A 62,623-nucleotide genomic window follows, 5' to 3' on the forward strand; every position below is an offset into this window, starting at 1 on the left:
ATGCATTATTTCTCATAGATTTTTTTTCATGAGAAAAAAGTGTATTTCCCATAAAATATTTCCCACGAATTTTTTTCATGAATAAAAACTGCATTTTTCACGAAAACCTTTCCATGGATAAAAAGATTATTTTCCACATATTATTTCCCACGTATTTTTGTTCATGGATGATAGATTTTCCTTCATAAAGTTCGTGTGTGGTACCACTTTAATTAAGAGGTGTTCTTCCTATTATGTTCCAAAAAGATTCCGTTTCATGAGACTTCACCAAGGAGAGAACTAGTCCATGTACTTGTTCATATTGATTTTGAATTTTAATTAGACTTCAAAGCAGGATAAGAACATAGTATTATATCCTTTCGTTATTGTACTGATCTATTTCCAACTAATGGCAACCTTAACTAGTATGATATTCCTTTTTTTAACCAACTTCCATTTCAACCCTCATCAAATCTAGATACCAATGCAATGATTTTGATCCATTAGGTTCTTTGATTTGTTCAGAAAATAAATGAGAAACAAGAAAACATCTTTGATTATGATTAAAACGAACAATCCCAAATAGACCAAAATCCAATTTCGGGTAATTTCTTCGTGAACATATTCTTATTCTTTTTGCCTTTCTTTTATCAGACTTCAGGCTATCACTCTCTTTTGGACATTAGCAAGCAATCCATACATCAGGAGCATTATATCTACCGAGTCAATAAGAAAGTTGTATGGTCCCGAAATCCGGTAACAGAAGGATTCCACTAGTCTCTGAATAGAGAAACAATCAATTTGTGATAAGCATAGCATTAGATAGTTGTACAAGACAGAAGTAGCTAGTTCAGTAAGCCTATTATACATATCATAGCCGAACTGGATGGCTACTATGCTACTACTACTGAAAAGATGATTTTCTACATATTATTTTCCACGTATTTTTGTTCATGGGTGAAGCTGATATTTCCCATGCATTTTTTTTCCACGGAAAAATTTTCAAGGCTAAGGACATTTCCTATAGATATGTGTTCATGGATATATATATATATATATATATATATATATATATATATATATATATATATATATATATATATATATATATATATATATATATATGGGTATTTGCTAAAGTTAAAATAAAATTATGGGATTGGTGGGAAATTAAATTAAATTTACTTTAATTTAGAAGTGAAAAATTAGTCTCAATTCTCACTCATGACTCAACCACTCTCACTCACGACTCAAGTCACTCTTACGTTACACCAACAACCCAAGGTCGCGCTGCTCACCCATCACCTTGCCTTCTGTCACTCACCATTCCTTTCTGTCATTGATGTCGCCTGCTACTGTCAAGGGCACTATCGAAAGGAACAGAAATAATAATAATAATGCATGCTTACAGACGAGAATCATAATCCCTTTATGCAACTTTTATGGTAACCTCTTGACTAAAAATTACTTATTTAAAAGAAAAAGAAATGAATATAATAATAAACCTCATTTATAATTAAGTATTTTCTCAACACGCCAAATAAAAAAAACCACGGCATTCAATTATTACAATTATAAAACGTTTATAAAGCCAATACAAAAATAGTCCATAAAACTTCCATGAAGAAAACTAGTAAAACTCCCATAGTTGTCTCTCCACTCTATCTCTAGGCATCCACACGTTCACCTGGATTAACATCTGCTTATATATAACAAGTTACATGATCATCGCCAAACACACAGAGATAGGGTGAACTCAATTACAAAAAACAAATACAACATGACATAATTAAAGCATCTCATAACCATGACCCGTGTTAGCATCCCCAATCCTCAACCCTCCATTTCCAAACACTTTGTTAGATGCATCTTGATTCTACACCCTTTGATGAGTACACTGGTCGATCTTTGCTGCACGAGTGTCTACTCGCCCCTCCGACTACAGGCCACCACCTAATAGTCCACATGCGGGAATAAATTGCCACGGCCACAATCTGCGACACCAAGTGTAGTTCCCCAAAACGAACCGTAATCCATAGTTGTCCCCAGACTAGCAAACTCATCCAGTTACATTTAAGAGGGCAATCTTCTAGAACCTCGTCGTACGAGCCACGATCTCGCACACTCCACTGGACTTCCTAAACCACCAAGCTACAATCTCGAGTGACCACGTGCTACCCCAATACAAGTTACACTCGTAACTGGGCCCCCAGCCAAAGCATCACATCATGGCCTTCATCCAAAGCCGTGTAGAAATCATCCTCGCGATCCAACTCTACACCCAAAACCGTCTAGCGCACCTCTCGCGTCGCTAGGCAGAACCTTGTTCCAGACCGCTTGGCGATCTCCTCATGTCGCTAAGCGACACGCCTTTCCCAATACCTCTGCTAGCCAAACTCTGCCTTGAGAAGCCTCCCCTGCCGCCAGGTGCTACGCGAATCCAGTGGCCACTACCACTGTTTTGGTTCTTATCGCCTGGTGGCCCGTCGCCGTCGCCAGGCGCTATACCAATAACGCAATGCTACTAGTTTTTGGCACATTGGGACATGTTCTAATGAACCTCAAACACACAACACACATTACATAGCACCCTTGAAATTATTTAGTCATAACATTATGATTAAATTATCATGCCACACAATCTATAGCTTCCAAATTGAGGGCATACTACTATTCACCCCTTATGCACTCCATTATATCCTCATTCATAAACTGAATGGAACAGGCCTTACCCCACTTCAATCAACATCCCAACTGATATATAAAACAGTCCCAGCAGGCAGTATCAACATCACAGTTAAACACCAAGCATTTCTTTACATGCATATTATCCCAATTATTGTCCTTTCACACATATCATTAATTATTAATCGTGTAAGGTTTCTTCCCCACATTTTATGTTCATTTCCTAAAATCATGTACTAGATGTCCTGATAATCAACCCCAGAACACGACGCGAGCAAAATCCCCATGGTTGCCTGAGTTTGATGTGTCGCCTGGCGGTAGTGCATGACCCGCCAAGCGATGCATACAAATCCTGGGAAAAATCCTAGATTTTTCAAGCAAAATGAAAATTATTTACAGATATCCAATCATATCAAAGTACACTCGAGCATACATCAAGGATTCATCCAAACAACCTCAACCACACAGAAAACTCAAGAAAGCTTCATGAGCCGCCAGGCGATTTGTGATAATTTTTATAAATTTATTTTGCTTAAGCCAAAATTCGAACCCATGACCCTCCAATATCAATTTTGCAATTGCACAACCAATTCATATTTCGTGATAATTTTTATAAATTTAGAAATTTATACACTACAAAAAAAATTACATTTAACGGGAGTTATTTAGCGAAGGTTAATATAACCTTAGCAATTGATTAACTTAACTAAGGTTTTTAAAATTTTCGTTAAATTCCAAAGGTTTAGTGTTAAACCTCTATAAAATAGTATAGATTTTTAAAACTTCCGTTAAATTACAAAGGTTTAACTTTAAACCTCTAAAAAATAGTGTAGGTTTTTAAAACCTCCCTTAAATTACAAAAATTTAATGTTAAACCTTTAAAATATAGTATAGGTTTTTAAAACCTTTGCTAAATTACAAAGATTTAATTTTAAACCTCTAGAAAATAGTCTAGATTTCTTTCAAACTCCAAATTCAAACTCCATAAAATATATACCATTATTACTTATAATATTTTTGCCAATTTATTTCTATGAAAATATCTGTAATGTTCTTTAAAAATTATTTATTAAAAAAATACATGTAGATTATTTTCTTTCACGTAAATTTTTTTTATATAAAATTATCCGTAATTATACTTATTATAATTTATTTTTTAATAATTAAATTAAGTATTATTTATTAAAAAAATATTTTATTGAAGTAATGGTTAAATAAACCGCTAAAATTATTTTTATTTCTGATATTTTATTTTAATCGTCACCGATTATATTATTTTAAACTTAGTGAGTCACTAAAAAAAATATAATTTATATTCACAGTATATTTTTAGCGGTTATAATAAATCGTTAAAAATTAAAACAAATTTTGTTAATTATTCAAATCGCTATAAATTTTATACTTAAATTTTCCACTTCAATAAACAATGGTCCTTTTCGTTCAGCGTTGTCTTTTTTAAAACACAATAACGCATTCCGAAAATGGCTATTCTTCTTCCTCATCCACTCCAACCAACGCGTGTCCAGCGGTGGCAACGTTTTTCTCTTCATCGGCGACGACGTTTTTCTCTTCACCGGCGACGACGAGGAATTTACAGTCCTAACCGATGGCGTCTTCCCTTTCTCTGCACCGGCGTTGACGAACTCGTAGCCCTAGCTAGCGGGCGTCTTCCCTCTCACGACGACGAACTCCCAGAAACAATGGCTGCTCATAAGGCACAGAATGATTACTTCTGCAATTCGCCCGAAACTTTTTCTGGAGATGAAAACTTGAATCTCAAATGTTTCATCACCATTATCCTGTGCTATTACAGTTTTTCACTTTTGCTGCTGTATCTTCATGCTATTTAGTAAATTAGTTTCTAATCTAAAGCACTACCTCAGGTTTTGGGCACACATTGTAGTTGCTTATGCATTTACCTTTTGGACATGCTATATTTTATCCAAGGAGTATGAAAAAGTTGCCGCAATGAGATTGCAATTTCTTGCGTTAGAAAAACGTCGTCCTGATCAATTCACGGTAAATTTGATTTTTCTCCATTTTAACAATGAACTTTTCTTTGTTTATTGTTGCGTACTTTGGTTCTGTTTTTGTCTACCACACTCACTTTTTTTGAGTTTGGGCAGCTTTGAGATTGAGACGAAGTAATGAAACTTTAATGTTTTATTTCTTGTGTTAAAGGTGGTAAGCTGCTTAGTCATTTTTTCTAGACCTTACTTTACGACTCTATAGATTACCAGTGAGGAGTTGCTGGTCATAGGCAAGCATATTAACATTCTAGCTATCTATGGAAGGTGTATAAAAAGGGTATAAAAGCATATCGATAATGTAGTGATGACTGTTATGCGACTTTTAGAAGCTATCTTAGTATATGCTTATTGCATCCTTAGTAATGTGTCCTTCATTCAATTCACCAAATTACTGTACATTCCAGAGTTCTGAGAACCAACTAATACTTCATATTAAGTCAAGATATTTTCATGTGGATAAAACCATACGTAATGATATGTATTCAATATTTCAATTACTTAAAAGCTTATGATTAATGATTGGATTTTTTTTTTTTCAATTTTTCTTTGCTATGAATACAGATCACATCAGCAAGGAAAGTGGTGGTGAAACTCATAACACAACACATAAGGATATGAGTTCTATGTATCATCAAGAACAAACAGTTCAACCATGTCAGCTTAGCTCATCAATCCATTATGGTGGCTAGGACATATATTTTCGTCCTAAGAGTACACAAGATTCTGAATTCAATTCTTTGGTGATTACAGTTACTATTGTTTGTGTTATATAGTCATTTTCAAAGTGTATAACCAAAAGACCAGAGTAGATGTGTGTGTACGAAAGCATTCATGTCCTGCTAACCCAAATCAAATGTAAATATGTTGCAAGGGAAAGAAGAATTATTAGATTATGTTGTTAAACTGATCCCTAGATAGAGTTTAAGACAATTTCAGATATCTAACCAAGAGTAAATAGTTATTATTTGTCTATGTTGTATTTTATTTCATTGATACTTTTATCATACTATTAGGAAAGCCTAACATGATTTTTTATTTAGATATACAAGAAAGACGGGGTTGAAGATGATTCAGAAACTGCTTCAAGAGGAAACTGGTGGCAAGGTAATATATATATTAGTATTGATTTCACAATTGGCCTCTAGTGTTCTAGTTGTCTATCACAAGTTTTTTATTCATTTTTTATCAGTTACTTTGATCTAGTGATTCAGTTGCCCAGTGTTTTTAAACTTTGCATCCATAAAGGATACAATAGATATAGGAAACTTGATAGTTACTACAAGAAACGAATATTCATTTCCTAAGGGAAGTGGAAGGGATAAGAGTGGATCTATTAGTTTTGTTGATCGGCTAGTGGCACAAGAAATGACAGAAACTGATTTACATTTCAAGATCTCTCAAAGCCTGTTGGAGCACATGATACAAAACGATTTGAGGTTAGCGTTTAAAATATAAGTCACTGTGATCTATTATCTTTATTATTACCATTATTATGTATGCTTCTTATATTTAGGTATTTGAATATGGTTGAGTTGCAGGCTAGGGATCCAAATGCAGATTTAGCACATTTCTTTGATGTGATAGGAGGGAGTGGCACTAGTGCACTCATAACAGCTTTGTTAGCCACACCAAGCCCTCATGATCCTACTCGTGCTGCCTTTACTCCTGCACAAATTGTAGACTTCTACAAACAAAATGGCCCTCATGTATTCAATTCATCTAGGTATAATAACACCATTAATATTCTTAGAACATCATCAATATTAACAATTAACCACAAATCATAATAACATGCTTTCGTTTTGTGTTTGTGATATTGAAACAACCAACATGCAAACATGGAAAAGATACGCAATTTGACGAGGAGTTTTTACACAACATAACTCGTGAACTGTTGAAGGACACACGACTTAGTCAAACACTGACTAATGTTGTAATCCCAACTTTCGACACCAAGAGACAAAAGCCAGTTATATTCTCAAACTACAAGGTTAGCACCATATGCATTTATTATATTTTTCTTTACTGAAAAAAAATAATATAAAAGTTTTGGTGATGTAGGTTGAGAAGTATCCCTACTTCAATGCCTTGATGTCTGATATAAGCATATCGGCTTCAGCAGCACCCACTCTTCTTCCACCCTACTATTTTCGGAATGATGGTGTTGACTTCAATTTGATTAGTGATGCGGACTTGAGTATGCTTAGTAATGATCTAGTAAATGGAAATCCGGTAAATTAATTTCGCTATTGATTACAATTATGATCAAATTAATTAGATGTAAATTACGATGCATGGATACTTATATATACTGTTGCTTTCCCGTGTTTTGTGCTGTTCTGTTTTCAGGATTTTTAATCCGTCTCTATTATCTTGTTTTTCTGCTATCTGGAGGAACTTTTTTTACCCTATCCAAAAAAAGATAAATAGAACCGTGCACTCACAAAGAAAAGGAATATGTAACTTTTATGCTAGTATAATTAAAGCTATTAAAAAATATTCAAAATTGATCAAATAGATACCAAATTGACTTGTTAAATTTTTTTAACCATTTTTTAACTGAAATTATCATATTTCATGAGCTCTATATACACAGCTGATTAATCTATTTGGAAACATGTTACTAAACCAATTAAGAAGAAGTAAATAATTTTCTGCACTCACAGGGCTTTAAATATGCGAAAGCATTTATACCTTGTGAACATTATAAGTGGTTTCCTGTACTTGAATTGAAAAGTCTGTTGGGATTTGAGGAGCAATGAACCTGCACAAGACCAACTCAGAAAAAGAAACAAAAAGAAAACCAGCACATAAAGGGTTCACTCAAAACATGTTACTGCAGAATTTTTATCTGTCTAATCCATAAAAAAATTGGTATTTTGCAGCTGTACCATGAATGTTCTCCTTTGAAGCTATCAGCTATTGTCGTGAGTTTGTTGGGAATGACAATGGCTTTGTCAGAAAGCTTATCACTTCCATTGGAGTCTCGTTGTAGTTGAAGGGAGTTCATGGTAATAGAGTTCATTCGAAGCCTGTAATGTTTCTCATTCTCTAACTTTATATATATATATATATATATATATATATATATATATATATATATATATCAATGTTATATTCTAATGTGTAATAATTATCATAGCAGAATATTTATTTTGAATATTAATATTATTCTATTATAACATATTTTAACAGAATTCATGCTCCTAGATTTATTTTTTTGGTTACTGATCATGAATATGTGCTTAAATTTGTTTTCTTAGTTTGTGAATGTGAGAGGATGTTTTATTATTAATCTTCAATATACGGTTCAACTTTGAACCCTCATGATTCATTATTTGAATCCTGATTCAACTACCATTTGTATATAATATAGGTTAGTATCTGGACCATAATCCCATTCAAACCTTTATTTAATGCATGAAATTAAAGACCATTAGGAAATCCAAAGTTCCCTCCAAACTGGAACCCTTTGTCTTGGCAACAGGTCTCTTGAAGCTAAGGATATTTCTCACAAAGGAGTCAAAGATGAAAATCGCTTTGTTTTGGGCCAAGTTAAAAAGATATATTTGCCTCATGTTGAAATATTTAGTGGGGCTAAATGGCCAAAGTTTATGTCACGTAGTATAGCCTTTTAAAGGATCAATGGTCAATACTGAAGTTGTTCACCTAATTTTTTATGTTTGTCATGCTATACAGTGAAAATATTTTTTTATGTGACTCATGGTTATTTGGCAAATAGAAGAGGCCTGAACGATAACAAGTTCACATGTTTCCAGTCTCTAGTGTCTACAATTATTTGCATGAGCAATGGAAGATTTGTTAACTAGAAAAATTTGATTTGAAAGTTTAGTTTATCTGTGAATACACCTTATTTTCAGAAGTTAATACTTTTTTTGTGGTAACACTTTACATATTTTCACCATGTGAAATATTTATCCGTGCTGTAGAAGTTATGATATAAAAGTGTACATTAATTAGTGATGTGAAATTAAAGCATGCATTATCAATTCATAAAAATAAAGCTTTTGGTGTGAGACAAAAAGTTGTCCACACTTGAAAGAAATCTGTAGTCTCCCAAACCTTGTATATAACCTTCTCGACCAGTATTGTTTAATATTTTTTACAGTTCCTCTCTGATTCTGATATACCTTTTATACCTTTAGAGAGCAACAAGGAATCTTCTCATCAATATATTTTTTTTTCTAGGCATTTGAATGGAACTGCTCTTGGTTCTTTTGTGCGGCCTGCTGTTCTAATAACTGATGCTTACAATGCTTTGAACAATCAGCCTTACAGACGGCAAAAGGACAAAGAATTTGGAGGTAACCATCTTTTTAATCCTGTAACTTCTGCAATGTGACTGAGCTAAGCAGGGTTTTTCCATTTTTTTTTGTTTTTGCAATAGCCATTAAGAGTAAGCTGTAATATTTTATGTCTGGTACATTCACTTATGAGGCAAACATGTACTTTTAATCTTGACCAAGAAGTGAAAAACAAGAAGTGAAACCATTTATAATGTTTATGTGTTTTTTACGATTTTAATAATAGATTGTGTTCTAATATAGGTCACTGCATTAAAGTCACAATTGGATGAACAAAATAAACGAAATGAAGAACGTGACAAAAGACTTGATGCAATCATGAACTTCTTTTCTCAAAATTATCAAGGTCAATTGCCTCCTGAGTTGACTATGTTCAATCCTACACCGGTAATTTTTAAGATTGCATAACTTCTTTTATTTTTCAGAGTTTATATTTGTAATTATGATTCACATTTATATTGTAGGTTTCTGATCAAGAAAGTGTGAAAACTAATACAACAAGTTCTGGACATGACGAAAATCATATGTGATAGTTCAAGAATATAATATAATGTGGAAGTTAATTTAATCATTTAATGTTTTGAGAACTATTGCAGTACTTCATGATAGTTTTTGCTGACTAATATTGTACTTGAATTTGAATTTGAATTCGTATATTTGTTGTACTTTGATATACATTTAGTCATCTATAAATAATTTGTCAATTTGATGAGTTTATATCTATTTAGGTATAATTTCATTAAATATAGATTAAAAAAATAGAATAAATGTAAATAATTGTGATTGAAAAAATATATATGAATACATAAATGATAAATGATTAAAAAAATATAATAATAATAATTTAAAAATCTATGGTACTTTACGGAGGTTTTGAAATCTATTGTATTTTACGGAGGTTTTGAAACCCAGGGTATTTTATGGGAGTTCTGAAACTTATGTTATTTTATGGAGGTTCTAAAACTCATAGTATTTTATGGAGGTTTCAAAATCCATGATATTTTATGAAGGTTTTAAAATTCATGGTAATTAACCGGGGTTTTAAACTCACAAAACTTAACTGAGATTTTAAAACTTATGTTAAATACAAGAAGATAAAAAACTTTCGTTATTGAATGGTGCTTCCTGGGGTTCATAAAAACCCCGGCTAACACATTCTCCAGAGATGGTTTAGTGGGGGAAATCGAAACTTCGGGTAAAGAACTTAGTAGAGGTTTTAACTCTGGGTAATGTAAAAATAAACTTCCGTTAAAAATATTTTTTCTTGTAGTGATTCTACACATATAATAAAATAATACAATTTAAATAACACACAATTGGCACACATAAGACTACCCAAGTCCTCTCACACAACCAATTACTCTCAATCATTTAAGCTAGTATTATTTCACATCACAAAAATTAGCATTTAATTTTCACTACCCGTATTTATTAAATAATTATTTTATTTAATGATTTAAATTTCGTAGGTCTTACATTTGTCCTACATCAACATATTCAACTACATGTTCCATTGTTTTCTCTTCAAACGGCTTCCCATTGTTGACAAGCCTTTCAAACGTGACATTGCATGAAAATATGAAAAAAAATCCACTTTTCTTTATCCAATTTACTTTTGTTCCAATTCGATTTACTTTTATTCCAATTCAATCCATTTAAAATTCATTTTATAAAAAAATTCAATTCAGATAAAATCCATTTTATTCGATATAGATTACATTTTATATATTTTTTTAATTGGATATCTATTCTTTGAATCTTTTTCAAATATAAAAAATTTAAAATATCCAATTTAAATTTTCATTCTAAATTTTTAGTTGAGTTAGGTCGAAGGTCGAGATACCTATAAATATCTACAATTATTTTTCATTTTTATTTTAAATTTTATTGAATAAAAATGATTTTTTTAAACATAAATTAAATAAAAAATTATTTTTAAAATATAATTCAAATAAGTATACATTAAATTTAATGTAAATAAATTTAATGTTTAAAAAAATAAAAAAATAAATTGAAATCATTTACATCAAAGTATAAACTTTAAGAAAAAACGAATCTTCTAAGATTAATCCACGGTAATCAATGCATGCGTGGTTTGATAATTTTGAAAAAATTAATTTTTCTAAAATTAATTTATCCTAATCTAAGAGCGTTTTGATCATTTTGTGATTCACTATATTTTTTAGCAAGAAAACGGATATTTTGATACTAAATTAGATTCAACTTACAATTCTTATAAATTGTTATTATATTATAATATTTAATTTTATTAGGTTAATATAACATTTTGTTATAAAAGTATGGAAAATAAAAAAATTGGTGTGAAAGAAAGTCTTTTTCAAGCAAAGGCACTCCATGGTTCCGTGAAGTTTCCTCTCTTCTCACTTCTCAGCCCGCTGCCTTTTCTCCCAAGTCTTACACCATCAAGTCATGCTCATGTCATCCTAATTATGATGGTCTATATATACCCCTCTTTCTAAGTTTAATCATATGTGAAGTTTGTATTAACATGTGTTGGTGTTTTGTGGTGGTAATGGAGGGGTAGTGGTGATGGTGGTGGTGGTGTGCTTGTAGTGGTGGTGGTGGTGGTGGTGTTCTGGTTATGGTAGTATTGGTGGTCTAGATTTGGTAGCGGTGGTGGTGGTAGTAGTGGTGGTGGTGGTGTGGGTGGTAGTGGTAGTATGGTGCTCATATTGGTGGTCATGGTTGTGCAAGTGGTGGTGGTGTTGCGGAGATTGTGGGAGAGGTAATAGTGGTGGTGGTGGTGTGGTTGTGGAGGGGTTTAGTGGTGGTGGTGGTTAGGGATGTCAAAATGGGCCCGTTTTGACATCCCTAGTGGTGGTGTGGTAAGGTGGTCGTAGTGGTGGTGATGGTGGTGGTTTAGTGTAGTGTGGGGTGGTTATTTTGGTATTGTATTGTTGGTGGGGGACGAGGAGGAGGTGGTGTGGCTATAATGAGGTGGTTGTAGTGGGGGAAGATGGGTGGTGTGTTGGTGGTGGTTGTGGCTTGGTGGTGTGGTGGTGGTGGTGGTGATTGTGGAGGTGTTTGGTGGTGGTGGTGGTGGTTTAGTGTAGTGTGGTGGTGGTGGTGGTTTGGTAGTTGTACTGCTTATGGTGGGGGTGAGGAGGAGGTGATGTTGTTGTGGTGAGGTGGTCGTAATGGGGAAGATGGGTGGTGTATTGGTTATGGTTGTGGCTGTGGTGGTTGTGGAGGGGTTTGGTGGTGGTGGTGTTTGTGGTTTAGTGGAGTGTGGTGGTGGTGGTTTTAGTAGTTGTACTGCTGGTGGTAGGGGGTGAGGAGGAGGTGGTGTGGTTGTGGTGAGGTGGTCGTAGTGGGGGAAGATGGGTGGTGAGTTGGTGGTGGTGTGCTGGTAGGGATGGTGGTAGTAATAGTGATTATTGTGGAGGTGGTCGTCTTGGTAGTCATAGTGGTAGTGGTTGTTGTGTGGTTGTGGTGTTGATGTTGTTTTGGTTGTGGTTATGGCGATGGTGGTGATGGTATGACGATAATGGTAGTTTTTTTGCAGTTGTAATAGTGGATGTGTGGTGGTTTTATGTTGATTGTGGGGGTGGTCGTGGTGTTATGGGGGTAATGGTTGTGGTGATGGTGTGGTGGTGGTGGTGGTGGTGGTAGTGTAGGGTTGATACTGTGTAGGTGGTGGTCCTAAGGGTAGATATAGTGGTGGTGGTGTGTTGTGGATTGTGATGTAGTTGTTTTGGTAGTGATGGAATTTGTCGTGATGCTAGTGGTATGGGTGGTTATTTTTGTGGTGGTGGTGGTGTGGTTGTGGTGGTGGTCTTGTGGGGTCATGGTGGTGGTGGTCTTGTGGTGTTGGTGGTGGGTAGTTATGGTGGTATTGGTGGTGGTCTTGTGGTGTTGGTGGTGGGTAGTTATGGTGGTATTGGTGGTGGTTGTGTGGTGGTGGTGGTCATAATGGTGGATGTGTTAGTGGTAGTAGTGGCAATGCTAGTTGAGATTGTATGGTGGGGGTAGTAGTGGTGGTAAATGTAAGCTCCATTTTCAGTCTTATGTGTTTGGGCCTGGCCTTTTCGTAGGCCCAAGGCCAGCCCCTTGTAGGACCCAATACTATGTCAAGCCTTCTCACTTTTCACTTGTCTCCTTTTCAGAAACAGCTCCTTCCTCTCCTTCTCATATCTCTAGCAAGGTGCTCTGCTAGGGCACACTACTCTTACGTCTCCAAGCTAAAGATACCCCATTTCTACCTCCGAGTAAGTTGAATCTTAGAGACTTCTGGTCTATTTCTTCTCCTTTACACTATTTGAGCGTGTGGTCGGGTTAGGTTCCATCTCTTAACCTCGTTTTGGGTCCTGGGGTTCTGTTTCAGCTCACTATCTTAGTTCGTGGAGTTGTTGTGCTTGGGTTGCATTCTCTAAGTTGTTGCTCCCTTCTCTTGTGCTTAGAAAGGTAAGGGAAGTTAGGTCCTTTCGTGTTCTTTTTAAAGTGTGTGGTATGTTTCTGCTCTGTGTTATGCTTGGGATGAATTGTATGTGTTCTGGTATGTTATGTTTGAGTATGTGTTTCTGCTGCATGTGCGTGACAATGGCGAGTACTGTCATTCTCGCCCAAGCGAGCTCGTCTCGCCCAAACGAGAGTAGCTGAGACTCGCCCAGGTTCTGCTCGAGCACCTCGCTCAGGCAGAGGGCTCTTGTTTTGAGCGACGCATCGTCTCGCTCAGGCGAGAGTGACTCGTCCAAGTGAGTTCTCGAGGAAGCCTGGTGTTCCTTGCTCGCGTCCTCGTCCAGGCGAGGAACTTTGATTTTTGGGCAAGTAGTGGTCTCGCTCATGCGAGCTGGTTTCGCCCAAGCGAGAGCTTGCAGAGGCTCATTGTTGCAGGACTCGCTCAGGCGACGATGCCTAGCTTAAGCGAGACAGTAGCTGTAGCTTAAGCGAAGGCGTTTAGCCCAAGCGAGAATGGGGCTGGATCTCTGAGCCCATCTAATTGAGCACTCCCAGTACATTCCATTTCCATTTGATAGAATACACTCCTTCTTAGATCTCGAAAATGCAGTGGCAACAAAAGAAGCATTAAGATACTGAAACAGGCAGTAAAAATGTTATAAAAAACTGCACAATAAGATAGATAATCAAATAAGTATACTGAAATTAAAAAAACAGAGTCCAATACCAGCGACGATGCACCAACATCACAAGCACTCAAACATTTAACTAAGGAATGATCACTTTCTTGGTCAGCAACATCTGCAGGAATATTTGCAGTACCAGAAGAAGAGGCAGCATTTGTACTATAGTCAATCTCGATTCCTTCTAATGAAAACAACCTATACAAAAAAACGTTCTTGGAAACATAATTCATATGCAAGTACACTTCATCCTTCATATTATAGCACTTAAACATTTTTCCAATAGGACCACATAAAATCGTTGTAGCATTAGGTTTCACATCAAACTTAAACTTGAAAGTTTTAAAACAAGGATCTATGAACTCTATCTCCTGCCCATGAACGACTTTCTTCTCCCAGAATAGGTGAAAATAAGCATCCAAGCAAATTGTAGATTGTATTCACAAAATTAGACAATATTAGATTGAAAAAATTTTGTTATTTTAACACACAACAAAATTGATAAAGGTTTCGACATTCACCTCTGTGGGACTTAACTTTACCTGAAAAGAAGACAAGAATCTAGACCACACTAAATCTTCCTCTGCAATGTAACTATTTCCTAAACCTGGGTATTCTATTTCAGTCCATTCTAGGTCGAAAATCCTGAGTCAGAAATCTCTATCACCACAAAATAAAGTACAAAGATAGTGCAAATCTTCCAAGTCATAAAATTCTTCAAAATAAGATGGTATGCGAAAAATTCCCTTTCTAATCAAACCCTCCTCAAACTCTAAGTTCAAGACATTCCCCATTGGATCTGTGAAATAGTTTGTTCCAAGAGCTAGTTTGTTTCCCCATTCAACCATAAAACCATCTTCAAAATCCCCAAATCCCTGTAATATCCATATATTTGAGAAGACGACAATATAAGACATGCATGTCAGAAAAATGAACCAAATAATGCATCAATGACATTCTAACAATCAATGGAAACAGAACGCAACTACTGATCAAAACAATCATAGGTAACGAAAATGCTATATAACCATTAATAACGCAAATCAACTGCAAAAGTAAAATATTACTTACATCACCCGAATATAGCAAACAGATAGAGTTTTGGAACAGATTTTTGAAATTGTATCTACCCGAAAATGACATCTTCTCCCAGACCCACACAGCGTACCAAAGAAGGAAAAAAACACTAATACTGGATATGAGAATGAAAACGAAAAGTCTAATGCACTTTCAAACACATAAAACTGAATATAATAGTGTGTACCTGATAAATTTAAGAATATATTAATTATCTGAATTAAATTATTTACCAACAATACCAAAAAGAATAAAAAAAACTACGTCCCTGTATTATTTTTATTTAATTTTAATAGTAAGTTATGCAAAATTATACTCTGAAATAAAATTTCATTATTTATAATTATATTAACTTTCTTAATATAATTTTAAAAAATAATAACAATCTTGACCACATGATATGTTTCAATATTAGCACTAATTATTATCAATAATTATATTAACTTTCTTAATATAATTTTAAAAAATAATAACAATCTTGACCACATGATATGTTTCAATATTAGCACTACTTATTATTATCAGTTGTAATTCATTAGTTATTATTATTATTATTATTATTATTATTATTATTATTATTATTATTATTATTATTATTATTATTATTATTATTTTTCCGAAATAAATATTAGATAATTATTATTTTTATACAGTTATTATTATTGCTAATCTGATAGAACACATTTTTATATTATATATAAACAAATTTATTTTTGGCGAATCAAAGCAAGGTAACAAAATTTTGGTATTCTTTAGTATACAATCTTATTGATATAGTCATGAAGTTCTCTTATCTTTTTACCTAGGGTGAAACTTTGACTTAGAATGTAAATAAATCTACCAAACAATTTTTTTCCTCTTTAAACATCCATTTCCATCTATTACTTTCAATATTTGTAATTTTGCACTCGAAATATTAAAAAAGGACAATTCCTCACATTTGCAACTATATTTAAAATTTTAATTAATATATCCGTCCAAAGATTAAAATAACCAATAACCATGTTTCATTTTAATATTTAAATAGCATAATCAAAATAACCATTAGTAACCAATTTATTTATTAGTAAGCAATTAAAAAACATAATATTTTGTTATTCAACTAACAAGATATTTATGATTATTTGTAAGCAATTTTAAAGAAATCCATTAAAAAATACAATATAAACTTATTTGGAGTAAAAAAATATCGAAATTTGTATTTAACCAAATTTGAATTACTCCATTCAAAAATATAACTACAAAAGTTAAAGTAATATTGATGTATACTAATATGTAACTACAATATTTATTGCTATTATTTGTATGAACAATAATATTGTATAATATATATATATATATATATATATATATATATATATATATATATATAAATGATTAATTATAAAAGAAAATTAATATTTTTTATTTTAATAATACAAAATTGAAAGAAAAAAAAAACAACACACCACCCGTGCGTACGCACGGGTGTAGCACCGGTTCTTAAAGAAAAAGTAGTATATTTACCACATAAATGAACAAGTTAACATAATTATTGAAGCATTCATATCAGAACATCCTTCAGAACCTAAATTTATATAATGGTGAGATCCACTATGACTGATAATACCATTGATGACACCTAGCAACTAATCCTTTCCGACAGAAACAAAGAAAAGTTTGAGAGGGAAAAAAAAAAAGAAAAGGAAAAAAGAAATGGAATAATAAGGTCTATAATATCGATTAAGGGTTAAATAAACTAAGCAACATAGTAGGTTTCTTTTCCCACACTGGTGTAATTTATTTGTGCATTTACCAAAGTGATGCAATTTTTTTTTTTTAAATTCCAGCGAAGGGTAAATCGTGCCAAGATGGTGTGATTTCAATATAAAAAAATCGTGTCAAAATCAGACGATTTTAATTAAAATTAGTTGAAATCGTGCCAACATGGAGAGACTTCTATATTTTTGAGAAGTCGTGTCATATCGAGATGACTTTAATTAACAATTTAAGCAAAGTCATGCCAATATGGCAAGACTTCAGTATTAAATTGTTAATGAATAAATCGTCCCATATTAAAAAGACTTCGGTGTTATACTGATAATAAAAAAGTTGTACTATATTGAAACGAATTTAGTTCGAATAAAAATTAAATATTTTTTAATCATATTAATTAGTTAAATAATAATGTATATAAGTAATTAAAAATCTCATACCCAATTTTTTACTTCAGACAATTTACTATCAAACTCTTTATTCTTTTTCATCGGTTCACGATAACAAAGTATTAGAGTCCATAGACCTAATATTTTTAAAAATGATATTTTATATTAAATTATTTTTAAAATTTTATTCATAAAGGTATTTTTTAAATATATTAATATCACAAGCTTATCTTATCACGTAAATAAAAAAAAAAAAAAAAAAAACTTATAAATTTCATTCTTTCCACGTAGGTCCAGCTCTCTACCCCATAGTTTAGTCTATGACAAACGGTCATTTTATGACATCTGCGAAAACCCATGCTAATAATTCTACAATGCTTTGGAGTTTTTATATTCAAACTTTTTGGTTGGTTTGGAGTTTTTATATTGAAACTTTTTGGTTGGTTCGGTGTTGAGCAGAGTGAGCCAATCCGCCAATCCGATGACAAACACCATTAGTAATATTTTTAATTATCATTCAAATTATATTATATTATGACTAAAATAAATGTTATTACTTTTGTATAATAATATATTATTGTTAAATCATATTATAAAAATATAATTATCAATAATAATTTGTATTATAATAACTAAAATACATTATTGCATATACAAAATAATAATAAAAATAAATTAATAGTTATTAGTATCTTATATAATAATAATAGTATTCAATTGTTTCGTATTTCAATTATATTATATTTTAACGATGTTTAAAAATTTTGATTACAGTTTCAAGTATTTTAAAATAATGATTAATTATGTTTATAATAAATATCTAATTTATCATAACCAAGATTTTAAATTAAGTAGAATAGATAGATTTTCTCACTGAAATAATAGTTAATTCTACAAATATCTTATTTACCCAATATCCTATGACAAATAACATGTTAATTAAAACGATAAAATTATGTAAGCGAAAATATTTTTAAATTAGGAATTCCTCATTAATATTATAATGTAATATTAACATTATAAATTAATAAATGATATTTATCTAATGAAAATTATTACATATTTTAATTAATTTATTATTATTATAATAATAATTTTATAGATTATTTATAGTTATAAAAAATTTATATTTTATTATTGTAATAATAAATCTTAAATTATAATAAGAAGTAGAAAATATAAAAATATAACTATAATAAATGAAAATATTTTTATTGTAAATTTTATGAAGGAATCCCTTTCACAAACAGTTTCCACAAAGCTTTTATTTATATATATATATATATATATATATATATATATATATATATATATATATATATGAAAAAATTACTTTTGACAAAATGATATTATTTGAATAAAATATTAATTTATATAAGTGTGTAGTATTAGTGCCAAAGTATCACATATGCACCCCCTTAGGTTCGGAGAGTTTCCACGAAGCTTTCTAGGACCCACCTGACATGAAATTAAAGTCAGACATTCCTAAATCAGTCAAGTAACATCTATATGTATACCCTTTCTTCTCCCTTTCTCTATATATACCCCCCTCTCTAACTTCAATTGCCATCTCACTCTTCTCTCTTCTTTCTCTGTGCATCATTCCCTCTATTTTTGTTCTCTCTATTCACAAAAACTATGAAGAACAAAGCTTATGCTATTCTCATGGCTATGATGTTGACTTCAATAGGGATTAAGTATGAAGGTTCAAACATCAACCCCTTCCAACATTCAACACCAACTGCGTTGCTTTTCCTTACAGCAGCATGCTCTCACGTACTTGCTTCCACAGCTCAAACCACCTGCCCAACTATTTTCATATTCCACGTCTCTGGTGCAGTTGGATGTGAAGTACTACTGTGGATTCTCATTGCTCCCCAGTTTTTATGGTGGTACATCATCAACGTCCTTCTTTTACTTGTCGCCTCATTCTGCTTCAACTACAACCTTATCAATCAACTCAATCGTGCCACCATTCATCACCACCCAAATTTGGCCTCCCCTGTGTAACATATGACGGCGTCATCCTTTGTAGCATGTTGAATCCGTGTCCCTAGGGAAACTTTGTTATTTTGTTTTCCTATGTTTCTGTTCTTTTCTAAGTTTGAAGGGCTTTATGTTCTAGTTGTTATGTTTGTTCATCATAAATTATTTTTGCACTAGTGAGAATTGCAGAAGTAATATCGTGAAAATTGTTTGCTAAATTCGAACTATAATTATATATTTATCACACGTTTCTAATACGATGTTGAAAACAAATTGTTTATTCATAACGTTCATCAATAAATGTGGACCGGTCGAAATCTGCAGGGAGTTCACTAAAAGCACGTAGTTTTTTGTTTGTTGAACCATTTACTTTTCAAAGATTATCTCTCTCCTACTCTTCTCTAAGCTGAGTTCTAAACAGAAAGAATTTTAATACATTTGTTACATCTTCTACCAAAAACGTCTAATCTACCAATCATCCGTGAAAACTTTTCCAAACATAGTTCATTTCAAAAAATTCATCAACAAGCACAATAGAAAGTAAGCGTTTCTCTTTTTAAGAACATCGTAATAAGTTAAGAGATAACATTTTCCTAAAATAAATTAATAACACAAGGATGGTATACAACAAATCACATATCTCAACCAAAATCTCAGTATATTACACTAGATAGGATACAATTCTCAACTACTCCAACATCCATCAATGCCACATATACAGTAATAATAACATTTCACTCAAACAGTTATAACTCTTAACACACCCTTTGGATGTCAATATACATATCTATGGTTAGTAATTCTGTCTATACTATTGTTAGCCTCAGCTGCAAAATGTGCTGTTGAACTTATTGTGGTTGGTCATAATGATATTTGCTCACTCATCACAGTATTTTTATTCAGTGCCATTTGTCTTCCTCTCGTACCTTATCCATTGTACCATTTGGTGATACATGGGGAAGAACCACATCTGAATTACTGAGAAGGTAAGGTATGGTATAAGTGTTGAGATCGCCACAAAGAATGTCACAGCCCAAAAGGAAGGAGATGCTGCGAGAGTTTCAATGAAGACTTGATAAACATTTGTAGAAAATTTTGGAGGCATTGCTCCATATGCCAGGAGGAAAAGATACCAGAAAGCGATGGAACCCCAGATAAAAACATGTTGTATCAAGGTGAAGTAACGTATAGCAAGTGCCATCTGCAAGTTCACAACCCAAACCACACAAGTATACATTGTCACACCCAGCATGTCTCTTCCGGCTGTTCTTCCCTCCTCATCAAAGGCCTGAGGCTCAATTGCTTTGGTGCAGAAGAAGAATATCATTGTAGCATTAATAAATCCATTAAGCATCCAACTAAGTACTATACGCCAGCTGAAGAGAACATTTTGCACCCCTTCTTGGTATAAGATGGGAAACTGCAAAATTAAACAGAAATAACCATGAATGATCAATCACTCAGCAGAGAAAACAAGTTGACGCTCGTTTATTTTACTTCAGATATAGTAACCAAGGGGGATTTATCTATTATGCAGCATACAAGAGACTACTGTGTTTAAACAGTATTACTAACTTTTGAAATGGGATTCCTAGGTGCTGTTAATGTCAGGACAAAATCGCAACATGAAGGTGAAAAGCTAAGTTGGTCTAGCAGAAATCAATGCATAGCAATTATATAAATTGACGCAAGAGTTTTGCTGTCTTTTCTTTCCTTTTATTTGGTGAGTTTTATTGTTTTTTATTTAAATCGATAAACAACTTTTTAACAGTACAACAATGAAATTTATGTTTCTCAGATATTGATACAAACATGCCAGCATATTAATGCCCGTTTGGATCTTATTTTTGTCACCATAAAAGCGACAACTGTGTTTGAGGCAAGAAAAGAGGAAGGAAGGAGAAATGTTCTCCAGTTTGAAAATGGCCATTTGAAGGGCTTGAGAGTTTGAAACAAACCATGCTAAACAACACAACTTACCTTCAGGCAGTACCTGGCAGATACATCCTGGTCAAGGACCCCAAGGGCAATTACAGGAAGTGACGAAAAGAAGACACTATAGAGAGACAAAAACCAGTCATTGTATGCAGGCTCTCCAGAGAATGATGCATACACCTCATACAAGAATAGGGTGAATCCAAATGTGATATTCTTAAAGAAAAAATAGCATATCTGCCACAAGAATAAACAAGTTAATATTAAAGCTTTCAGATCAGAAAATCCTTCAGAGCCTAAATCTGTAGAATGCTGAGATTCAGTTTGAGTGGCAATACCATTGATGACATCCTCCGGTAACACCAATGTCCATGTACAAGAAGTAATCTTTCCAAATACTGGAACTGTGCAATTGCAATATCACTAGACATGACGGCCTAGGGGAGAAAGGATACAAATCGAAAACTTTTACTAAAACAGGATATGAACGTGAAAAATCAATTTTAAAAAATTTAATAGTATGTCAATTTTGGGGTACCTGCATTCCTTCGACACCACTGATTCCAATCCCTACGTCTGCTTCTTGAAGCATTCCGACATCATTAGCTCCATCACCAATAGCCAATGTTGTTTTACCAGTTCCAGATTTGACCAGTCTAGTAACCTTGAGATGAACCAATAATAATAAAATACTTTTAAGAGCTAACTAGAATAATCATCAGTATTAACCAAAAAAACTCTAACATGCTAAATAGATGCAGAACAGGCTTAAAAATACCAGAGCCTTCTGCTTTGGCGACGAGCGGCAGCAAATAACAGATGCACAATGACTTGCAAGCTCTAGAAACATGTTTTTCATATTATCCTCTAAAGCATAAGTAAGTGATTTTCCATCAATGATCAGTGCAAATGTCTGCTGGCAGGTCCCTTTGGATGCAAAAAGCAGTTGAGCACCTTCATATAGCTGATGATGCACACTTTCCCTTGATACCTAAAAAACAGGAGTCAGCCTATAAATATCAGCACTCAAATTTCAATTACACAGGTTCTCTAAGATACTTTAAGCTAAAATGTGTTGATTTTTTTTTACTAGTCATAGGAGGTAAAGTATGACAATTGATTTTGAGGAACACCACACATGCTCTAGAAATCCTGTTTCTTAATCTCTAAATCAGTAGATCCAAGGTTGTTCATGTTGTGACTTGTGAACTTAAGGAAAGAATTCAAGGAGAAACATATGTATGGGTATTCCAGTATTTGAAAGAAATAACATGCATGGGAAGCTTATTCATGCCAAGCAACACTTCAACAAAAAGCAAATTACGTAGCTCAACTTGCAACTGAACATGGAAACATGGAAGCATGTGCCTAAAAGCTGTGGGAGGATAGTATTCCTAAGGCAGCATGGGAAATTTTCTAAAGGGGAGCACTAGAGCAGTTTCAAATTTAGTATGGTCTGACTATACAGACGGGGAGAGAATACTGCAACTATTTAGTTTAGTGGAGGTTGGTTTTGGTAGAGATCTCATGCACTCACAATCCTAGAAAATAACACCTGTGTTCATTCTCTCTCTAATTTCTAACTGGGTACCTAGCAGTAACTTTGACACCATGCAACCAACCCGTTCCAACATAGACAAAGAAAAGTTTGAGAGGGAAAGAAAGAAGAAAAGGAAAGAAACAGAATAACAAAAACTATAATCTCGATTAAGGGTTAAATAAACTAAGCAACAGAATACAAGCATGCATTGTCTTTTTCCATCTTCTGGAAGGAAAAATGAAAATTCCATATAAATGTAGTTATTGCAATTACTATATCCCACTATAAAGCCACTTTATTCACAACTTGAATGGACTAATCCATGAATTGTAAATTTAATTGTCAGCATTGTAAAGCACATTCACCGAAAATAAACTCGATGAAATATCTCATGAGGATTTAGAATATTTTAAGAGAACCATCCTGTCATATGTCCAATGTAATACGTGTGGAATCTTCGATATGCAAACTATATCTATACATTTAGTTTTACCTTCGCAATAGCCATCTTGTCTCCAACCTTTTCTAATGCTTGAATTTCTGGAATCTCCAAATGAATTATAATTTGTTTCATTCCTTGTCTAAGCAAGCGACAAGAGAAACTGCATTTGTAAATTATATCAAACATTGTGAGAAATTATTCTCACATAAAATCTAACATAAAGAGAAGAAAAAGCATAATCACAATATTATACCCAATATTGATGGCAGTCTCCATTTTATCTCCAGTCAAAACCCAAATCTTAATCTTAGCTTGGGCAAGCTTGTCGATACAATCAGGAACCTAGCAAAACAATATAGTTAGGCTTATTATTGGAGTCGTGTTCCACTGGATATATCTTCATATGTTAACTTTTTTTCTAAACTACCCCATTTTGGAGCTTGTCCTCTACAGCAGTGGCACCAAGAAGGATTAGATTCCTCTCAACTGTATCCAATAATTCTTCGATCAGTGTTTCGCGGTCTTCCGAAACTGAATTTTTTACTTCAGACAATTTACCATCAAACACCTTGTATTCTTCTTCATCAAGTTCGCGATAAGCAAGTATTAGGGTCCTTAGACCTGCATCAGCGTATTCATGCACATGTTCCATTGTTTTCTCTTCAAACTTCCTCCCATTGTTGGCAAGCCTTTCAAACATTACACTGCATGAAAATATGAGTTAAGGCATGTTAATAGGTTGAATGCTCAGATAAGAACTCCAAAGTATTGAAGGCTATAAATAATTTAATCACAGACCTGTCAGCACCTTTAGAGAGTAGTAAAATTCTCCCTTCTTCATCTTTCGCTATCACTGACATTCGCTTCCTTGAACTACTAAACTCTAAAACATTGAGAAGCTTGTATGTCCTGTTAATTGAAATTAATCTGAACCAGTCAAAATTAATTACTTCACATGAATAAAGTAAACTAAAAAACACAAATAATTATAAATAATAATTGAATTAGGAATAATCTGTTTTAAGTAGTCAAGCAATTGTTAGTTCTCACATCCTCACTTCTGTAGCTTATAAAGACTAATTTATTAGTAATTGTGGTAGTAAGTAAAACATACTAAGAAATGCTAAGATAATTAAAGCATATCATCTAATTGGGGATAAGTAACAGGTAAGTTAAATTTACTCATTGTGGTTTTACGAATCCCATATTATTGCTGGAATTTGGAATTTGGTTCATCCTTCGTTCAACTATCAGTTATCCTAAAATTCTATAACCAATCTCATCTGAATTTGTTAGAAATTTAAGTCCCTATAATTCATAGTTGTTGCTCACCATTTGCCTTTTCCTTCGAGACCTTTGCCACTTTTATCAGATGCATGGCCCTTAGCTTTTACCGGACACACGGCCCCCAGATTTCCAAATGCACTTGGCTTTGGTGTTTTCCAAGATGTACCAACTCCAGCTTCTCCCGAATGCATTTTCCCCCGACTATTTTCAGATGACTGGTCAACTTTTTCTCAATTTCATGTTTTTTATTTTTAATTTGTGGGGAAGTTTTATTTTCTTGTAACAAGATAAAAGCTTAGTAACCTTCTTAAGGACAAGTTTTAGAAATATAAGAAATATTTGAAGGTATTATATCTTATAATATTTTAGAGTATCTAAGAAGATCTGATACGGTTATTCTTCTTGTATGTTTTGATTTGCTTGCTTATTTAATTAGAATCTCTATTAAGAATATCTTGTCCGAATCAGATTAATCAGAATATCAAATTATGTGTATGGGAATAAAATCTACTACAATTATTTGTATTTATTGCAATCATGAAATGGACTTTGTTATGTAGTCCATACACACAATGTTCAGCATTTCTTCCATCTATTTTGTCTCTTTCAACAACCACAATTAAGCTAACTTTCCAATACTCTCCCTCATGCTCGTGACTGTCAAACTGAAGTGTAGCAATGCAGGTAACAATGGATCTTGGATAAATTCTAATATCATCTAAGAGCTTGGGATTGAGCCTTACTTAACCTCAAAAACTTGCTCGAGTGGTCAAGGTGTCCACCACATATACACTCTATTTTATTTAAGTCATATCTCTAGTCAATGTAAACTAAACATCTCCCTTGAGCCTAAAAATAAGACAACCCCCCAATTGACCGCAATTAAAGCAGGCTGGGAGTGACTGCAATTAAGACAGTTTTCCAACAATCCCCTCCCGCCCAAGGCTACCAGCCTAGAGTGTTGCAATGCAGATGGCCAAACCATAGATCTGGGATAATTCTAACACCATCTTAAAATTTGGGCTTAGGACCAGAACATAAGCATTACATTATTTTTGGTCAACAAAAATACCCACTCATTTTCAGCTAATTAAGTTACACACTTGGTAATTAATGTAGTTGTAATAGTAAGAGTGTACAAAGTAAAATATTCAAAGCCCGGGAAAACTTGCTAAATTTTACAATTTTTATATGATACAATTAGCAGCCATCAAAATAATAACGAGACATTGAGAGGCATTATTTTTTCAATATACCATATTTTAAGCAAACTACCTAAACATTAGAAAAAGAATATTTCTATTACAATACTAGTGTCCTTGAAGTTCAGTTTTAAGTTTAAGTGTCAAAGTATACAACAGACTCAGGTCAAGTGTTTAAGCCAACAATTCTTTTATAGGACAATTAGTGAGAGAGAAGTATCTAACACCAGTTGGATATTTTCAAGTGAGGTGTCAATGGCAAAAAAGTGTCGACATTCTAACAACTCAAGTAGGAAGAGTTTCCACGTTTTGTAGCTTCTTCACTAACACCCACACACACATCGAATTCACTTGAATTCACAACAAAATCCTTAATTTCAAACACCATAGTCAATAATAAATAAACATGCAGAAAGGAAAAAATTGCTTTGGACCACAGTACCATATGAGCAAGGTAACACTTTAGGATCCACATACATAATTGTAAGCCAAGGTTACAAATCACCTAAGCTGTACGCAACTTTACAATAGTAGGTGAATAGTACATAGCAACACAAACTAACACTTCATCTTACACAACACCTTTTTAAGCCTTATGATTATTTATATTCTTTATAAGTATTACTCTACAGTGTATTCCGTAGATTCCTGCCTTTTATCTCCTGCTACTGCTTTTCCGCTTTGCCTACTATTTTTCAGTCACTACACTGCTATTTTATATATTCTGTTTTTAAAATTTTTTATGGATCACATACAGCCATTCCTAGGCTCTGACTACAAATCAGCCTTAACGGCTGTAGAAAAAATTACAAACTCTCCTCCGGTAGGTTATAAAAAACCTACTTCAGAGGTAGATCATGTACACACAGTTATTATAGGACAAAATAACACTATAATAGCTCTTATAGAAGAAGTCTCTAGAAGATTGAATCATATAATTGATTCTACTAAAGGGTCTAACTTGTCCAAAGACATAAAAGGCCTTACAAAACAAGTATCAAAATTATCTTTAGGAACACATACACATATGAAAACAACTTCTCAAAAATTCATTAAGGTTACAACTAAAAAAGACACAAAAGCTGCAAGTACCAACACAGCACCTCCTACAAACAATAATAATAATTTGTAATGATTACACAAACTAATACGTCTACACAAACACAAGCTGATAGTGTTAATATGAATAGTACAATAGAACCTAGCAGCACACAAAGATTCCCCGGAATCCCCAAAAGATTAAGAGAACACCAGACTAGAAGTCAAAATCTTATACAACACCCAGGAATCTTAGATAGATTCTTAAATAGACAAAGAACAACTAATATCAGAAGATTAGAAGACTTAGTTGATATACAACAAAATACAGATATAGGATCTAACTCGAGGATAGATTCTCTAAATCCCCGACAGTTATATAACATAGGATGGTTAAGTTCTGAACGAACTAGCCTCTATCGATATAGGAGAATAGAAGATTTTCATCTCCCTGACAACACCTATAAGATTATTCCTCTAATATCTCCCCAAACAGGTAGACAATTACAAAATCTACAAGCAAGATATGTCCACATGGGATTAATCACTATTGGTGTCAGATCCTTAGCAAGACATATGATTGGAGCAAGAGCTTTGATAGTTCTACACGATTCTAGATTTCAAAATAATGATTCACAAAGTGTAATAGGGATTTTAGAAGTAGATCTAAATCAACCCTTTTCCCTTATTTATCTTGCACCAAATTTCACATTAACTTTACAAGATTTTATAAATCATATAAATTTAGAAGTACAAATGATAGGTTTTGGACCCAATTGGATGGGTGAAAATCTACATTTAGACATAACCTTCATAGGAAGAATAAGTAATCATATTTCTTCTATGTATAGAATAAACACTAGACCATTAGAAGAAGCCATTAGCTCTTATGGTACACAATTCTTACCAGCCCAAGCCTTCACAAGAAGAAATGAAGGACATTTGTGGCAAACACATTTACCCAGAGAAGAAAATAACCCAATTACAGCCCCTTCATCTGCTATTTTACACAACAGGTCTAGAGGACTTAGTCTAAGTTTTGTAGACTACACAAACATACCACAACTTGACCTAGAACAAGATAGGTTAACCGAAAATAGGCATAGCACTTCAGCTATTCCTGATAACGAAAACATATCCATGATGAATATCATACAATACGAAGAAGATGAAGATGATGATATGACTGATGAAGAATGGAATCATCATCAGGCAATTATAGCTATGTACAGACAAGGATCTTTGGATTCCTCTAAAAATACAAATTATGAAAATATTTATTATGAAACAGAAAACATTATAAATGATTTTCTCGATAACCTACAATTAGATGAAGAACATAACTCTTCAGTAATATCAAAACCTATGTCTGCATTAGGTTTTGTCAATACAAGCGTAGGATCAGTAAACCCCAACAGTTACCAGGAATAAAAGAGGGGGGGAGGAGGGAGAACAAATAAAATGAGATTATGAACAAAGGAGTTGTATAAGATTATGAGAATATAAATCTGGCAGAGCCGGTTAGATATTCTCTCATAAGTTTACCTCTCCAAAAGGGAAAAATTAAGTTCTATACATAAATTGTTTTTAAGCCTTTAAATGATTATCGCATCTTTAATAAATATTACTCAAGACATCCATAGATGCCTAAAAAGAAAACTACTCCATATAACTTACTTGTGATCCACACAGAGAGGGGGAAGATCTAAATTTCCTCGTTTATTTATGTTCTGAGAATCAATTTACAAAAAGGAAGGTAGAGGGAGGGAAGAGAGAAGGGAGAGCAGGATTAAGAGAGAGGGGGATTCAGGGTTTTCTTGTATCCGAGTTTCTTGCCCAGCATAAGGGTCTTACAGACTCTTTTATAGAAGAATTTTAAAACCTGTAACCTGTTGAACCGGTTTTTAAATGACCGGTTACTTGTAGTGTAGGTCATGTGATAACTGTGTTGTTTTACCCTTCAGTCTATTACTCAGATAAGAGTAAAATTACTGTGTCACAGGTAAAACGTTATTTATTGTCCTTTTCTGGAGACCATAGTGGACGTCAAGTCTTCATGATCTTCTTCGAGGATTTGATCAGAGTCTTCATTGTCTGAAGGAAAGGAAGATCCAGGTGTTCCTTGTCCATGGCTTTGTGTTTCTTCGTAGATTTCTCTGTATATTCTTTCCTTTTCAAATCTTTTTACCAGTATTGGACTGGCTTCGATGGGGAAAGGATGGAATTTATTTCCCATAAACTTTTTCCAATATATCTTGGTGTTTACGGTTTCTTTCAAAAGGATATATTCTGAGTTATCATTTCTAGAGAAATTCCAGTTTGATCCTTCAGTATATGCCTTCCAGAGCTGGTACTGGTACAGCTTTTCTTTATTTAAAGATAATCCTTTCAAGGTTCCGTGTTGCAGATGGACATGGGCCTCAGGATTTGACTCTGTGTACAGTTTTATCACATGGGTTGTAACGCTGTCAAGATTCGTGGCGCTCTTGGGAGAAGAGGTAATTTGTAGGCAGATATTGGTCATATATTCTGCCTGTATCTCATTCACTACAGAATTTATCTCTTGGGTAAGAGAGTTGAACTTCTCGGTAGGTGGGATGATAAGTGTCTGGAGACATCCTGCCTCTAATAATAGAGAAGGACATATGACCACGTCTCTGTATAGTTGGTTTTTGAAGGTCTTCAAATCAATTTGAGCCTTCCTAAAGATAAACTTTATCTGGCAAGTACACTTTGTGGACACTGTTTTACAATAGTCGGAGGACTCTTGACACGGTGTCTTTGTATCAAAATATGTTTGGGGTTTAACAAACAAACCATTGTAATTTTGTGTTTCAGAATGTACCTCAAACAAGAATTCCTGTATGACTTCAAATTTTGCGAGGAAAATGTTTAGGTTTATCTGTGGTGAAAAACTGCAAGAGGCAACATAGGTTTGTGTTTGGGTTTTGGGTTCGAATGTCATCCCAGTCTTTATCTTTTCTTTATCGATTGTTCCTAGTTTTAAAGCCATCTGGGCTTCTTCTAGGGAATTGAAACCTTTATATGTGGACCAGAATTGGTTCTGTTTAGCCTCAGAGAGGTCTTTGAATGAAGTATAAACTCCTTTGTTTGGCCCTGTGATCAAGGCATAATGTGTAAATCCTTTCCCAGAGGGAGAGGATGGTGAAGTTAACAAAACTCCTTTGTTATCTGCATTGCAAAAATTGTATAATGCACTAATGATGCTTTGTTTCACCTTAGTGACTTGTTGTTCATTCTGAACTGTGTATTTTGGAATATTCCAAATGTTGTCAATTAAAACATTTAATTTGACATTTGTATTATCTCTACCAGGAAAATGGTAGGTATTTGTAAGTATTGGCAACTCTTGTTTGCCATATTTTGTGTATTGGTCCACCACAAAAGGGGACTTTACTAATTTAGGACCCGAAAGTCCTTTCTTTGTATTTTGTGTTTATTCCATTCTGGAATATTTGTACCTGCAACAAAAACAAAGAGGTTAGGCAATAAAATGTCTAATCCTATAAAGGTGTCGTTCCAGGATCATGATGTTGCCTTTGTACTGGGCGAGTGTATATGTATATTGAAAAGGGTTGTATGGGAATAATTCATTTCTCCTTCGCCTTAGTTTGGCTAATTTTTTTTTAAACCTTTTTATTTGTTTCGATATTTCAATGGCAGGATTAGGATTAAAACTACCACTAATCCCTCGTGGCCATAATGGGTGTATTCTACCTATGACCTGGAATCCAGGGGAAATTTCAGGATCTTCGATATGTAAATTATTCATGTATATGATTGTCTTTCTTTTGTATAATGTACCTGGAAAGGATATCAGCAAACATGTTGTCAGATCCTTTAATGTGTTCAAAATTTATTATTTTTCCTGAATTCATGTATTCTCTAAAAAGTAACCATCGTCTATGAGGTTTTCTGTCGTTATTTATTTGGTTTTTTCCATAAGAGACGATTGCTTCACAATCAGTTCTAATGGTTATTTCTGGTTTATTTATTAAAAATAATTTAAAAGCTTCCAAAGCGTGTATAATTGCATTGACCTCGTAGTCAGTGCTAGTTTGATAAACTTGTGGTTTTACTGTATATTTTCCAGAAGCATATCTGCAAATTTGTTTATTTTCTTTAGAAAGATATTTATTTTTCTTTCTTTTTAAGATGGCTCCCCATCCAGTTTCACATCCATCACATTCGATTACTAAGAAATCTGAATCTAATGGTAATTGTAGGGTGGGTAATTTATTTACCTTTTGTTTTATATTTTGGACTAATTTTATATCTTCAGAATTGAATTTTCTTTCTCCTTTTAGAGAAGTTTTGTTGTATAAAGGAGCAGTGTATTTTCCCAAATCTGGGATAAAATTCCTAGCATAATTTAAAAGTCCTAAAAAGGATCTTAGTGTTTTTATATCTTCCATTTTGTCTTTGGACAAGTTAGACCCTTTAGTAGAATCAATTATATGATTCAATCTTCTAGAGACTTCTTCTAGAAGAGCTATTATAGTGTTATTTTGTCCTATAATAACTGTGTGTACATGATCTACCTCTGAAGTAGGTTTTTTATAACCTATCGGAGGAGAGTTTGTAATTTTTTCTACAGCCGTTAAGGCTGATTTGTAGTCAGAGCCTAGGAATGGCTGTATGTGATCCATAAAAAATTTTAAAAACAGAATATATAAAATAGCAGTGTAGTGACTGAAAAATAGTAGGCAAAGCGGAAAAGCAGTAGCAGGAGATAAAAGGCAGGAATCTACGGAATACACTGTAGAGTAATACTTATAAAGAATATAAATAATCATAAGGCTTAAAAACCTCTTTTTTTTTTTTTTTTTTTTTAGATATCTGGCATCGTATACCTCAACTGCGAGCTAAGGGGTTGTTATACCCAAGTACTGTTTAGCACTCCTCTTAATATATACCCCGAAGTTATATGCCCACTACAAGCAATATAACCCAGAATACGCGCAGTGTTTGATTGTTTCTAGTCAGATCTAAAACAAAATTTACAAAAACATATTAACAAGAAAATATTCATGTAAAGAGTGTCGCAATATGCAAAGTATTCCTCAACCCACAAAGGCAGATCATTTGGGACTTATGGCTCTGTTGGCTCTCCTGGCCTTAACCTGCCCGATCTACAAAGGGTATCCTAGCGAATACAAGCCACTTCAATTACAAAGAAATATTCATAAGGCATCCAAGGAAAACCTTGCTCTGATACCAGGAATAAAAGAGGGGGGAGGAGGGAGAACAAATAAAATGAGATTATGAACAAAGGAGTTGTGTAAGATTATAAGAATATAAATCTGGCAGAGCCGGTTAGATATTCTCTCATAAGTTTACCTCGAGGGGGGGAGGAGGGAGAACAAATAAAATGAGATTATGAACAAAGGAGTTGTGTAAGATTATGAGAATATAAATCTGGCAGAGCCGGTTAGATATTCTCTCATAAGTTTACCTCTCTCCTTTGTCATTTTAAGATTCAAGTGAATTTCAACCAATTAGAAAGATTGTGCCACTGTAACATTACTAATATTTTTCATGATAGGTTGGCCAATCCATGAACTGAAAAGTATCAATATCAGACTCCACATTCCTGGATAGCCAAATGATTATGCAAACAGAATATAGAATTGCTACTTTCAAATTTTTGTATTGAAAATTAACCATTAGCATCACATGACAGGTTACTAGGTACCTGCATGTGCCTCTCCCAATGAAAATTAATCCTAAAATATTTTAAGTAGATTGGGATAGGAAAAATGCAGCAGTCAAAGCAATTGAAAACAACTGACCTTTCAACTTGATGGCCAGAAACAGGATCCAACTCATACGTTGACAAACAATTCTGGGTCCTTTTGTAGAATTTAAAACCAACTTCTCTTGCAGCAATCACAAATGCTGCTTCATCTGGAGATTCAGCCTCATATGAGACATTTCCTGTTTCTTCATCCACTTCTGGTATGGCAGTATGACAAATTGCCAATAAGCGAAAAAAAAATTGTATAATATCTGCATAAGGCTCATTAACCCAGTTTCCATTCATTATCCTTTCATCTGTAAAGTTAAAACCTTTGATAGGCTCTTTTCTATCAGGAGAGTCCCCAATTTCATTAGATTTTGATTTTAGACCATTAATGTGCTCATGAAGAATAGGTGAACCATTACTTCTTCCCATGGCTTGCTCAACCTCTGTAACACCATGACCATAAGGTACCCCAGCAATAGAACATTTGATGAACGCCATTGAGTTGCAGGTCAGAGTTCCAGTTTTATCAGAAAGTATTGTGTCAACTTGGCCTAGTTCCTCATTCAAGTTTGAAGTTCGGGCACGAGCTGGTTTGTCTGCTTCTTCATAGTACATGTGGATATCTTGATTGATGAAGATGCTTTGAAGGACTTTGACAATCTCTATTGAGAAATAAAGAGAGATAGGAATAAAGAAGTTATATAACATTAAGGCTGTTAAAGAATGAAATATGGCAGCTGCAGCTGCTCTCTCTGGATCAAAGAAAATTGTGGAACGATCTGGTCTTAGATACCATCTTTTCATCAACCCATTGTTCAGGTCTCCTTTGGTTATGATGCCAAAGATAATAGATCCAACAAATGCAATTAGAAATAAAACACAAAACAAGAAGTAGATAATCTTATCCATCTTCTTCTCAATTTTGCTTCTTTTTGAAGGAGGATCAGTGGAGTTTTGAATAACCTTTGTGTCATGACCAGTAAAGACGACGACTCCAAACACATAGTCTGTGTTGCGAAGTTTGGAGTCTCTCAAAAGAAGTTGCTGAGCAGAAAGAGGGTACTTTTGCTCTTCAAACTCCATGCTCCCGACAAATGAATACAGATTTGCATTTGGGTCTTCACATTTGATGACAGCTCTAAAATCACGTATTTTGAAGTCCTCCTGTAAGGAAGAAGTTACATCCAACCCTTGTTTTAACTTCAAATTTGTTTCACCATCCAAGTTCATGGTCTCAACATAGCATACTGCATCTTCATAACTGGAGGAAAGCAGTAGGAGGTCAGCAGGGAAGAATTCATCCTTCATTATCTTCACTATATTCCCTACTCTCAGATTCTTCCATTCAGTATATTCAAAATTGCCATCACCTTTATGCAATATAACTCTTCTATTGTTCACCTCAATATCCTGTAGAAGTATGCCGTTAGCCAAAATATATACCCTGAATTGATAGCTTGCCATATATAGGAAATATCGTGGTAGAATTTAGAATAAATAGACACTGTTTTGGAATTTTATATATCTGACTGTACTGTCATTATATAAAACTATTAAATACAAGTCTAGCTAGAAATTGACATATCTAGGAGTCTGAGAGATTATTTTCCAACAACTGATTCCATTGGTTTAAACGCATAACTAGAATAGAGATGTCTGTTGTAGGTCATGAAAATTGAGATTCAATTTCTGTCCTCAATTTTAATAAAGCTACTGTCAAATAGAATCTTCCTTAAATTTTTCTAAAACCCATGCATAAGCTCAGGAAAAATTATTGACATCATTTAAGCTATTAAAAATTATATGTCTCACTGATTTCATGGGTAGTTTTAAATCCTGGACAGCTACGCCCAGTGGATGGCACCAGAAATGCTATAGCAGCATAGCTACTATTTTGAATTTTCTAATCGTTTGTATAATGTATGCTACATACATATAAATTCTAAAAATTCATAAAAAACGTCTAAAAAATAATGGTATTCATAATTAACAACAAAATATAATAGGTGTTTCAAACAAAACATTCAAGTAAATATATAAAAAATATATATATACAAGTTTCCTAGAAATGAATCGTCAATTATCAATCGTGAACTTTCAAATTCAAGTATTCTTTACCATTTTCATTACTATTACAGCTGTCAATTTCATTTCTACAATTGAAGTCCTTAAAAAAGCTCCCAAAAAAGCATTAATGTATCTCTTCAGAGAGCTTTAGCACAGCTATAGCCATGCTATTCGGTCTGCTAAGACCAATTTGCTAAGGCAGCCCCTGTAGCAAGCCCGGGCCTCTTTGCACCATTATGCAGCTATGGTGGCACTATAGCTCTCTATTAAAAAACCCTGATTTCATAGACAGTAAGTTGCAAAATAAATGTAAGTAAATTCAAACAAAAGAGGAGACCACAGACCAATGTTAAGAAGAGAAGACCAGTATAATTCAATTAGACTCTACATACTCACGCTGCATAGTTGAAGAAATTTACTTTATAAAACAAAATTACCTGCTTTTTCCTGCGCCAGTCTTCAATACCCTCTTTCACCATAGTTGCCCCAACGATGATAGAGAGTGGAAGGATAGCACTGACAGCAGTATAAGGAGTAAGCTTTGTGAAGGCCAAGATCCCAGCCACCAAGAAATAGAAATTAGCCACCCTCCTAAACTGCTCAAAAAGTGACTTTGGCAAGAAAGTGGCAACCGTGTATTTTGTGGACCTAACAGAATTATCAGCATAATTGAAAACCCCTCCCTCGAACCTATCAGGTTCATTGCAGAAAACCACCCTGGAATGACCATGGCCCCCAATCCGCGAATGTTCTCTCTTCAAGGTTGTTTTACCACAAGCAAATGAGTAGATCTTGCTAAACTTAAGCTTTATCATACTCCTCTTTCTCCCACCCCTCATCTTCTTCTATCTAAATGGTATAAGTGATTGATCCAAATTCCAAAATGATAGCAATAATAAAAGGCATCAAGGGTCAATAAGGTGGACTAAGTACTCTTCCCAATCCCTGAAGCAAAGTCCAACACTAGCAGACAAATCGGTAACCTTACCTAGTCTTAAAAAGCAACTTCCCTAACCACTGTGCTTGAAAGGGAACTGAGTGTCACTAGTCAACAAACAAAACCATCACAACCACACAAAAACTCGGAACCCCTTTTGGCCTTTTGCCACAAAATTACGCAATCTTGGCCACGAAGGAACGGAAAGTGGAGAATGGAAGAGAAACAAAAAGATGAAGTTTAAAGGATAAAACCTGTGTTCTGTTGGGAACAAGCAATGTGAAGTGTACTTCGAAAAGTTTGGGGTGGTTTACGTAACTGGGTCACGAAAAGAAGGAGCCTTGGAATTTGGCATGTTAGGAAGGTGCATTCCATATCAAATGCTGTTACTTTGTAACTTTATCCTACAGCACCGTGCCAAGAGAAAATTGAGGTAATATCGTTGTTGTGTCGGCAAAGAAGCAAACACAGAGAGAGAGAGAGAGTAGTAACCAATTTCTAGATTTTGATACACACGGGCCGTTTTTGTTTTTAAATGTTATTTTAATTATGAAATAATTTTGTGATTAATTTTAATAGCTTTTAAATTAATTTGATTTTAGTTTGTCGTTGCTTAATTTTAATTTCTAATCAACAACTTAATATGTGTTAATAATTAAAATGTAAGTATTAAAATTAAATAAATGAAGGTTTCGTAGAAATTAAAAAAAAATTGTCGTATTTTTAAAATGTAAAACATATTCAATATTTTCCACTCAAATTATTCCTCACGACAACTTTATGTATATATACGTATTTCTCGGAACTAATTTTATACATTTGGATAAATCTGAACTCATTTAATGTTATGGAATAATAGATACCTAGGATATGGCCAAAAAATGTATGCGACGGCGATATTTCTTCCCCATGATTCAATTGGAAGTACATTTTTCAAGATAGTTTGTCAATACAATAATAAATCATGAGCAGTAATGTGTCAAAATTATTGAAACATTATTATTTGAAATATATAGCATTACGTTATAATCTTATAGCTATGTCTTAAAACTCTATAAGCACTTTGTTTCACCTATAGTAAATTTTTATAGTTTATCTATCTTTATTAATATATATATATATATATATATATATATAACATTACTTAAAAAAAATTAAGTTGAACAATATATATTATGGCTTAAATATCTTTTTCGTTCTCATTTTTGTAGTGTTTACTACGGATGGTCCTTATTTTTACCAAATATTTAAAATAGTCATCATTTTCGCAATTCGTGTTTAATTTAGTCCTTTTGTGTGACGTCGTTTAAATCGGTAATGGAGCATTGTACAAATGACATTGTTTGTATTACGTTTAATTGTGGTATATTAGGTGTATAATACAACTGTAGATATTATAAAATTTGGGATAAATAGGTGAGTTAGGGTTTTGAAAATGAATTATGTAAGGCCCACTATTTGTACTGCCCTAATTTTAAAGGGGTTGTCCCAAATCAGTTGGGCCTAAGGCTAGCCCATAAAGAGCCAAAGACCCTTTACCATCTAACACCCTCATTTCGGCCACTTTAAAGAAACACAGCCACCTGTTAGTGGGAGTTCATGGTGGTGCCTCAGTTGGTCGAGACGTAATTCCATGACCCCTATTAGTGGGAGTTAATGGTGATGCCCCATCTATATAATTTAGTAAGGACTCAAGGTAAGGTTGCATCTAACACTCTAAAGAGTCAGTTAGTCTCACATAAAGCGTACTGACTCTAGTGTTGAGAGTAACAAGAGGCCTAGAACTCATTAAGGGCTAACCTTGTGGGGGATGAGACATTGTAACATTTTAGCTCGGTAGAGTAGGGAAGTCCACCACAAGTGCAAGCATCCGCTGAATCCGACTAATTATATGTATCCGGATGAATCGAGTCTGAGTCTTAGTGTATTGTTTGAAAAGTCATAGCATGTTTGGTTGACATATACTTCTTGGACTGTGAAATAGCATGTAACTGTATGATAAACCGTTTTCTACTCTAGCTTACCCTTCTGTTTATTGTTTGTTCTCTTTGTGTAGTTTTCTTTCTTGCGATGATCGTCAATTCATTAATGTGAGCAGATGCAAGAAATGCTCGTGGTCAACAGGGAAATGGTGATTCCGATGCGTAGTTATTTGGGCTGGATTCTGTTCATTTGAGTTTCTTTTAGGGCTATGGCCAATGTATTTCTTTGTCTTTGGGCTTTATTTTGAAATATTGTTGGTCTACTATTATACTTTGTTACTGGCATCGTGGTGTGCCTTAGGTCAATTCTTGTTTTCTTTTGGAAAATTGTAAGGAGTAGTGTTCATACTCCAGGACCTTGCTTTTAATATTATTATGTGTGACATTTCCTTTAATTAGCGTTATTAATTAAATGGGGTGTTACAAATTGTTGGGCAAAAGAAATTTTGGCAGTATTCATTCCTCCATTCCCAATTCGTGTCGGTGCCTTCTTGCAATCTTCTTTCAACAATCCAATTATCTAGGTATGTCACGGGGTCTCAATCTTCTTCCTTGACCTCTGGTTGTAATCGTTGCAGGAAACAGTGTTGTAGCACTTCCTGCAATGTTGGTGGTTCAACAAACACTATGAAAATGAGGACAAAAAAGGTATTTAAGCCATATATTATCAAAAGTGGTATATGATGCACTGATACTTCATTTTGAATCACGTATCCATGTCCAACACATATTTGTATATGATTCTTTAGGATATTATACAGATCCTTATCAATGAAGTATTAAATCTATAAAGTTGTAATACTTTTATGATGACAATAATTTATAAATTCTTATGTTAACGATGTTTACTACAAATTATATTTTAATTTGGATTCACACAATAATAATCATATATTTATCATATTTTTAGAAATTATTTTACATTTTTCAATAAACATATATCAAGTATTGCATCTTATTATTTTCAAAATAAATGTATCAATTTATTGAATATATGTCGTATCGTATGCACATATCATATTTGTGCATCATAGAAAGTGATAATGCCATAAGTGTGTTATTGAGAAATAACTAATATATCACATCATGCATCACTAACACATTTAACCAAAAAACACATTTTAACAAAAAAAAAACTAAATTGTTAATATTAAAAGTAATGAAACCATATTAAAATAAAACTTAAAAATAATAATGGGATAAAACAAGTTATCTAATCTATTATACTAATATGAACTACCAAATGGCAAATTTTTCAATATTTTAATCTTTCTGAACGAATAAAATTCAAAATTTTCTTTCTACAATAAGAAAATATGTTTACGTGTCATCTTCTCAAAATTTTGAAGATTAAAAAATAAATCAAAATAAAATCTTTTCATCTCTTCGTATCCCACACACAATATCAATTCTTTCAAACTTCTCTCTCTTTCTCAAACATCTTCATCTTCTTCTTTGTCTTCCTCAAACCTTTTCATTCTCTTTTCTCTCTTTCTCAAACCTCTTCAGAGCTTATTCTCTCTCTTTCTCAAACCTCTCAGCTTCTTCATCTGTCTCTGGATCACCCACACACCACACCATGGCGAACACCAAATCTTCAGCTTCATCTCTCTCTTTCTCACTCTGATTCAGATCTGTGAACTCTATTTTCTTTTTTACGAATCTTCATCGATTACGACCAAGAATGCTTTAGAAAAACCAAGCTTTATCTGGTCTAAATGGTTCAGATGAAAAGGTCGAAGACAGATTTGAATCTCAAACAGCGAAAGCTTTCAACAAGATTTGATTTTTTTGTTGCAGATTGACCACGGTATGTAAAGTATTTATTTTTACTCAACTTTCGGTTATTTTCATCCTTTTCATCCTCACCATTTTTAATAAACTTCATCTCTATGAACTCTCTTTTCTTTTTTTACGAATCTTCATCAGTTATGGCCAAGAATGCTCCAGAAAAACCAAGATTTTTTTGGTCTAAATGGTTCAGATGAAAAGGTCGAAGACAATTTTAAATCTCAAACAGCAGAAGATTTCAGCAAGATTTGATTTTTTTTTATTGGAGAATGACCACGGTATGTAAAAAAAGGAATTTTGCTCTGATATTCTTGATGACCTTCACGAATAAAACAAGGTAACAAATTCTTATTTTTTTTTTCGTTCTTCTACCATCTTCTCATATCTACTTTTTTTTTTCATCATTTTTGTGTTTGATGGATATTTTTCTCTGAGATCTACTTATTTTTGTTCTATTTTTTTGTTTGATGAATGTTTTACTTTCAGATCTACTTTTCTTTGTTGACAAGATTGGTTGGATCGAGGTTTTTTTCTCAGATCTGTTGTTCGATGTATATTTTCTTCTCATATCTACTTTTCTTTTGGTTGATGTTTTGCTCTCAGATTCTTCAGCACCTTTACAAATACAAAGAAGGTAACAACTTCTCATTTTCATTATTTTCGTTCTTCTACCATCTTCTCAGATATAATTTTTTATTGTTGATGAGATGTGTTGGATTGAGATTTTTGTCTCAGATCTACTGTTGGATGTATTTTTTCTTCTCAGATATACTTTACTGTGGAGATTTATTTTTTGCTCTGATATTCTTGATGACCTTCACGAATAAAAAATGGTAACAAATTCTTATTTTTTTCATTCTTCTACCATCTTTTCAGATCTACTTTTTTTTCTATCATTTTTATGTTTGATGAATATTTTTTTCTAAGATCTACTTATTTTTATGCTTTTTTTTGTTTGATGAATCTTTTGCTTTCATATCTTCTTTTCTTTGTTGACTAGATTGGTTGGATCAAGTTTTTTGTCTCAGATTTGTTGTTCGATGGATTTTTTATTCTCAGATTTACTTTTCTTTTGGTTGATGTTTTGCTTTGAGATTCTTCAGCACCTTGACAAATACGAAAAATGTAACAACTTCTCATTTTCATTTTTTTCATTCTTCTACCATCTTCTCAGATCTTTTTTTTTTGTTGACAAGATGTGTTCGATCAAGATTTTTGACTTAGATCTACTATTGGATGTATTTTTTCTTCTCATATGTACTTTTCTGTGGAGATTTATTTTTTGCTCTAAGATTGTTGATGACCTTCACGAATGAAAAAAGGTAACAAATTCTTATTTTTTTTCGTTCTTCTACCATCTTCTCATATCATCTTTTTTTTCTATCATTTTTGTGTTTGATGGATATTTTTCTCTGAGATCTACTTAGCTATTTTTTATCAATGTTTTGCTTTCAGTTCTACTTTTCTTTATTAACGAAATGTGTTGGATCTAGGTTTTTCAATTTGAACCATCATGAGAAGCAATTCTACTTTTCTTTTGTTCTTTTTCAATTTTGTTCTTATTTTCCTCTATTTTGTTTACTTATCAAAAAGGTAGCTACTATTCTTTGTTGTATTTATCTTTTGGATGATATTTTATTCTCAGATGAATCAATATGGTTTAGAACACCATAAATGTAATAACTTTTCAATATTATAAATACTATCCTTTTTTTAATGACTTTTCACTATTTTTCAACATTTTGTATATATAATACTTAATTTAATTATTTACTTTGCAAGTACATGCAATTAATTTGAACCATCATGATCTACAGGTGGGTCTGACTTTTGTCATAGCTATACCTATTTTCTGATATAATTTTTTTTATATAATATTAAATGAACCTTTTTAGTTTCTAATGACATGCATTAAATTTGAACCATCATGAGAAACAGTTCTACTTTTCTTTTGGTCTTTTTCAATTTTGTTCTTATTTTCCTCTATTTTGTTTACTTATAAAAAAGGTATCTACTATTTTTTGTTGTATTTATCTGTTGGATGATATTTTGTTCTCAGATGAATCAATATGGTTTAGAACAATATAAATGTAATAAATTTTCAATATTTTAAATACTCTCTTTTTTTTAATGACTTTTCACTATTTTTCAACATTTTGTATATATAATACTTAATTTAATTATTTACTTTGCAAGTACATGCAATTAATTTGAACCATCAATGTTTACGGGGTGGGTCTAACTTTTGGCATAGCTATACCTACTTTCTAATATAATTTTTTTTATATAATATTAAATGAGATTTTTTTAGTTTCCAATGACATGCATTAAATTTGAACCATCATGAGAAGCAATTTTGACTTTTGGAATACCTATCTTTATCATTTTGTGTTTGTATTATATATACTCCTGATGTTTATCAAATTTTCTACTTCTGTCAGCCTAATCTTCTTCTCTCTTACCAATCTTCTTATATTATAAGTCATCTTCTCTAACCAATATTCTTCTGCTACTACTAATCGTTTTGTAACACTATATTCAACATGGAATCAATCTAATCTCCACAATCCATACGTTATGGTGAAGTTATTGCAGGATTTATTATTATGTTCATCCAAGGCCAGGTGCTTATATTTTTTAATTACATTATCATTTCTTACCATCAATATGCTTTTGATTATTTTTTAACCTTCTTTTCTTTACACAGTATTTGAGAAAAGACTTTACAAATTATTATCATATTAATGGACTTTCAAGTATTGTGCTTCATGAACCGTTTGGAAAAGTCCAATGTATTTTCTCATAACACCATCATCTATCAAGATAGGAGTTGGGTGGAAGAATTTTTGTTCGCTTCATCATCTATTAGTGGAGTTCTCTTTTGATTTGTTCTTCGAAGTTGAAACTGAAAGACCTGGTGCTCATGTCAAAGTCCTATATAATTTAGATATATTTTAATATATATACTTTTTAAATCCAACTTCTAATGTATGTACATATTTTAATATATGTACTTTATTCTCATGTATATATTAATATATTCTGTTTTCTTTGATGTCATATAAAGATCGTATAGTACATGATTTAAATTGTTAAGTTATTTAATTTAATTTAATCAGTTTATTTAAAATGTCAAATATTAGATAGTTTTAAAAAATTTAAAAAAACATTTAAATATCTTTTAATCATTGTAAAATCTGGATTAAGATCTTTTTGTATTCTTATAAAAATTTGACGATATTCGATTTCCAATAGTAATTGTATAATTGACTGTGCAATGTAATGTAACATATTTTATTTCAAAAACTAAATTTTATAAGATTTTCTTTACTAATTTGCTAACATATTAATCATCAGACTCTGAACAAAGTTTCATCATTTTAATGCTTGACCATTCCAACAAGAAATCCTAATTACCTGTTCTCGCATTTCCAAACCATTTTATTTTAAGTTGACACTGAAATGTCATTTCCTTGAAATCTCTAGATTATTTGAAGTTGACACTGAAACGTCATTTTATTTAAATATAGTATTACATGTTTTATTTTAATAATTGTTTTACTATTTTATATTGAATTTATATTTATTTAATTTTTTAACAAAATTATTAAATTTTATTTTAAAAAAATGTATTCTCTCTTATGTTGCATTTGTTCTCAGTGTTCTCAAAACCAAACCATGTCTTACCTCTTTCTCTTCCTTTCCTCTCGGTCTTCTTTCTCTCTCTCAAACTTTTATTCTTCTTTCTTTCACCATCAATATCCGTCCTCTATCTCTCATACTGAAATTTTTTTCTCAAAATGGTAACAACTTTTCTTCATTTTTTTCGTCATTCTACCATATTTCTATGTTGGATGTATTTTAGCTCACAACAATAACAAATCATTCTTCAACAACAATAATTCATTCTTCAACAACAATAATAGATGAGAGTAATTCACAAATTTAATTCAAAATTCAGACATGTAATAATTACATAAATTGGATCATTTGTAACGTGAAGCAAAATTATTGTCAAAATGGAAGGCTTAGAAAGAAGAGGGTGGTACAAGAAAGGTTGCATGCAAAAAGTAATAAACATTAATGTAAGTTTGTAACATCTCAATGTACAAATGTAGTTTGAAAACAACTTGAACAAAGAGGTATAATTTGGTAATACTTCTTTATAAAGTGCTCTTTTGTATGAGTTATTTTTTTTTTTTGTTATTGCAGATAAAAAAAGAGACAACAGAAGAAAAAAATGAAATAGTACAATGTTTCTAAAAGTACCAACAATATGTTTTTTATTAGGTTCTTAATTGATTACATAACATGAATGACATTTTCTTTTATGGATTATACACTTGACAATTTTTTAAAGACATCATATTTTCATCATATATATTATTTGATAGCACTCATTGTTTATTGCCATTACCAAAAAAATTACATCTAAAAAACTTCGCGCGTTGCACAGGTAGAAAAACTAGTTTATCTATATTTGTATATAAAAATTTCCTTTTGTATATTTGTTTTCAATTTTAATCTTTAAATAAAAAATTAAACTAAATTTTATCCTTAGTTATGTTTTTTTATAAAAAAATTAATCGTTTTTTAAATTTAATTATTTTTTTAATTATAAAATCACCTATAAAATAAATAAAAACTATTTACAACAAAACTGTAAAAATTAATTTTTTATTATCATAACAATCGAAAGTGAACACACATGAAGTAAATTTAATATCAAATAGTTATTTTTTTTATTTAAAAAGAGTGTGAGTTACATCTAAATACACGCAAAATAGAGTAATCAGGACATGACCATATATTTTTTCAAGAGGAGACAAATCAAAATTATGTGAAGTTGGGACCTGATTCACAACATGAGTTGTTGTAAGAATAACTTCTCACAGAAGATACTTTGAACATAAGTAGATAATAATAATGATCTTGTAGTCTCAACAAGATGACGATGTTTTTTTTCAACAACGCCATTTTGTGGAGGAGTGTCAATGCAAAGGACACATGTATAGTTTCATTAGAGGCAAATAGAGTGATAAAATCATTAGAAGTGTATTCACCCTCCAAGTCACAACGAAAGGTTTTTGTAGTAGTAGAGTGTTGGGTCTTTACAAGAACATTAAAATTTTTGAAAAGTGTGAGATAATCAAATTGATGTTTCGTACAATATATCCAAGTTAAACGAGTAAAATCATCAATGAAAGAGACATAATATCTAGAACATTTTTTTGTGGATACAAGAGAATGTCCTCACACATCAAAATGCAAAAGATCAAAGGAGCAAGAGAAGAAATATTTTTATTAAAAGATAAAGCGGAAAATTTTGTCAATTTATAACCACTGCAATCAGAAATATCATGATTGTCCAACGTACTCAAAACTCCAGTAGACGTTAAGAACTGTGAATGAGATGCAAAAACATGACCCAAACGAGAATGCTACAAATAAAAAGGTGGAGAAGGAGAAGACAAACAAACAAAGATAAATCCACACTAGAGGCTGCAACTATTGACTCCTTGAACTGATTCCAAACATAGAGTTTATCCTGCCTATGACCTATCTCAATCACCTTCTAAGATATGTGGTGTTGTACAAAACATTCAGATGGAGAGAAATACAGATTATATCTAGAATCACATATTTTCCCAACATAAGCAAGGTTCATAACAAGACCAAGTATGTAGTAGACATTAGACAAAGACAAAGATGGTGTGACAATAGTACCAATATTAGAAGGCAAATGATATGGCATATGATTAGTGCCAGCTGAGTCAATGATCTATTTGTCAGAAGATATATTTGGTGATGATGTACCTTGAGATTGCTAGGCTATGTTGGCATGCGGTTGAGAATAAAGTCTAATTTCCTCTGCTAATAATTCATTAACAACATCATCAACAAAAGGTAGATGGCTACGATGCAAAGTTAAACCATGCAAACTTTCAAAATCACTACGCAAGGCCATAAGAAATTGAATCAAAGCGTTGTGAATCCCTATGAGTAATATATGGTGTAAAAGCACTCAATTCTACAAGATCAATTGAGGCAATTTGATCCAATAGGTTTGTCATGATAGAATAAAAGTCTTGAATGCTCATGTCATTTTGCTTCAATGCACGAATATTTGTCTCAAGTTGATATTATTTGGCAAAATTAGACTGTGTATACAATCAAGATAAAGTGGCATAAAGAATATGTTGTAGAACCTCAAAAAATGCCTCAAAGCAGAAAACGAAATTGCGATAGGATGAAACGAAATCTGTAGAAAACTAACGAAACCTGGTGAAACACTTAAAAAATTACAAAAGAGGTTTAGGGTTTAAGAAAGAGGAATTATTGCAATAATCTCTTCTCAATCATGAATCGTTTGAGACTCTTGATACCATATAGAAATCAAAGAAATATATGAAAAAAGAAATTGTGTATTATTGATTGTATAGAAATTGTTACAAGTAAATAGACTTAAAACACGAACATATGCTAACAAGAATTAAATGTAGTAATGTTGTAATTTATCTTATCGGTATTTGTCACAAAAAAATAACATACTTAAATGGGTTTGAGGGATGCCTTTAAGCTTAAGTTTGTCATTGTCATACTAATGTCAATGTCGAATGTAGCAAATAACTAACAAAGAAGAAGACATATGCTTTATTATGTTGGGAAAGAGATGACAATTAGGAGTTACAAAAAATATTTACAATTCATTATTAGTAAAATGAGAAAGAGTGATTGTCCCATTGTTCAATGGTATACAACATATAATGAGTGGTCATTCAAAGACATCACAAAAGATAGATGAAAAGACCATCAAACCGTTATATACATATCAATATTGGTGCATCACACATATTAAAAAATGTAAATACTTACAAGTTTTAAGTCAAATCTAACAAAAAAATATATGAGATTCACCCAAATAACTTACTTGCTTACCTGATAAATATAAGTTGTAAGTTTTCTTATGTCACCTTTCATTACAGACAAACAACGAACCTTTGTCTATCATAAAATATAAATATAATTTGGTATAATTATTCGCAACGTACCCAGTTTCGTTCCAATGTGTCTAAATGATACCCGCTTTTAACTTTGCATTTATTTAGTACCCAAATTAGTTAATTTGCATCAATTTGGTCTATCCCGTTAAATTTTCAGAAACGACGTTAACGGAACAGTGATCTGGCATTGTAGAACGGATACGTGTCAATCAGAAAAATTGTACAGTGGCAATGGCTGGGTAACGTGTCATGCCCTATTTCAATTCATTTTCCCCACCGAAAAAACCCTAATTTCCCACTCCCATGTTTATCTTCTTCTACGTTGCTCCATTATTGCAGTGACCGTGAAGCTGAGTTGCTGCAGTGGTGAAGTCGCTTGCGAATAGGGAAATGTCGCATGGTTTTAGTCATCCATTGTCGTCTTGTTCGTGTGGGTCACGTAATCACAGTGTTTCTTCTCCTGGTACTGTATCTGGGTCAGTGAGTGGAACACTACATTGCCATTGCGGGGAGATTGCAGTGTTAAGAGTTGCAAGAACAACGAAGAATTGTTGGAAACAATTTTGGGGGTGCCCTCACTACAAGGTTTGATATGTGACTTTTATTTTTGTTTGGGCTGAGTTTTGTTGTGGAAAATCATGTTTGCTTATTTTTTTGTGAATAGCGGAGTGTTGGTGAAGATTTCAAAGCCTGCAACTACTTCAAATGGTGCACAGAAGATAATGGGGATGAAAGAGATGCAACCATTGCTAGACAGAGTCAAAGAATACGTCAACTGGAGAAAGATTTGATTGATTCCGAGAAGTGGATGATGTACTTGTTTAGGATAATAGGGTTGTTGGGTTTAATTGTGATCCTTCTTCTGTTTTTATTGTTAAAAAAATAGGATGGTTTAACTTTTTGGTTTGATCCGTGAAGGTTTAACTGTTTCAATGGTTAAATATGGTTTGTATTTGGCTATGTACTTTGTGTTCGATGAAGTTGTAATGAATGATTATTAAATGAATTGGAAGTGAAATTGTTGGTGATGAAAAGTGTGTTCAAATTGTGGTCATACATTTTTAAAGTTAATCTGCTGTAAATAATTGGATGAATATACATGCTGAACCATAACAGTAAAGATGGATGAAAATGCATTCATTAAAATAGAATTGAATACCATGTGCTGAGTACATATCAAAATAATATGTCTTTCAAAATAAGCCCAAATATAAACCAACTAGTCAATTACAAATTATAGTTTAAAAAACAAAAAGAAGGTCCAAATTGTTGAAGACAAAACATTCACTTTCTGGATCATGGCTTCCATACTGGGCCCCTTTTAAAAGCCAATTTTGGTGTCTGATTTGTACGTGGAGGTGGTGCCTGAATTGGTTGTTGTGGTCCACGAGGAGCATGTGTTGGGGGCTGAATTGGAGTCTCATTTGGTGCTTCAGCTGTGGACTGAGTTGGTTCTTGTGTTTTAGCTGGAGCTTCTGTTTGTGGCAGAAATGGAGTCTCATTTGGTGGTTCAGGTGTGGACTGGATTGGGTCTTGCGTTCCAGGTCCTTGTGTTGGCTGTGATTGCTGAATTGGTTGTTCTGTTCCAGGTCCTTGTGTTGGCTGTGATTGCTGAATTGGTTGTTCTGTTTTAGGTCCTTGTGTTGGTGGCTGGGATTGCTCACTGGTCCCAGTTGGTGGCTGAGTTTGGGGATTAGTTGGTGGTTGAGTTGGTGGCTCCTTTGAGGCGTGGGGACACCCATTTCTTCTATGACCTATTTGCCTGCATATCCCACACCTTTTTCTAGTCCCACCCTGTCTCAGTTGTGTAGAATCCTTGCGCAATTCCCAACTCTCAAGTCTTCTCTTTTTTTTAGGTCTCCCTGGCAATATCCTCTTTGGTGGGGGCAGAACATCAATATCTAAATTCATCTCCCAAACCTTAGGTCCATTGACTGGATATATGAGTGGAATATATGTTTCCTCATATGTTGATGTCAAAAACCAGTGAGGTATATGTTGTTCTATATTGATATTGAGGAACCTCATAGTAGTCAGTGAGTGGCAGCAGGGTATTCCTGTGATTGTCCACTTTCTACATGTACACTCTAATTTGTCTAGGTTCACCACAAACTTATCACCAATCATGGACACGTGGTTCACCTCGAACAATTTCTCTCCAGCCCAACTACCAAAAGAAAATATAACAGTTAAAATCTGAAATTTACACATTAAACAACATCATATTGTATGGAAACATAACTAACCAAGGCATCCAATACTTTGTCTTCTCTAATTCGTTATCCAATCTGTTTTTGATCTTGGGGCAGATGGAACCTTCAACCTTTTTTATGCTGACTCTATTTTTGGCCCATCTCTTCATAAGATAAATCCTAATATCTTCCATCATGGTGATGATTGGCTTACTTCTTGCATTGATGATGATACTGTTAAATGCCTCGCTCATATTGTTCACTAGTGTGTCACATACTGCCTGCCCTGTGAACCTGGACCTAGACCAAAATCTGTCACACCAAAGCAAAATGAGTACATAAAACTCAATACTGTATGACTTAATATTGTTCAATAATACTGTATGACTTGCCTTGGAGGAATGGCAATAAGATGTTTAAAGGCATCTTCATTCAAGTCTTTCATGTCTCTCATTGTGGCCTCCCATGCTTGAGGGTGAGTTGCTGCAGCTGCCTTCCATAACAGTCCTTACAAGCCTTTAAACACACATATAGTCTTTTGAAAGTTTTCTGTCCATCGTTATCATCTACACTGACTTTCACAGTAGATCCTGGATTAGACCTTAACAGTTCTTGGGCATAGTCATAAATAATTTTATATTGTTCCCTAAATGACCCTTCCACATTCTTGTATGCCATTTTTTTTGCTCTATGGGCAGTTGCCCTGGAGATTCCAATATTCCATTTTCTTCCAACTCTGTTTTTAATATTTGTAAGTTTAATATCAGGATTATCTCTTATGTTTTTTTCTAATCTCTGACTTAACCATTTAGATGTTATCATCCTGATATTGAACTCCTTGCTGCAGGTATGTTCATTTATAATTCGCCTTAACTGCCAAGTACTTTGAGCAGCCTTGTATGCACAATAAGCATACCACTTACAAGTTCCTTTTGCTCCAAGACACTTCACATAGATCCTTCGTTTGTCATTTCTAAATATTTTTAATTTCCTTCCATTGTGCACACCATAAGTTCTTATTGCTTCCACAAACTCCTCTTTTTTTGTGAAGTATGTCCCCACCTCCCATTTGTAGCCTTCCATACTTTTAGGCATTGAAAAAATCCCAAAGTTTCCATAACTATCTCTGTCATCTCCAGAACAGTCACTGTACTCAACACTATTCAAACTTTCAGATGCCCAGTCAGTGTCAGATAAGCCTCTATCAGCTGCATGATTATTTTGACCACTAACTCCACCAAAATCGACTAAACTACGACCATCACCGTCCCAAGAATCATCTTCATCTTCATAAGTATGGATACTGACATCCAGTAGATCCTCTTCAACAAAACTATCCCCTATGGAATCACTACAGCTACTTACATCATCCTTATCTACATCTTCTTCACCTCCATCTTTGTCTTCTTCATTTTGAACACCTCCATCATGTTTAACTTCCACCTGCCCACCAACCTCACCTCCATCTTTGTCTAATTCATTCTGAACACCTCCATCATTTTCAACTTCCACCTGCCCACCAACCTCACCTCCATCTTTTTCTACTTCATTCTGAACACCTCCATCATTTTCAACATCCACCTGCACATGAACCTCACCTCCATGTTCATCAATTACAATTTCTACAGGTACATGAACCTCACCTCCATGTTCCTCAATTACAACTTCTACAGGCACATCAACCTGACCTCCATCCTCTTCACTTTGAACCTGTACGCCCTCATCAACCTCTCCTCCATCATCCTCATTTTGAACCTGGACACCCTCCCTCACATCACCCTCTTCCACAACAGGATGATATTCTAACAGATTCACTACCTCAGCTTCATCTACTTTGTGAACCACATACACATGTACTTGACCATTAAGAGTGACAATATTCACCATATGACATGCCCCTCGGTCATCAGACAACAACTCCAATCTACCCTCCAAAACAGATCCTCCACCCACTGCATACCACATCTCCTTCACATTTGCATAACCTATCTCCTTCAGAATACCCAAAATCTCGAAATAGCTCCATCTATCTGGGTCACATGCCAAAGTACGTAATTGTCCAACATATTGCAGTGACCCATTGCTCTCAAACCTCCCACCATGATGAAAAACAACTTCGAAATGGTCGTCCATACCAACAATAACATATAAATACTACCCTGCGAAATCCCATTTGACCCAAACAAAGCAACACAAATTACAATTTCATACCACTATAAGACCGACAAAACCATTAAAATAGACAAAAGCGTGAAAATAGACAAAAGCATAATGGGGGACCACTGCTCGTGCCCACAAACACACTTCATGGACCACCACCGTCAACGGAATCATAAAAAAGGACAACCACCGTCAAACAGATAATAAAAAATTGAAACAGCACCGCATAAAACAATTAAATAAACCAAACCCTAAACCCCACCATTCCAAAAACAATTAATTCAATGAAACACAAAATTAACATGATTCGCGCACCTGGAATCCAAAATACTTGTCACTTTGATGTTAATTTCAGCTTCAATTTCCTCTGCAACGCTCGAAGGAACCAATTCGATTTGAACCCTAAGTTCACCACGTTGCCTCTCACTCGAACACACTCTTCTAATTCGTTCCCAAATCACGTCCCCTTTTAATTTTCAATTTCATTTTTCTAACCACTGTTCCACATCACACACCTGATAATGCCACATAATTTTTTTTTTCCCCACTTAAGTAGTCAACATGGTCAGACGTTAAGTCATTTAACTGAGTCAACTAAAATGGACCAAATTGATGCAAATAAACTAATTTGGGTACTAAATAGATGCAAAGTTAAAAGCGAGTACCATTTAGACACATTGGAACGAAACTGGGTACGTTGTGAATAATTATACCATATAATTTCAAGATATAATAATATGCTAATTATAAATTTCATCAAATATGATGTCTTACCAATGAGTATATATATTAGGAGGCATGTGACCTCCATACATACATAGTTAAAAATGAGGTATCACCCAATTCCTATAAAAATACAGTGTCAATGTGTTTTTACCTATACATTTTTTATACACATTACGTCCATTTTATCAATGGCATTATTACGTCTTACTTTTAAAATGTATTTCTAGCCAAGGATCCTCTTCATGCATATTGTGTTGATTTTGATCGATAACATTTTACATCCCATTCATCCTCTTCCATGATAATGAACTATGCATAGCAGAAAAATAGAATATAATTGTTTGTAATTACTTTAAATGTTTAGCTTTTACATCCTGCACTATACATAATGTCTTCGTATACCACTTCAAATTTTCAAAATGATTATTTTACGTTCAGTAAAAATGATTTTTGAAATATATGTTCTGAAAACTTTCCGAAATAAGCTTCTCGGAATTTTTGAAATGAAATTTTCGAAACAAAATCTTTAGAATAAAATTTCCAGAATAAATTTCTTACAACAGAATTTCCAAAATGCATATCGAAAGTTTTTCGGAATGAGATTTATAGAACAAACCTTTAAAGATGCATATAATATCTTTCGAAATGGGTTTTTCAGTATGTTTGAATCTTTTTTCTATTATTATAGAGATGCATTCAGTAATTGTGGGGGTGAAGGAAGCAATGGCCTAAATCTTTTATGCGAAACCAACTTTCGTTATGGGTTTGAAGGTGTAAATAAAGAAGGCCCGTAATCAACCAGCCTTGTTAGTTCGTTACTAGGGATGGCAACGGGGCGGGGATGGGTTTTGTTATCCCATACCCATTCTTGCATGAAAAATTCATTTCCATTCCCGTACCCAAATTCAACGGGTATCAAACTTTTGTCTCATTCCCATCTCCATTGGGTAACGGGTATAATCTCGTACCCATACCCGTACCTGTGTTCTAACTACTTCAATATTAATTTTTATAAAAGAAAAAAATTACGGTAAAAAAAATATAATATTATCAAATATTCAATATTAGGAGGATGATTGTTTCTTCCATATCAAATACTTTGAAATAAATTATAATTGTCAACATTTTATATTAGAATACCAAATAAAATTTCATGAGAATCAGAACATTTATTAAATTTGCAAACTACAACATTGATGACATTAGTTGATAAAATTAAAAAATATTTCAAAAAAAATATAAAAGGAAAACAAATATTCAAATTAAAATATATTTTAAATGTTTGTTTACCTCAATTTTTTAAATTTTAATGAATCTCTTTGTTATACACTGATAAAAGTTATAATACATCAAAATGACACAAAGAACAAATAATAAACATAATAATAAAATTTTGACATAGATTTTGTATCTTTTGAACTTCAATATATGTTGGATAGTGACAAAAAAATATTCATAGCAATTACATTAAATTTTTATATTGTAGTAAATAAAAGTTATTTATACATGAAAAAATTACAGTATGATTAATAATGAGTTATAAAATAACAAATAATTAGATAGAATATATCGAAATATTATTCTATATGATGAAAATAAACAATAAATAAAAATATTAAAAAACTAACAAATGTGTGTTTTAGAAATAATTTGAGAGACTATTGAAAGAAATCGCACAAAGGAAATTAAATGTATAATTAAGGTATGATAAGATGAAAAATAGCTTAGAGAACTAATTATTAAATTATGTTTGAAGTGGTTAAAATAAAATAGAAATATCATTAGTGACCAAAAAATTTGTCATTAAATTACAAATAAATTAGTAATTAAATTGGTCACAAATCAAGTACCGATTCGATCATTGTATCGGTCACTAATTTAATCATCGATTAAGATAATAAATCAACTACTACCACCAATGACAAAAAATAATAACTGATATGTTACTAACTAAATCAGTCACTATTTCATGTTTTTCTTGTAGTGAATTATCATATATTATTCCTAAATATCATTATATATATATATATATATATATATATATATATATATATATAAAATTTTAACGACTTCAAACATAATTTAAAGTGAAAAAATTATAGTATGATTAATAATGAGTTATAAAATAAAAAATAATTAGATAGAATATATCAAAATATTATTTTACATGATGAAAATAAAAAAAATAAATAAAAATATTAAAAAAACTAACAAATATGTGTTTTAAAAATAATTTGAGAGACTATCAAAAGAAAATGCACAAAGGAAATTAAATTTATAATTAAAGTATGATAAGATGAAAAATATCTTAGAGAACTAAAAAAACTTTTCAAATATCAACATATATACTCAATGATTGAAAAATAACGAAAATTATTTTAATGAAACAAAAGAGTTCTTCAAATTAAACAAAAATTAATAATAATAATAATAATAATAAGTAAAGAATTTTTTTTATATTACCTTAAATTGAGATATAAGCATTTTCGTGTGAAAGGAAAATATATAATAAATAAAAATATTAAAAAATAATAGAAATATTCAAATGTGAGACATAAATTTTTTTTAATTAACATACATCATTTTAACATAATTACATAAAGATTATGATAAGATAATAAATATATTGGAGATGCGAATGAGTTTCATGACAAACCAAATAATTAAAAAAAATAAAAAATAGAATATATATATATATATATATATATATTTATAGAGGGTTACTTAATTAATTGTGAATATTTTAATAATTTAAACGATAATAGAGATATGACGGGGACGAGTATTATGGCGGAGATATGTACATTCCGATATCCATCCCCATACCCAACTGAAAAAGTCGGGGATTCCCCATACTCATATCCATACCCAATCAATGCGGGGATTTCCCGTCAAAACGGGAACGAATTCGGACAATATCCCCGAAAACGAGTTTATTTGACATTTCTATTCATTACTAGTTAATTTTGCATGCGTGTGTCAGAGTTTAGTTCGAATATATTTTTAGTATAATTATTAATGATTGAATAATAACTTCAGCATAATTTTAAAAATAGGTAAAATGAAACTTAACAATTTCTAACGATTTAATAATTTAAGATAGATTGGTAACATAAATTGCATTTTAATATCGCTATATTTTATTTAAATTATTTAAAAAATTTAGTTATTTTACTTTTATTTAATTGTTTAATCCTAAAAAAGCATTCATTATATTTACGAAAACTAGTTCTCGATTGATTATGGACGACTTTTTATTCATTTTTAAAATAAAGTACGTAGTTCTGTGATTCATTTCTTTTTTTCAAATAAATTATTTTAAAATATTTACTATAAAATACTTATTTTTAATTTAGAAATGTCTAATATCCGATTGAAGAATAATGTAAGAAATAAATTAAGTTGACAAACAATTTTTCCCGGTGCTTCAAATAAAACTCCTTTTTTAAAGAAGGTTACTTGTCTTTTGTATTTCTTTTATTAATCTTTACTTTTACGTAATTATCGTCGCTTTAATTTGTATAAACTTAAAAAAAAATTGTGTAATGTTTGAATTTTCTTGTTTTGGAAATATTAAATAAATTTAACAAAATTTAATTAAAAAGTTAAATTTTTATAATTTAAAATTTAGGAATTAAATTAAAAAAAATTAATTTTAATTTTTATTAAAAGTTAAGGAGTTAAAAATATATTTAATATATATATATATATATATATAAAATATAAAGAGGATTTTTACTTTTGTGTTCATATTTCAAAATATTAATTTTATCATTTAAAATATAATTATTTATAAAAATTTTGAAAATTTACCGTTATTTTTACAAACTTTTTTATAAAATTATTTATCTCTGTTATTCTTTTTTTCTATATTTATTAACAGTTATTCTCTTTTCTTTTTTGATATATTTTACTTTAATTTTAATAAATATAATTTTATTTTATATATTATAACTTAATAATATTATATTATCATTATTTTGATAAACAACTTTCTCTTTATCTGAACATTGCACTGCGAAATCATTTTACAGACTTTTATTATTTCTATTAAAATATATTTGTCTATGTGGATTAGTGTCTTAATTTAAGAAATGAGTTTTTAGCATCGGAAAAGTAAATTACTAACTATAATATAAATCCATTAGAGTATGTATAATACCTAATATATAATATATAATACAACCTAAAAATATAACAAATATATCTATAAATACAAATTATATAAACGGAAATTAAAATAAAAGCAAAATTGTATGCGCTTAACGTTTTTCCTGCCCGTACAATTATTACATTTTATAAAATAAAACAATATATAAAGATAAAAGATATTTAACAAATTAAAAATGTCAGTTGATACATTTCGAAAAACTCGTATTAAGTATGGCTTATCATATACTAATATCTTATACAATATAAGCCATGGATTTATAAGCAAACCCAATAATAATATATCATGATAATAATAATATATCATGGTAAGTTCATTACAACCCATGTCACACATTTACACATTTTGCAATACTTCTCAGCTTCCCTCAACTTCTTATTATTTGATATTATAGTATATATGTTAAACTATATGCGTCAATACTTAATGCACAAAAGCAAAACAGTAATTCTCATATCATCTTATATATATCTTATATATGTGACCGAAAATTCATACAAGTTTCATCATTCACAATAATAATATTCACATAACATGATTCTTTAAACAAAATCACGAATAAGTTAAATATACAAAATACTATTCATTTTTCATTTATAATATAAATGCAAATTTAATTCATCAAATAGACAATGAAAACATCATTCGAACCAACCTTGGTCCCTTAGGTCAACATATGCATATTTCTACACACCAAATTCATGATTTATTATAAGGAAGGTTATAAATTTACTCTACTTATATAATCCAAAACTTGATTTAAGGATATGAATAACATAGTCACTAAATTAACTCATCACTATCAAAATCCAATTTAGAACATTTTAGAAATCATTTTTTAAATGATTTTTACAATATCGATCGGGCACTCCTAATTTCTTGATGTTTCACTCTTCAGACCCACTTATTCAATGTTGGAGTTTCTAACTGTCCAAACTATTTTGATTACCTATAAAAGGTACTTTGATGCTTAAGTTAGTAGGTGTCCGAACACATGGTGTATTGAATGTTATACCTAACTATCTAATTTGGACCCTATACTTATACTATTTGTTATGAATTTTTACTTTCCACGAACCTAATTCTGGTCCAATCATATCTTAAAATCTTTGTTTAGTTTACTTATGCTAAACCACTTTTAAGTTGGTTAATTGTGTTGAACTGCTATCCAATCGGTCATCTCCGATGTGGTCAATCATCCTAATTGATCAGTCATCTCTGGTGTGGTCGATCATCCTAATTGATCAATCTTACGTTAATCAATTATCACTTATTCTTAATCAAGAAGTTTATACTATATACAAACCAAATCCAACAACACTCAACTTCAAACTATGTTCGCGTAAATTTTCAATCAATCACAATTCATAAAAAAAAACAAAAAATCTAATGAATAAGTCACATTTGCATGGAGATAATTTATCATATAGTTATATTAAAATAATAAACAACTAAATGATAAGAAAAAAAAAGAGAAAGAAAAAAAAAACCTTTAGAATTAATAAGAACTTAATTTGTTTAAAAATTTAATTAAATATAACTGTTATTGATCTCTCAACTGCTATGAAGTGATTTTAAAAGAGATAAGATACGAAAAAGAAGAAAAAAAGAGAGATAAAATAGGCGAGAAAGTGAAGAAAGGAGAAAACTGGGAGGAGATATTGGCTATATACAATGGCATAATTGAATTGAGTAGTTGAAATAAAATATTTTTACTCCTTTAACTTTAAAATAAAGTAAATTAATGTTAAACTAGAAATCATAAATATGTTTTTCAACCCAGTGATTTCAAGAAAGCATGTGTCATGAAATATTTTCTTGTAGTGTTATGTATAAAATGAAATATTTGCGCATAATATTTATAAAACAATGTTATTACCTATATTAAACTAATAATGTTTTATTACATAATTGAGTGAATTTGAAACTCTTTGAACTTGTTCATAATCAAATTATAATTTCAATTATAACTAAAAATATTAAATAAAACTCAACTTAATTTAACTAAATTAGTCAAAGTGTAACTGGATTATATTAGATTTAGTGGATTAATAGATTTGTTTAAATATATTTATCCTAATTGTAGTATTTAACATATCTAACGCAAATACTTATTTATTTTCAATGGATAAATAATTGATTCAATAATATAAGTGTTATTATATTTTATTTTTAATACATAACTTTAATTTTATTAGTTTTTTTCAAGATTGTTATTAATAATAATAATAATATAATTGAGGACAAATTTTTATCTTTAATAATTGTGTATTTTTATTTTTATTTTCTAATAAACACATGTAATGATTATTAAAGATTAAACAATTGTTTAATTACCTCAATCATTATTAAAGACTAAATAAACTTGAAATATTTTTTTATTATACTAAAATTTAGATATACGATGAATTGACATTTTTGAAATCTTGTATTTCTTTAGTTTATTTAAAGGGGATTCCTATTAAAACCCTTGTGAAAATTTTCATTGTTCCTACATTCTTTTAGTTTGTTTTTTTCTTATAAATTATATATTAGATTAGATGGTATGTCTGAATCAAACCTGGGTTTGACCTTTCAATCCACTTCAACGTCACGTTCCATAAAACCCAAACACCTATTGAACTTTTCAACGAGTTTAGTTAAAAAAATGAGCGAAGCATAATCTCCAATGGAGTTTCTCTGTTTTTCAATTCCCTGAAAATCCAAAACCAACTTTGTCTGACTTCGTATTTTTTTGTCTTCGATTCATCTGGGTCATAGTAGATTCTCCCATTGAAATAGACACAAGGGATGCAATTTATTAAGTTTCTACAACTGGATGAGTATTTAATGGTGAACTGGTTTGACTTAGGAGCATGAAAGTGCTAACAAAATTAAACAATGAAGAGAATACTTCAAGTGTTGGCCACAACTGAAACTCATCTAAGATCTCAAAATAGGTCGATTCAACGCAATAGACGAAGAAAAAAGATCCCTGCGGCCTAATTAACAATACTATAATGGCACACGTCATTGTTGAGTTTTATTGAAGAAGTTTTAGTGATACAATTCGGCTATGAAATATGCTGAGGACGAAGAACAAGTGGGTTTGAGCACCGTACAATTTGCCGTTTTCTGCAGTTTAATTAAATTACTTGATTACATGTATATGGAATAGCCGAAGTTCAAGTACACAGACAAAAGCTTGCATCCACTTTGTGAATGATCTACTTTGCACAAGAGATATTCAAGAATTTATCAAGATTTGACTCATGCTTTCGAAATTTGCTGATAAAAATATATGTGTCCACAGATATTTGTGGATAAAGTCTATAATGGATACTTGATATCTATAAATATTTATTAGAAATGTTAAATTTGTTGTTGATTCTTCATCTTTTAGTGAAAATTGGAATTAATTCATTTTGAAAATCTCAGAACTAATTTAGTCTCTCATATTTAAAAATATGTGGATTTAATCATTTAAACCAAATTTTGTTAACTGTATTTGACGTTTCAAACACATTTTTCAGCTACCATTGAAGTGAACATGTATCAAACGGTGTAAACAACTAAAATACTATAATAAAATGTGTTTGAAACATTAAATAAATTTAATAAAATTGGTTCAAGGTTTCCAAGAGGAACTAATTCCAATTTTCACTAAAATTGAAGGATCAAAAACATATTTAATCATTTATTAAATAATATATTTTAAATAATGTGACATCTCATTTCAATAGAATAAATCTACTAAAATAAAACATCACATAATATATAATATAAATAGAGCACGCGACAAAGTATATCAGTCTCAACCATTACAATTATCCATAATATACTAAAAGGAGAAGCCAAGGCTTAAATAGATGTCATAAAAGATGATTCGAAAAGGAACAATTGTCCCAACAGGTTTCCCATAAAGCAAGGAATTGACAAAATAACAGTACATGAGCTGTATTCCCAACTCAAGGAAAAAAACATAATGGGACCAAGCCTAGACAGTTGCATCTCCATCACCTGAACGACCACCAGAAGATTCCACGTCTGCTCACACCAATTAATTTGTGATAATTGCAAAAGGAAAAGCCAAACAGAGAACAGACAACAACAACAACAACAACAAAAAGGGTAAGCTAGAATAAAATATTTTTGATCATGTCATTGAACAATTAAATTATTAAATCAGGTTATAAATATATCAACAGTAGGCACCCAAACCATGCAATAGCAACCAAATACAAGACCCTCTTACTCAATTATCCGGATTATACTCTTGATATAAAATTCTAAAGGAAGTACGCACCTGCCATGGTTTCTAAACTCTACAGAGTCTAGACACAATGGGTTATCACCCAACCACACACAAGGTTAATCCTCTAATGTCTTAGGCCCAATACGTCCCAACACTAGGACCTCCTGTCACTCTCACCACATAATTCATTCTGCTCTACGTGAGCATGAACTATCATTAGAGTTCATGATATCTTCCTTTATCTAGACATCTCCTATATCAAGGTATACACTAACCACACCATCACCAAGAGTTTCCCTTGAAACTCTTTTGCCAACAAATTCTACATGCCATCTCAAGCATTCAATTCTCATGCCAATCCAACACCAACCAAACAATTCATGTTTTCCATTTCATACTCAATATAATGAAATCTCATTCTCCTTTAATCTCATACAACATACATGGCATCATACTTCATGCGTTTACTAGAACACGATCCTGCACCAGTTTCGCTCAGGTTGGAAGTCCTTGCTCAAGCAAGCCCTGTTCACCTAGGCGAGAGCTCGAGTAGTGGAATAATGGGTTTCTGTGATTTCTCGCTTAGGCGAGACCTCATCGCTTGAGCGAGATTACTCATTGCTCAAAACGAAGGCTCGTTGCCTAAGCGACAGTTCGAGCAAAAACCAGGGAAAGTTCCTGATATTGTCGCTTGGGTGAGACTCGCTTGCTTGGGCAAAAACACTAGGTTCCTCCACTGTTCACGCATGCAACAACCAGGCATTTGAAACCAAACAACATTTAACATTTTTCCAGGCAACCAGAACAATACACAAGCATCATAAACACGAAACAAAGCTAAAAATAGTCAGATATAAAGAAAATACAAAAACCCTAGTTTCCCTTACATGAAAAAATGCTAGCCAATAGAGTAGTGACATTAGGGAGAGCACCACAGTTCCATTGTAGCTTATGAAAACTGAGGGAGAACGCTCAACAAGCTTGGTGGAAGCACTTTCTGCGATGAAAAGAGACAAAAGGGTTGAGGGTTTCAACTTTGAGAGACAAATGAAAGTGAGTGGGATTGAGTGGGGTTTCTAAGGTCTCTAATGGACTGGTCTTTGACCCTCGAAAAAGGTTAGGCCCAAACCTTTTTAGACAAAAAAAAGGACTTATAAATAATATATTGACTTTATTTCTAATCAAAATTTTAACATTTTTTATTTATTTTGAAAAATAGATACTCGTGAGTTTATCCGCGAATGATACGATAAATTTATAAATTTCATTGAATAAACTTTAATATCATATTAGAAAATAAATTTAAGTGTAATTCATTCTTATAAAATAATTTATAATATATCTATAAATAAAATAAATTTAAGTGTAATTCATTCTTATAAAATAATTTATAATATATCTATAAATAAGTAACTCCAAATATTGTTTTTTATTATAAGTGAGTTTACCACATTAAATAGTCCATTTAAGGGATGATTTATGTAATAAAAAACATGTAATAAATTTCTATCGGATGTGAAAAGTAGTAGACCAAGAAAATCATAATATTATCAACATGATTAATCTATAGACTACGAAAAACCTAGACAAGACAAAAAAAAAAAACACATTGTGAATCCAAATAATGGTACTTCCTCCATTTCACTTTATTTGTTGTTTATAGCTTTTTTCACACTTTAAGAAAGGTAATAAATAAGTTAGTGAATATAAACTTTTTATTAAAATAACCTTACACCCTTATTCGTTTCATCTTCATAATTGGTTCGCATTTAAACAAGCAACGATTACATTTTTCTACAACCACGTCTAAGAATAGATGTTACAAGGGATGTTGTCGCACATAATTGGTTTTGCAGCTTGGAATGTTCCAATAATTGTTGAGAAATACTCCCACCTTCTTGGTGTGTAACTACCAATGTACCAATGCATTAAAGAGCTACATTTATATGTGTAAGTCCCCTATCCATTATGAATTAGCTATTAACAGTTTCACAAAACAACACATGGAAATAAAATATATTAGTATCAATATTTATTAATTGGAATAAAATTTTAACTATTGCATTAAATGAAGTGAAGGACAATTATTTGAGAATTCATCAAGCTTAAACAATACAAAACATAAAGTGAGATTGAGAGAGTATTTGTTAGACTAGGATGTTCTAGTTTCCAACAATTTAAGTATTTAGAAAATAAGTTAAATGTTAACATTGAATATTATACTTTATAAAAGAAATAAAAATCTATCCAATTTAATTTCTATCAATAATATATATATATATATATATATATATATATATATATATATATTTATAATAAATAATAATAATATATATAATAATAATTAATAATAATATATAAAAATTAATAATATATATAATAATTATTATGATTAATAATATTTGTATATACTAAGTAATAATAAAATAATATGTATAACTATGTATCATAATAATAATTAAAATATTTTTAAAATTTAATATTTTTAACTCATTCAAAATCATTTAATTTTATTTTTATCATCAAAGATATTTTAGTAATTTTAAAATTTTATCTATTATAATTTTTTTTTAGTTTACTACATCACTCAAATCACTCAAATCACTCACTAATTTTCATATTTAAATTCACTCACTTTATATTCTAAATTCACTAAAAAAACACACATATCTCCACTCAAATATATCTAAGTTCATCTTCACACTCTTTTTCAAATTAATTTCTTCAAAGAAACACACCTTAATGTTTAAATGATTTTTTAATGCAAAATACTAAAATCTATGTGATATTATAACATTTACAAAACAGGATAAAAACACA

The 62,623-nt window shown here is 32.0% G+C and overlaps 3 protein-coding genes across 11 annotated transcripts; 1 reads left to right on the forward strand and 2 right to left on the reverse strand.

Moving 5' to 3' along the window:
- Positions 1-4,102: 4,102 nt before the first annotated feature.
- Positions 4,103-9,736, forward strand: LOC114164242 (patatin-like protein 1). 7 transcript variants are annotated; one of them, XM_085666115.1, is made up of 11 exons: positions 4,103-4,683; positions 5,256-5,434; positions 5,735-5,798; positions 5,940-6,130; positions 6,208-6,417; positions 6,542-6,684; positions 6,756-6,926; positions 7,580-7,705; positions 8,904-9,019; positions 9,263-9,406; positions 9,484-9,736. In XM_085666115.1, the coding sequence occupies exons 3-6, from the start codon at positions 5,760-5,762 to the stop codon at positions 6,552-6,554; spliced, it is 453 nt and encodes a 150-aa protein (XP_085522241.1). In that variant the 5' UTR covers positions 4,103-4,683; positions 5,256-5,434; positions 5,735-5,759; the 3' UTR covers positions 6,555-6,684; positions 6,756-6,926; positions 7,580-7,705; positions 8,904-9,019; positions 9,263-9,406; positions 9,484-9,736. The 7 variants fall into 7 exon arrangements, with proteins under 7 accessions (XP_085522241.1, XP_085522235.1, XP_085522237.1 ...); XM_085666111.1 differs by having other exon boundaries at positions 4,107-4,683; positions 5,884-6,130; positions 6,233-6,417; XM_085666112.1 differs by having other exon boundaries at positions 4,107-4,683; positions 6,233-6,417.
- Positions 9,737-19,946: 10,210 nt separating this feature from the next.
- LOC114162963 (putative phospholipid-transporting ATPase 9) lies at positions 19,947-36,013 on the reverse strand. 3 transcript variants are annotated; one of them, XM_028046984.2, is made up of 11 exons: positions 35,044-36,010; positions 32,586-33,949; positions 24,044-24,172; positions 23,673-23,949; positions 23,499-23,587; positions 23,297-23,405; positions 22,042-22,254; positions 21,802-21,927; positions 21,602-21,700; positions 21,309-21,500; positions 19,947-20,748 (listed from the first exon to the last, which is right to left on the reverse strand). In XM_028046984.2, exons 1-11 carry the CDS (start codon positions 35,443-35,445, stop codon positions 20,224-20,226), a joined length of 3,525 nt encoding a protein of 1,174 aa, XP_027902785.1. In that variant the 5' UTR covers positions 35,446-36,010; the 3' UTR covers positions 19,947-20,223. The 3 variants fall into 3 exon arrangements, with proteins under 3 accessions (XP_027902785.1, XP_027902786.1, XP_085523313.1); XM_028046985.2 differs by having other exon boundaries at positions 24,044-24,154; positions 35,044-36,009; XM_085667187.1 differs by having other exon boundaries at positions 20,461-20,748; positions 21,309-21,384; positions 35,044-36,013.
- Positions 36,014-47,616: 11,603 nt separating this feature from the next.
- LOC146883501 (uncharacterized) lies at positions 47,617-48,709 on the reverse strand. Its single transcript, XM_085666590.1, has 2 exons — positions 48,567-48,709; positions 47,617-48,487 (listed from the first exon to the last, which is right to left on the reverse strand). The coding sequence occupies exons 1-2, from the start codon at positions 48,707-48,709 to the stop codon at positions 47,617-47,619; spliced, it is 1,014 nt and encodes a 337-aa protein (XP_085522716.1).
- Positions 48,710-62,623: the final 13,914 nt, after the last annotated feature.

This window comes from Vigna unguiculata, chromosome 9 (genome assembly GCF_037176805.1).
Source record: "Vigna unguiculata cultivar grain cowpea cultivar isolate G323 ecotype 2 chromosome 9, ASM3717680v1, whole genome shotgun sequence".
Lineage (NCBI taxonomy): Eukaryota > Viridiplantae > Streptophyta > Magnoliopsida > Fabales > Fabaceae > Vigna > Vigna unguiculata.

Excerpts from the sequence above, each read along its gene's own strand:
- LOC146883501 (XM_085666590.1), bottom strand. The coding sequence starts at position 48,709 with ATGATGGAAGATATTAGGATTTATCTTATGAAGAGATGGGCCAAAAAT. Across the intron at positions 48,488-48,566 it reads ACAAAGTATTGGATGCCTTG|TTGGGCTGGAGAGAAATTGT; the intron begins GTTAGTTATGTT and ends TTCTTTTGGTAG.
- LOC114162963 (XM_028046984.2), bottom strand. The coding sequence starts at position 35,445 with ATGAGGGGTGGGAGAAAGAGGAGTATGATAAAGCTTAAGTTTAGCAAG. Across the intron at positions 21,501-21,601 it reads ACCGGAGGATGTCATCAATG|ATATGCTATTTTTTCTTTAA; the intron begins GTATTGCCACTC and ends TTCTTGTGGCAG. Across the intron at positions 20,749-21,308 it reads CTGCCAGGTACTGCCTGAAG|TTTCCCATCTTATACCAAGA; the intron begins GTAAGTTGTGTT and ends TTAATTTTGCAG.
- LOC114164242 (XM_085666109.1), top strand. The coding sequence starts at position 6,390 with ATGGCCCTCATGTATTCAATTCATCTAG. Across the intron at positions 6,418-6,541 it reads CATGTATTCAATTCATCTAG|ATACGCAATTTGACGAGGAG; the intron begins GTATAATAACAC and ends AACATGGAAAAG. Across the intron at positions 6,927-7,579 it reads ATCTAGTAAATGGAAATCCG|CTGTACCATGAATGTTCTCC; the intron begins GTAAATTAATTT and ends GGTATTTTGCAG.